Genomic DNA, 72,089 nt, shown 5'->3' on the forward strand with positions numbered 1-72,089 from the left:
TTTGGTATTCCTCACGACCTCCGTCGGCGCCCTCTCACGACCTCAGGCGGCTCCGGGTACGACGTCTGCTTCTTCAGTCAGCGCCGCTTCTCCACCTCGGGCTCCAGGTCTTAGGCTACTCGACGCCGGACTCCAGGGAAACCAGTTTCCAGGTCAGGATCTTGCTGCTTTCTGCTTCTAAGGCCTGTTCCTGCTGTCCAGGTCCTTAGGATGAGTTTTTCTGGCTTCTTCCCACACAGGGCTACAGGCTGGGATCCATCAGTAGGGACTAGTATCAAGGGTGGGTTTATGGACCCCACTCCAGGCACAAGTTTCCACCCCTGCTGCTTCACTCCTTCCTCCTTCACTGTTGTGCTGCTCTCTCTTCACCAGTCAGGTGCCAACTGCCAGCTCCAACTGCCAACCCTCTGTCTTAGCTTCCCAACATTCTAAACCGCCTCCAACTGTCACAGGGTTCTGGAATGTTCTGGAAGGTGCTAGCAGGTTCCAGTGGATGCTGGTGATGTCACAGGTGGCCACCATTTTGTGCTCCAGGCCCTCAGACAGAAGTTTCAGGGGTAGGTAAAATGGCTCCCTGAATCTGCAGCAACACTAAAAAGTCTGGTGGTTCCCAAAAAGGAAAAATTCAAACAGGGTTTGAGGCAAAAGTGGGACAAAATAAATAATGATGAGGAGGGACCACCCAAAGGGCTGACAGGTCTAACAAGAGGCAAATGCTAACACATTTGAAAACAACAGGGTAGATATTCCTTCCACTCCTGCAATGGGTGAGGTAGTTCCTACATGTTCAAAACTCCAATTAACCCTTACCACAGGTGATCTTACATACATCTCTGCAGTCTTTATGCAGTTGTGCAAGCGTCCATGCAGATCTCTCTTGCACCTGACAATACACAGTCTCCAGAAACACACTCTTAGCACACAGGCAGCTGCTTCTCCTGCATTCCCATGCTTACTATTCAGCACTGTGTGGTATTTCAGATAGCAGTGTGTATTGCTTACACATTCAACAACATCACCAAGGCTCATTTCCTTTGCTCTAGTCTAATCACTCACCCAGGTTCCACATGCTCATGGTCTCAAGTAGCTGTTTGGACATGTGCTCTTTTCTGCCTCTCTAAGCTATAAGGAAAATGTGTCAGGCTGTTACAGTAATTATCACTTGCTCTTCCACAGTAGTAAATGTGCTTTGAAATTGCAAATCAAATATTGTTTTCTGCCTAGAATCACACCATGAGTCTGTGTGCACACAGGAATTGTTGTCAGAGATTTAATTTGTGTTGCTTTTGTTCTGTAAGACTTGCACTCGTAGGAAAGGGGCAGCTTGTTTTCTTGAACTGTGATGGTGAGCATTCAGCACAAATCACTATCTCACAGATGAGAGGCAAATGCTAACACATTTGAAAACAACAGGGTAGATATTCCTTCCACTCCTGCAAAGGGTGAGGTAGTTCCTACATGTTCAAAACTCCAATTAACCCTTACCACAGGTGATCTTACATACATCTCTGCAGTCTTCATGCAGTTGTGCAAGCGTCCATGCAGATCTCTCTTGCACCTGACAATACACAGTCTCCAGAAACACACTCTTAGCAGACAGCCAGCTGCTTCTCCTGCACTCCCATGCTTACTATTCGGCACTGTGTGGTATTTCAGATAGCAGTGTGTAACGCTAACACATTCAACATCACCAAGGCTCATTTCCTTTGCTCTAGTCTAATCACTCACCCAGGTTCCACATGCTGATGGTCTCAAGTAGCTGTTAGGACATGTGCTCTTTTCTGCCTCTCTAAACTATAAGGAAAATGTGTCAGGCTGTTATAGTAATTATCACTTGCTCTACCTCAGTAGTAAATGCGCTTTGAAATTGCAAATCAAATATTGTTTTCTGCCTAGAATCACACCATGAGTCTGTGTGCACACAGGAATTGTTGTCAGAGATTTAATTTGTGTTGCTCTTGTTCTGTAAGACTTGCACTCGTAGGAAAGGGGCAGCTTGCTTTCTTGAACTGTGATGGTTAGCATTCAGCACAAATCACTATCTCACAGATGAGAGGCAAATGGTAACACATTTGAAAACAACAGGGTAGATTTTCCTTCCACTCCTGCAATGGGTGAGGTAGTTCCTACATGTTCAAAACTCCAATTAACCCTTATCACAGGTGATCTTACATACATCTCTGCAGTCTTCATGCAGTTGTGCAAGCGTCCATGCAGATCTCTCTTGCACCTGACAATACACAGTCTCCAGAAACACACTCTTAGCAGACAGCCAGCTGCTTCTCCTGCACTCCCATGCTTACTATTCGGCACTGTGTGGTATTTCAGATAGCAGTGTGTAACGCTAACACATTCAACATCACCAAGGCTCATTTCCTTTGCTCTAGTCTAATCACTCACCCAGGTTCCACTTGCTCATGGTCTCAAGTAGCTGTTAGGACATGTGCTCTTTTCTGCCTCTCTAAGCTAGAAGGAAAATGTGTCAGGCTGTTACAGTAATTATCACTTGCTCTACCACAGTAGTAAATGTGTTTTGAAATTGCCAATCAAATATCGTTTTCTGCCTAGAAGCACACCATGAGTCTGTGTGCACACAGGAATTTTTGTCAGAGATTTAATTCGTGTTGCTCTTGTTCTGTAAGACTTGCACTCGTAGGAAAGGGGCAGCTTGTTTTCTTGAACTGTGATGGTTAGCATTCAGCACAAATCACTATCTCACAGATGAGAGGCAAATGGTAACACATTTGAAAACAACAGGGTAGATTTTCCTTCCACTCCTGCAATGGGTGAGGTAGTTCCTACATGTTCAAAACTCCAATTAACCCTTACCACAGGTGATCTTACATACATCTCCGCAGTCTTCATGCAGTTGTGCAAGCGTCCATGCAGATCTCTCTTGCACCTGACAATACACAGTCTCCAGAAAAACACTCTTAGCACACAGGCAGCTGCTTCCCTGCATTCCCATGCTTACTATTCAGCACTGTGTGGTATTTCAGATAGCAGTGTGTAACGCTAACACATTCAACATCACCAAGGCTCATTTCCTTTGCACTAGTCTAATCACTCACCCAGGTTCCACATGCTCATGGTCTCAAGTAGCTGTTAGGACATGTGCTCTTTTCTGCCTCTCTAAACTTTAAGGAAAATGTGTCAGGCTGTTACAGTAATTATCACTTGCTCTACCACAGTAGTAAATGTGCTTTGAAATTGCCAATCAAATATCGTTTTCTGCCTAGAACCACACCATGAGTCTGTGTGCACACAGGAATTGTTGTCAGAGATTTAATTCGTGTTGCTCTTGTTCTGTAAGACTTGCACTCGTAGGAAAGGGGCAGCTTGTTTTCTTGAACTGTGATGGTGAGCATTCAGCACAAATCACTATCTCACAGATGAGAGGCAAATGCTAACACATTTGAAAACAACAGGGTAGATATTCCTTCCACTCCTGCAAAGGGTGAGGTAGTTCCTACATGTTCAAAACTCCAATTAACCCTTACCACAGGTGATCTTACATACATCTCTGCAGTCTTCATGCAGTTGTGCAAGCGTCCATGCAGATCTCTCTTGCACCTGACAATACACAGTCTCCAGAAACACACTCTTAGCAGACAGCCAGCTGCTTCTCCTGCACTCCCATGCTTACTATTCGGCACTGTGTGGTATTTCAGATAGCAGTGTGTAACGCTAACACATTCAACAACATCACCAAGGCTCATTTCCTTTGCTCTAGTCTAATCACTCACCCAGGTTCCACATGCTCATGGTCTCAAGTAGCTGTTTGGACATGTGCTCTTTTCTGCCTCTCTAAGCTATAAGGAAAATGTGTCAGGCTGTTACAGTAATTATCACTTGCTCTTCCACAGTAGTAAATGTGCTTTGAAATTGCAAATCAAATATTGTTTTCTGCCTAGAATCACACCATGAGTCTGTGTGCACACAGGAATTGTTGTCAGAGATTTAATTTGTGTTGCTTTTGTTCTGTAAGACTTGCACTCGTAGGAAAGGGGCAGCTTGTTTTCTTGAACTGTGATGGTGAGCATTCAGCACAAATCACTATCTCACAGATGAGAGGCAAATGCTAACACATTTGAAAACAACAGGGTAGATATTCCTTCCACTCCTGCAAAGGGTGAGGTAGTTCCTACATGTTCAAAACTCCAATTAACCCTTACCACAGGTGATCTTACATACATCTCTGCAGTCTTCATGCAGTTGTGCAAGCGTCCATGCAGATCTCTCTTGCACCTGACAATACACAGTCTCCAGAAACACACTCTTAGCAGACAGCCAGCTGCTTCTCCTGCACTCCCATGCTTACTATTCGGCACTGTGTGGTATTTCAGATAGCAGTGTGTAACGCTAACACATTCAACATCACCAAGGCTCATTTCCTTTGCTCTAGTCTAATCACTCACCCAGGTTCCACATGCTGATGGTCTCAAGTAGCTGTTAGGACATGTGCTCTTTTCTGCCTCTCTAAACTATAAGGAAAATGTGTCAGGCTGTTATAGTAATTATCACTTGCTCTACCTCAGTAGTAAATGCGCTTTGAAATTGCAAATCAAATATTGTTTTCTGCCTAGAATCACACCATGAGTCTGTGTGCACACAGGAATTGTTGTCAGAGATTTAATTTGTGTTGCTCTTGTTCTGTAAGACTTGCACTCGTAGGAAAGGGGCAGCTTGTTTTCTTGAACTGTGATGGTTAGCATTCAGCACAAATCACTATCTCACAGATGAGAGGCAAATGGTAACACATTTGAAAACAACAGGGTAGATTTTCCTTCCACTCCTGCAATGGGTGAGGTAGTTCCTACATGTTCAAAACTCCAATTAACCCTTATCACAGGTGATCTTACATACATCTCTGCAGTCTTCATGCAGTTGTGCAAGCGTCCATGCAGATCTCTCTTGCACCTGACAATACACAGTCTCCAGAAACACACTCTTAGCAGACAGCCAGCTGCTTCTCCTGCACTCCCATGCTTACTATTCGGCACTGTGTGGTATTTCAGATAGCAGTGTGTAACGCTAACACATTCAACGTCACCAAGGCTCATTTCCTTTGCTCTAGTCTAATCACTCACCCAGGTTCCACTTGCTCATGGTCTCAAGTAGCTGTTAGGACATGTGCTCTTTTCTGCCTCTCTAAGCTAGAAGGAAAATGTGTCAGGCTGTTACAGTAATTATCACTTGCTCTACCACAGTAGTAAATGTGTTTTGAAATTGCCAATCAAATATCGTTTTCTGCCTAGAAGCACACCATGAGTCTGTGTGCACACAGGAATTTTTGTCAGAGATTTAATTCGTGTTGCTCTTGTTCTGTAAGACTTGCACTCGTAGGAAAGGGGCAGCTTGTTTTCTTGAACTGTGATGGTTAGCATTCAGCACAAATCACTATCTCACAGATGAGAGGCAAACGGTAACACATTTGAAAACTACAGGGTAGGTTTTCCTTCCACTCCTGCAATGGGTGAGGTAGTTCCTACATGTTCAAAACTCCAATTAACCCTTACCACAGGTGATCTTACATACATCTCTGCAGTCTTCATGCAGTTGTGCAAGCGTCCATGCAGATCTCTCTTGCACCTGACAATACACAGTCTCCAGAAACACACTCTTAGCAGACAGCCAGCTGCTTCTCCTGCACTCCAATGCTTACTATTCGGCACTGTGTGGTATTTCAGATAGCAGTGTGTAACGCTAACACATTCAACATCACCAAGGCTCATTTCCTTTGCTCTAGTCTAATCACTCACCCAGGTTCCACATGCTCATGGTCTCAAGTAGCTGTTAGGACATGTGCTCTTTTCTGCCTCTCTAAACTATAAGGAAAATGTGTCAGGCCGTTATAGTAATTATCACTTGCTCTACCTCAGTAGTAAATGTGCTTTGAAATTGCAAATCAAATATTGTTTTCTGCCTAGAATCACACCATGAGTCTGTGTGCACACAGGAATTGTTGTCAGAGATTTAATTTGTGTTGCTCTTGTTCTGTAAGACTTGCACTCGTAGGAAAGGGGCAGCTTGTTTTCTTGAACTGTGATGGTTAGCATTCAGCACAAATCACTATCTCACAGATGAGAGGCAAATGGTAACACATTTGAAAACATCAGGGTAGATTTTCCTTCCACTCCTGCAATGGGTGAGGTAGTTCCTACATGTTCAAAACTCCAATTAACCCTTACCACAGGTGATCTTACATACATCTCCGCAGTCTTCATGCAGTTGTGCAAGCGTCCATGCAGATCTCTCTTGCACCTGACAATACACAGTCTCCAGAAAAACACTCTTAGCACACAGGCAGCTGCTTCCCTGCATTCCCATGCTTACTATTCAGCACTGTGTGGTATTTCAGATAGCAGTGTGTAACGCTAACACATTCAACATCACCAAGGCTCATTTCCTTTGCACTAGTCTAATCACTCACCCAGGTTCCACATGCTCATGGTCTCAAGTAGCTGTTAGGACATGTGCTCTTTTCTGCCTCTCTAAACTATAAGGAAAATGTGTCAGGCTGTTACAGTAATTATCACTTGCTCTACCACAGTAGTAAATGTGCTTTGAAATTGCCAATCAAATATCGTTTTCTGCCTAGAACCACACCATGAGTCTGTGTGCACACAGGAATTGTTGTCAGAGATTTAATTTGTGTTGCTCTTGTTCTGTAAGACTTGCACTCGTAGGAAAGGGGCAGCTTGTTTTCTTGAACTGTGATGGTTAGCATTCAGCACAAATCACTATCTCACAGATGAGAGGCAAACGGTAACACATTTGAAAACTACAGGGTAGGTTTTTCTTCCACTCCTGCAATGGGTGAGGTAGTTCCTACATGTTCAAAACTCCAATTAACCCTTACCACAGGTGATCTTACATACATCTCTGCAGTCTTCATGCAGTTGTGTAAGCGTCCATGCAGATCTCTCTTGCACCTGACAATACACAGTCTCCAGAAACACACTCTTAGCAGACAGCCAGCTGCTTCTCCTGCACTCCCATGCTTACTATTCGGCACTGTGTGGTATTTCAGATAGCAGTGTGTAACGCTAACACATTCAACATCACCAAGGCTCATTTCCTTTGCTCTAGTCTAATCCCTCACCCAGGTTCCACATGCTCATGGTCTCAAGTAGCTGTTAGGACATGTGCTCTTTTCTGCCTCTCTAAACTATAAGGAAAATGTGTCAGGCTGTTATAGTAATTATCACTTGCTCTACCTCAGTAGTAAATGTGCTTTGAAATTGCAAATCAAATATTGTTTTCTGCCTAGAATCACACCATGAGTCTGTGTGCACACAGGAATTGTTGTCAGAGATTTAATTTGTGTTGCTCTTGTTCTGTAAGACTTGCACTCGTAGGAAAGGGGCAGCTTGTTTTCTTGAACTGTGATGGTTAGCATTCAGCACAAATCACTATCTCACAGATGAGAGGCAAATGGTAACACATTTGAAAACAACAGGGTAGATTTTCCTTCCACTCCTGCAATGGGTGAGGTAGTTCCTACATGTTCAAAACTCCAATTAACCCTTATCACAGGTGATCTTACATACATCTCTGCAGTCTTCATGCAGTTGTGCAAGCGTCCATGCAGATCTCTCTTGCACCTGACAATACACAGTCTCCAGAAACACACTCTTAGCACACAGGCAGCTTCTTCTCCTGCACTCCCATGCTTACTATTCAGCACTGTGTGGTATTTCAGATAGCAGTGTGTAACGCTAACATATTCAACATCACCAAGGCTCATTTCCTTTGCTCTAGTCTAATCACTCACCCAGGTTCCACATGCTCATGGTCTCAAGTAGCTGTTAGGACATGTGCTCTTGTCTGCCTCTCTAAACTATAAGGAAAATGTGTCAGGCTGTTACAGTAATTGCCACTTGCTCTGCCGCAGTAGTAAATGTGCTATAAAATTGCCAATCAAATATCGTTTTCTGCCTACAATCACACCATGAGTCTGTGTGCACACAGGAATTGTTGTCAGAGATTTAATTTGTGTTGCTTTTGTTCTGTAAGACTTGCACTCGTAGGAAAGGGGCAGCTTGTTTTCTTGAACTGTGATGGTGAGCATTCAGCACAAATCACTATCTCACAGATGAGAGGCAAATGCTAACACATTTGAAAACAACAGGGTAGATATTCCTTCCACTCCTGCAATGGGTGAGGTAGTTCCTACATGTTCAAAACTCCAATTAACCCTTACCACAGGTGATCTTACATACATCTCTGCAGTCTTCATGCAGTTGTGCAAGCGTCCATGCAGATCTCTCTTGCACCTGACAATACACAGTCTCCAGAAACACACTCTTAGCAGACAGCCAGCTGCTTCTCCTGCACTCCCATGCTTACTATTCGGCACTGTGTGGTATTTCAGATAGCAGTGTGTAACGCTAACACATTCAACATCACCAAGGCTCATTTCCTTTGCTCTAGTCTAATCACTCACCCAGGTTCCACATGCTGATGGTCTCAAGTAGCTGTTAGGACATGTGCTCTTTTCTGCCTCTCTAAACTATAAGGAAAATGTGTCAGGCTGTTATAGTAATTATCACTTGCTCTACCTCAGTAGTAAATGCGCTTTGAAATTGCAAATCAAATATTGTTTTCTGCCTAGAATCACACCATGAGTCTGTGTGCACACAGGAATTGTTGTCAGAGATTTAATTTGTGTTGCTCTTGTTCTGTAAGACTTGCACTCGTAGGAAAGGGGCAGCTTGTTTTCTTGAACTGTGATGGTTAGCATTCAGCACAAATCACTATCTCACAGATGAGAGGCAAATGGTAACACATTTGAAAACAACAGGGTAGATTTTCCTTCCACTCCTGCAATGGGTGAGGTAGTTCCTACATGTTCAAAACTCCAATTAACCCTTATCACAGGTGATCTTACATACATCTCTGCAGTCTTCATGCAGTTGTGCAAGCGTCCATGCAGATCTCTCTTGCACCTGACAATACACAGTCTCCAGAAACACACTCTTAGCAGACAGCCAGCTGCTTCTCCTGCACTCCCATGCTTACTATTCGGCACTGTGTGGTATTTCAGATAGCAGTGTGTAACGCTAACACATTCAACATCACCAAGGCTCATTTCCTTTGCTCTAGTCTAATCACTCACCCAGGTTCCACTTGCTCATGGTCTCAAGTAGCTGTTAGGACATGTGCTCTTTTCTGCCTCTCTAAGCTAGAAGGAAAATGTGTCAGGCTGTTACAGTAATTATCACTTGCTCTACCACAGTAGTAAATGTGTTTTGAAATTGCCAATCAAATATCGTTTTCTGCCTAGAAGCACACCATGAGTCTGTGTGCACACAGGAATTTTTGTCAGAGATTTAATTTGTGTTGCTCTTGTTCTGTAAGACTTGCACTCGTAGGAAAGGGGCAGCTTGTTTTCTTGAACTGTGATGGTTAGCATTCAGCACAAATCACTATCTCACAGATGAGAGGCAAACGGTAACACATTTGAAAACTACAGGGTAGGTTTTTCTTCCACTCCTGCAATGGGTGAGGTAGTTCCTACATGTTCAAAACTCCAATTAACCCTTACCACAGGTGATCTTACATACATCTCTGCAGTCTTCATGCAGTTGTGTAAGCGTCCATGCAGATCTCTCTTGCACCTGACAATACACAGTCTCCAGAAACACACTCTTAGCAGACAGCCAGCTGCTTCTCCTGCACTCCCATGCTTACTATTCGGCACTGTGTGGTATTTCAGATAGCAGTGTGTAACGCTAACACATTCAACATCACCAAGGCTCATTTCCTTTGCTCTAGTCTAATCCCTCACCCAGGTTCCACATGCTCATGGTCTCAAGTAGCTGTTAGGACATGTGCTCTTTTCTGCCTCTCTAAACTATAAGGAAAATGTGTCAGGCTGTTATAGTAATTATCACTTGCTCTACCTCAGTAGTAAATGTGCTTTGAAATTGCAAATCAAATATTGTTTTCTGCCTAGAATCACACCATGAGTCTGTGTGCACACAGGAATTGTTGTCAGAGATTTAATTTGTGTTGCTCTTGTTCTGTAAGACTTGCACTCGTAGGAAAGGGGCAGCTTGTTTTCTTGAACTGTGATGGTTAGCATTCAGCACAAATCACTATCTCACAGATGAGAGGCAAATGGTAACACATTTGAAAACAACAGGGTAGATTTTCCTTCCACTCCTGCAATGGGTGAGGTAGTTCCTACATGTTCAAAACTCCAATTAACCCTTATCACAGGTGATCTTACATACATCTCTGCAGTCTTCATGCAGTTGTGCAAGCGTCCATGCAGATCTCTCTTGCACCTGACAATACACAGTCTCCAGAAACACACTCTTAGCACACAGGCAGCTTCTTCTCCTGCACTCCCATGCTTACTATTCAGCACTGTGTGGTATTTCAGATAGCAGTGTGTAACGCTAACATATTCAACATCACCAAGGCTCATTTCCTTTGCTCTAGTCTAATCACTCACCCAGGTTCCACATGCTCATGGTCTCAAGTAGCTGTTAGGACATGTGCTCTTGTCTGCCTCTCTAAACTATAAGGAAAATGTGTCAGGCTGTTACAGTAATTGCCACTTGCTCTGCCGCAGTAGTAAATGTGCTATAAAATTGCCAATCAAATATCGTTTTCTGCCTACAATCACACCATGAGTCTGTGTGCACACAGGAATTGTTGTCAGAGATTTAATTTGTGTTGCTTTTGTTCTGTAAGACTTGCACTCGTAGGAAAGGGGCAGCTTGTTTTCTTGAACTGTGATGGTGAGCATTCAGCACAAATCACTATCTCACAGATGAGAGGCAAATGCTAACACATTTGAAAACAACAGGGTAGATATTCCTTCCACTCCTGCAATGGGTGAGGTAGTTCCTACATGTTCAAAACTCCAATTAACCCTTACCACAGGTGATCTTACATACATCTCTGCAGTCTTCATGCAGTTGTGCAAGCGTCCATGCAGATCTCTCTTGCACCTGACAATACACAGTCTCCAGAAACACACTCTTAGCAGACAGCCAGCTGCTTCTCCTGCACTCCCATGCTTACTATTCGGCACTGTGTGGTATTTCAGATAGCAGTGTGTAACGCTAACACATTCAACATCACCAAGGCTCATTTCCTTTGCTCTAGTCTAATCACTCACCCAGGTTCCACATGCTGATGGTCTCAAGTAGCTGTTAGGACATGTGCTCTTTTCTGCCTCTCTAAACTATAAGGAAAATGTGTCAGGCTGTTATAGTAATTATCACTTGCTCTACCTCAGTAGTAAATGCGCTTTGAAATTGCAAATCAAATATTGTTTTCTGCCTAGAATCACACCATGAGTCTGTGTGCACACAGGAATTGTTGTCAGAGATTTAATTTGTGTTGCTCTTGTTCTGTAAGACTTGCACTCGTAGGAAAGGGGCAGCTTGTTTTCTTGAACTGTGATGGTTAGCATTCAGCACAAATCACTATCTCACAGATGAGAGGCAAATGGTAACACATTTGAAAACAACAGGGTAGATTTTCCTTCCACTCCTGCAATGGGTGAGGTAGTTCCTACATGTTCAAAACTCCAATTAACCCTTATCACAGGTGATCTTACATACATCTCTGCAGTCTTCATGCAGTTGTGCAAGCGTCCATGCAGATCTCTCTTGCACCTGACAATACACAGTCTCCAGAAACACACTCTTAGCAGACAGCCAGCTGCTTCTCCTGCACTCCCATGCTTACTATTCGGCACTGTGTGGTATTTCAGATAGCAGTGTGTAACGCTAACACATTCAACATCACCAAGGCTCATTTCCTTTGCTCTAGTCTAATCACTCACCCAGGTTCCACTTGCTCATGGTCTCAAGTAGCTGTTAGGACATGTGCTCTTTTCTGCCTCTCTAAGCTAGAAGGAAAATGTGTCAGGCTGTTACAGTAATTATCACTTGCTCTACCACAGTAGTAAATGTGTTTTGAAATTGCCAATCAAATATCGTTTTCTGCCTAGAAGCACACCATGAGTCTGTGTGCACACAGGAATTTTTGTCAGAGATTTAATTCGTGTTGCTCTTGTTCTGTAAGACTTGCACTCGTAGGAAAGGGGCAGCTTGTTTTCTTGAACTGTGATGGTTAGCATTCAGCACAAATCACTATCTCACAGATGAGAGGCAAATGGTAACACATTTGAAAACAACAGGGTAGATTTTCCTTCCACTCCTGCAATGGGTGAGGTAGTTCCTACATGTTCAAAACTCCAATTAACCCTTACCACAGGTGATCTTACATACATCTCCGCAGTCTTCATGCAGTTGTGCAAGCGTCCATGCAGATCTCTCTTGCACCTGACAATACACAGTCTCCAGAAAAACACTCTTAGCACACAGGCAGCTGCTTCCCTGCATTCCCATGCTTACTATTCAGCACTGTGTGGTATTTCAGATAGCAGTGTGTAACGCTAACACATTCAACATCACCAAGGCTCATTTCCTTTGCACTAGTCTAATCACTCACCCAGGTTCCACATGCTCATGGTCTCAAGTAGCTGTTAGGACATGTGCTCTTTTCTGCCTCTCTAAACTTTAAGGAAAATGTGTCAGGCTGTTACAGTAATTATCACTTGCTCTACCACAGTAGTAAATGTGCTTTGAAATTGCCAATCAAATATCGTTTTCTGCCTAGAACCACACCATGAGTCTGTGTGCACACAGGAATTGTTGTCAGAGATTTAATTCGTGTTGCTCTTGTTCTGTAAGACTTGCACTCGTAGGAAAGGGGCAGCTTGTTTTCTTGAACTGTGATGGTGAGCATTCAGCACAAATCACTATCTCACAGATGAGAGGCAAATGCTAACACATTTGAAAACAACAGGGTAGATATTCCTTCCACTCCTGCAAAGGGTGAGGTAGTTCCTACATGTTCAAAACTCCAATTAACCCTTACCACAGGTGATCTTACATACATCTCTGCAGTCTTCATGCAGTTGTGCAAGCGTCCATGCAGATCTCTCTTGCACCTGACAATACACAGTCTCCAGAAACACACTCTTAGCAGACAGCCAGCTGCTTCTCCTGCACTCCCATGCTTACTATTCGGCACTGTGTGGTATTTCAGATAGCAGTGTGTAACGCTAACACATTCAACAACATCACCAAGGCTCATTTCCTTTGCTCTAGTCTAATCACTCACCCAGGTTCCACATGCTCATGGTCTCAAGTAGCTGTTTGGACATGTGCTCTTTTCTGCCTCTCTAAGCTATAAGGAAAATGTGTCAGGCTGTTACAGTAATTATCACTTGCTCTTCCACAGTAGTAAATGTGCTTTGAAATTGCAAATCAAATATTGTTTTCTGCCTAGAATCACACCATGAGTCTGTGTGCACACAGGAATTGTTGTCAGAGATTTAATTTGTGTTGCTTTTGTTCTGTAAGACTTGCACTCGTAGGAAAGGGGCAGCTTGTTTTCTTGAACTGTGATGGTGAGCATTCAGCACAAATCACTATCTCACAGATGAGAGGCAAATGCTAACACATTTGAAAACAACAGGGTAGATATTCCTTCCACTCCTGCAAAGGGTGAGGTAGTTCCTACATGTTCAAAACTCCAATTAACCCTTACCACAGGTGATCTTACATACATCTCTGCAGTCTTCATGCAGTTGTGCAAGCGTCCATGCAGATCTCTCTTGCACCTGACAATACACAGTCTCCAGAAACACACTCTTAGCAGACAGCCAGCTGCTTCTCCTGCACTCCCATGCTTACTATTCGGCACTGTGTGGTATTTCAGATAGCAGTGTGTAACGCTAACACATTCAACATCACCAAGGCTCATTTCCTTTGCTCTAGTCTAATCACTCACCCAGGTTCCACATGCTGATGGTCTCAAGTAGCTGTTAGGACATGTGCTCTTTTCTGCCTCTCTAAACTATAAGGAAAATGTGTCAGGCTGTTATAGTAATTATCACTTGCTCTACCTCAGTAGTAAATGCGCTTTGAAATTGCAAATCAAATATTGTTTTCTGCCTAGAATCACACCATGAGTCTGTGTGCACACAGGAATTGTTGTCAGAGATTTAATTTGTGTTGCTCTTGTTCTGTAAGACTTGCACTCGTAGGAAAGGGGCAGCTTGTTTTCTTGAACTGTGATGGTTAGCATTCAGCACAAATCACTATCTCACAGATGAGAGGCAAATGGTAACACATTTGAAAACAACAGGGTAGATTTTCCTTCCACTCCTGCAATGGGTGAGGTAGTTCCTACATGTTCAAAACTCCAATTAACCCTTATCACAGGTGATCTTACATACATCTCTGCAGTCTTCATGCAGTTGTGCAAGCGTCCATGCAGATCTCTCTTGCACCTGACAATACACAGTCTCCAGAAACACACTCTTAGCAGACAGCCAGCTGCTTCTCCTGCACTCCCATGCTTACTATTCGGCACTGTGTGGTATTTCAGATAGCAGTGTGTAACGCTAACACATTCAACGTCACCAAGGCTCATTTCCTTTGCTCTAGTCTAATCACTCACCCAGGTTCCACTTGCTCATGGTCTCAAGTAGCTGTTAGGACATGTGCTCTTTTCTGCCTCTCTAAGCTAGAAGGAAAATGTGTCAGGCTGTTACAGTAATTATCACTTGCTCTACCACAGTAGTAAATGTGTTTTGAAATTGCCAATCAAATATCGTTTTCTGCCTAGAAGCACACCATGAGTCTGTGTGCACACAGGAATTTTTGTCAGAGATTTAATTCATGTTGCTCTTGTTCTGTAAGACTTGCACTCGTAGGAAAGGGGCAGCTTGTTTTCTTGAACTGTGATGGTTAGCATTCAGCACAAATCACTATCTCACAGATGAGAGGCAAACGGTAACACATTTGAAAACTACAGGGTAGGTTTTCCTTCCACTCCTGCAATGGGTGAGGTAGTTCCTACATGTTCAAAACTCCAATTAACCCTTACCACAGGTGATCTTACATACATCTCTGCAGTCTTCATGCAGTTGTGCAAGCGTCCATGCAGATCTCTCTTGCACCTGACAATACACAGTCTCCAGAAACACACTCTTAGCAGACAGCCAGCTGCTTCTCCTGCACTCCAATGCTTACTATTCGGCACTGTGTGGTATTTCAGATAGCAGTGTGTAACGCTAACACATTCAACATCACCAAGGCTCATTTCCTTTGCTCTAGTCTAATCACTCACCCAGGTTCCACATGCTCATGGTCTCAAGTAGCTGTTAGGACATGTGCTCTTTTCTGCCTCTCTAAACTATAAGGAAAATGTGTCAGGCCGTTATAGTAATTATCACTTGCTCTACCTCAGTAGTAAATGTGCTTTGAAATTGCAAATCAAATATTGTTTTCTGCCTAGAATCACACCATGAGTCTGTGTGCACACAGGAATTGTTGTCAGAGATTTAATTTGTGTTGCTCTTGTTCTGTAAGACTTGCACTCGTAGGAAAGGGGCAGCTTGTTTTCTTGAACTGTGATGGTTAGCATTCAGCACAAATCACTATCTCACAGATGAGAGGCAAATGGTAACACATTTGAAAACATCAGGGTAGATTTTCCTTCCACTCCTGCAATGGGTGAGGTAGTTCCTACATGTTCAAAACTCCAATTAACCCTTACCACAGGTGATCTTACATACATCTCCGCAGTCTTCATGCAGTTGTGCAAGCGTCCATGCAGATCTCTCTTGCACCTGACAATACACAGTCTCCAGAAAAACACTCTTAGCACACAGGCAGCTGCTTCCCTGCATTCCCATGCTTACTATTCAGCACTGTGTGGTATTTCAGATAGCAGTGTGTAACGCTAACACATTCAACATCACCAAGGCTCATTTCCTTTGCACTAGTCTAATCACTCACCCAGGTTCCACATGCTCATGGTCTCAAGTAGCTGTTAGGACATGTGCTCTTTTCTGCCTCTCTAAACTATAAGGAAAATGTGTCAGGCTGTTACAGTAATTATCACTTGCTCTACCACAGTAGTAAATGTGCTTTGAAATTGCCAATCAAATATCGTTTTCTGCCTAGAACCACACCATGAGTCTGTGTGCACACAGGAATTGTTGTCAGAGATTTAATTTGTGTTGCTCTTGTTCTGTAAGACTTGCACTCGTAGGAAAGGGGCAGCTTGTTTTCTTGAACTGTGATGGTTAGCATTCAGCACAAATCACTATCTCACAGATGAGAGGCAAACGGTAACACATTTGAAAACTACAGGGTAGGTTTTTCTTCCACTCCTGCAATGGGTGAGGTAGTTCCTACATGTTCAAAACTCCAATTAACCCTTACCACAGGTGATCTTACATACATCTCTGCAGTCTTCATGCAGTTGTGCAAGCGTCCATGCAGATCTCTCTTGCACCTGACAATACACAGTCTCCAGAAACACACTCTTAGCAGACAGCCAGCTGCTTCTCCTGCACTCCCATGCTTACTATTCGGCACTGTGTGGTATTTCAGATAGCAGTGTGTAACGCTAACACATTCAACATCACCAAGGCTCATTTCCTTTGCTCTAGTCTAATCCCTCACCCAGGTTCCACATGCTCATGGTCTCAAGTAGCTGTTAGGACATGTGCTCTTTTCTGCCTCTCTAAACTATAAGGAAAATGTGTCAGGCTGTTATAGTAATTATCACTTGCTCTACCTCAGTAGTAAATGTGCTTTGAAATTGCAAATCAAATATTGTTTTCTGCCTAGAATCACACCATGAGTCTGTGTGCACACAGGAATTGTTGTCAGAGATTTAATTTGTGTTGCTCTTGTTCTGTAAGACTTGCACTCGTAGGAAAGGGGCAGCTTGTTTTCTTGAACTGTGATGGTTAGCATTCAGCACAAATCACTATCTCACAGATGAGAGGCAAATGGTAACACATTTGAAAACAACAGGGTAGATTTTCCTTCCACTCCTGCAATGGGTGAGGTAGTTCCTACATGTTCAAAACTCCAATTAACCCTTATCACAGGTGATCTTACATACATCTCTGCAGTCTTCATGCAGTTGTGCAAGCGTCCATGCAGATCTCTCTTGCACCTGACAATACACAGTCTCCAGAAACACACTCTTAGCACACAGGCAGCTTCTTCTCCTGCACTCCCATGCTTACTATTCAGCACTGTGTGGTATTTCAGATAGCAGTGTGTAACGCTAACATATTCAACATCACCAAGGCTCATTTCCTTTGCTCTAGTCTAATCACTCACCCAGGTTCCACATGCTCATGGTCTCAAGTAGCTGTTAGGACATGTGCTCTTGTCTGCCTCTCTAAACTATAAGGAAAATGTGTCAGGCTGTTACAGTAATTGCCACTTGCTCTGCCGCAGTAGTAAATGTGCTATAAAATTGCCAATCAAATATCGTTTTCTGCCTACAATCACACCATGAGTCTGTGTGCACACAGGAATTGTTGTCAGAGATTTAATTTGTGTTGCTTTTGTTCTGTAAGACTTGCACTCGTAGGAAAGGGGCAGCTTGTTTTCTTGAACTGTGATGGTGAGCATTCAGCACAAATCACTATCTCACAGATGAGAGGCAAATGCTAACACATTTGAAAACAACAGGGTAGATATTCCTTCCACTCCTGCAATGGGTGAGGTAGTTCCTACATGTTCAAAACTCCAATTAACCCTTACCACAGGTGATCTTACATACATCTCTGCAGTCTTCATGCAGTTGTGCAAGCGTCCATGCAGATCTCTCTTGCACCTGACAATACACAGTCTCCAGAAACACACTCTTAGCAGACAGCCAGCTGCTTCTCCTGCACTCCCATGCTTACTATTCGGCACTGTGTGGTATTTCAGATAGCAGTGTGTAACGCTAACACATTCAACATCACCAAGGCTCATTTCCTTTGCTCTAGTCTAATCACTCACCCAGGTTCCACATGCTGATGGTCTCAAGTAGCTGTTAGGACATGTGCTCTTTTCTGCCTCTCTAAACTATAAGGAAAATGTGTCAGGCTGTTATAGTAATTATCACTTGCTCTACCTCAGTAGTAAATGCGCTTTGAAATTGCAAATCAAATATTGTTTTCTGCCTAGAATCACACCATGAGTCTGTGTGCACACAGGAATTGTTGTCAGAGATTTAATTTGTGTTGCTCTTGTTCTGTAAGACTTGCACTCGTAGGAAAGGGGCAGCTTGTTTTCTTGAACTGTGATGGTTAGCATTCAGCACAAATCACTATCTCACAGATGAGAGGCAAATGGTAACACATTTGAAAACAACAGGGTAGATTTTCCTTCCACTCCTGCAATGGGTGAGGTAGTTCCTACATGTTCAAAACTCCAATTAACCCTTATCACAGGTGATCTTACATACATCTCTGCAGTCTTCATGCAGTTGTGCAAGCGTCCATGCAGATCTCTCTTGCACCTGACAATACACAGTCTCCAGAAACACACTCTTAGCAGACAGCCAGCTGCTTCTCCTGCACTCCCATGCTTACTATTCGGCACTGTGTGGTATTTCAGATAGCAGTGTGTAACGCTAACACATTCAACATCACCAAGGCTCATTTCCTTTGCTCTAGTCTAATCACTCACCCAGGTTCCACTTGCTCATGGTCTCAAGTAGCTGTTAGGACATGTGCTCTTTTCTGCCTCTCTAAGCTAGAAGGAAAATGTGTCAGGCTGTTACAGTAATTATCACTTGCTCTACCACAGTAGTAAATGTGTTTTGAAATTGCCAATCAAATATCGTTTTCTGCCTAGAATCACACTATGAGTCTGTGTGCACACAGGAATTTTTGTCAGAGATTTAATTCGTGTTGCTCTTGTTCTGTAAGACTTGCACTCGTAGGAAAGGGGCAGCTTGTTTTCTTGAACTGTGATGGTTAGCATTCAGCACAAATCACTATCTCACAGATGAGAGGCAAATGGTAACACATTTGAAAACAACAGGGTAGATTTTCCTTCCACTCCTGCAATGGGTGAGGTAGTTCCTACATGTTCAAAACTCCAATTAACCCTTACCACAGGTGATCTTACATACATCTCCGCAGTCTTCATGCAGTTGTGCAAGCGTCCATGCAGATCTCTCTTGCACCTGACAATACACAGTCTCCAGAAAAACACTCTTAGCACACAGGCAGCTGCTTCCCTGCATTCCCATGCTTACTATTCAGCACTGTGTGGTATTTCAGATAGCAGTGTGTAACGCTAACACATTCAACATCACCAAGGCTCATTTCCTTTGCACTAGTCTAATCACTCACCCAGGTTCCACATGCTCATGGTCTCAAGTAGCTGTTAGGACATGTGCTCTTTTCTGCCTCTCTAAACTTTAAGGAAAATGTGTCAGGCTGTTACAGTAATTATCACTTGCTCTACCACAGTAGTAAATGTGCTTTGAAATTGCCAATCAAATATCGTTTTCTGCCTAGAACCACACCATGAGTCTGTATGCACACAGGAATTGTTGTCAGAGATTTAATTCGTGTTGCTCTTGTTCTGTAAGACTTGCACTCGTAGGAAAGGGGCAGCTTGTTTTCTTGAACTGTGATGGTTAGCATTCAGCACAAATCACTATCTCACAGATGAGAGGCAAACGGTAACACATTTGAAAACTACAGGGTAGGTTTTCCTTCCACTCCTGCAATGGGTGAGGTAGTTCCTACATGTTCAAAACTCCAATTAACCCTTACCACAGGTGATCTTACATACATCTCTGCAGTCTTCATGCAGTTGTGCAAGCGTCCATGCAGATCTCTCTTGCACCTGACAATACACAGTCTCCAGAAACACACTCTTAGCACACAGGCAGCTTCTTCTCCTGCACTCCCATGCTTACTATTCAGCACTGTGTGGTATTTCAGATAGCAGTGTGTAACGCTAACATATTCAACATCACCAAGGCTCATTTCCTTTGCTCTAGTCTAATCACTCACCCAGGTTCCACATGCTCATGGTCTCAAGTAGCTGTTAGGACATGTGCTCTTGTCTGCCTCTCTAAACTATAAGGAAAATGTGTCAGGCTGTTACAGTAATTACCACTTGCTCTGCCGCAGTAGTAAATGTGCTATAAAATTGCCAATCAAATATCGTTTTCTGCCTACAATCACACCATGAGTCTGTGTGCACACAGGAATTGTTGTCAGAGATTTAATTTGTGTTGCTCTTGTTCTGTAAGACTTGCACTCGTAGGAAAGGGGCAGCTTGTTTTTTTGAACTGTGATGGTTAGCATTCAGCACAAATCACTATCTCGCAGATGAGAGGCAAATGCTAACACATTTGAAAACAACAGGGTAGATATTCCTTCCACTCCTGCAATGGGTGAGGTAGTTCCTACATGTTCAAAACTCCAATTAACCCTTACCACAGGTGATCTTACATACATCTCTGCAGTCTGTATGCAGTTGTGCAAGCGTCCATGCAGATCTCTCTTGCACCTGACAATACACAGTCTCCAGAAACACACTCTTAGCACACAGGCAGCTGCTTCTCCTGCATTCCCATGCTTACTATTCAGCACTGTGTGGTATTTCAGATAGCAGTGTGTATTGCTTACACATTCAACATCACCAAGGCTCATTTTCTTTGCTCTAGTCCAATCACTCACCCAGGTTCCACATGCTCATGGTCTCAAGTAGCTGTTAGGACATGTGCTCTTTTCTGCCTCTCTAAGCTATAAGGAAAATGTGTCAGGCTGTTACAGTAATTATCACTTGCTCTACCACAGTAGTAAATGTGCTTTGAAATTGCCAATCAAATATCGTTTTCTGCCTAGAACCACACCATGAGTCTGTGTGCACACAGGAATTGTTGTCAGAGATTTAATTTGTGTTGCTCTTGTTCTGTAAGACTTGCACTCGTAGGAAAGGGGCAGCTTGTTTTCTTGAACTGTGATGGTTAGCATTCAGCACAAATCACTATCTCACAGATGAGAGGCAAATGGTAACACATTTGAAAACTACAGGGTAGGTTTTCCTTCCACTCCTGCAATGGGTGAGGTAGTTCCTACATGTTCAAAACTCCAATTAACCCTTACCACAGGTGATCTTACATACATCTCCGCAGTCTTCATGCAGTTGTGCAAGCGTCCATGCAGATCTCTCTTGCACCTGACAATACACAGTCTCCAGAAACACACTCTTAGCAGACAGCCAGCTGCTTCTCCTGCACTCCCATGCTTACTATTCGGCACTGTGTGGTATTTCAGATAGCAGTGTGTAACGCTAACACATTCAACATCACCAAGGCTCATTTCCTTTGCTCTAGTCTAATCACTCACCCAGGTTCCACATGCTCATGGTCTCAAGTAGCTGTTAGGACATGTGCTCTTTTCTGCCTCTCTAAACTATAAGGAAAATGTGTCAGGCTGTTATAGTAATTATCACTTGCTCTACCTCAGTAGTAAATGTGCTTTGAAATTGCAAATCAAATATTGTTTTCTGCCTAGAATCACACCATGAGTCTGTGTGCACACAGGAATTGTTGTCAGAGATTTAATTTGTGTTGCTCTTGTTCTGTAAGACTTGCACTCGTAGGAAAGGGGCAGCTTGTTTTCTTGAACTGTGATGGTTAGCATTCAGCACAAATCACTATCTCACAGATGAGAGGCAAATGGTAACACATTTGAAAACAACAGGGTAGATTTTCCTTCCACTCCTGCAATGGGTGAGGTAGTTCCTACATGTTCAAAACTCCAATTAACCCATACCACAGGTGATCTTACATACATCTCCGCAGTCTTCATGCAGTTGTGCAAGCGTCCATGCAGATCTCTCTTGCACCTGACAATACACAGTCTCCAGAAAAACACTCTTAGCACACAGGCAGCTGCTTCCCTGCATTCCCATGCTTACTATTCAGCACTGTGTGGTATTTCAGATAGCAGTGTGTAACGCTAACACATTCAACATCACCAAGGCTCATTTCCTTTGCACTAGTCTAATCACTCACCCAGGTTCCACATGCTCATGGTCTCAAGTAGCTGTTAGGACATGTGCTCTTTTCTGCTTCTCTAAACTATAAGGAAAATGTGTCAGGCTGTTACAGTAATTATCACTTGCTCTACCACAGTAGTAAATGTGCTTTGAAATTGCCAATCAAATATCGTTTTCTGCCTAGAACCACACCATGAGTCTGTGTGCACACAGGAATTGTTGTCAGAGATTTAATTTGTGTTGCTCTTGTTTTGTAAGACTTGCACTCGTAGGAAAGGGGCAGCTTGTTTTCTTGAACTGTGATGGTTAGCATTCAGCACAAATCACTATCTCACAGATGAGAGGCAAACGGTAACACATTTGAAAACTACAGGGTAGGTTTTCCTTCCACTCCTGCAATGGGTGAGGTAGTTCTTACATGTTCAAAACTCCAATTAACCCTTACCACAGGTGATCTTACATACATCTCTGCAGTCTTCATGCAGTTGTGCAAGCGTCCATGCAGATCTCTCTTGCACCTGACAATACACAGTCTCCAGAAACACACTCTTAGCAGACAGCCAGCTGCTTCTCCTGCACTCCCATGCTTACTATTCGGCACTGTGTGGTATTTCAGATAGCAGTGTGTAACGCTAACACATTCAACATCACCAAGGCTCATTTCCTTTGCTCTAGTCTAATCACTCACCCAGGTTCCACATGCTCATGGTCTCAAGTAGCTGTTAGGACATGTGCTCTTTTCTGCCTCTCTAAACTATAAGGAAAATGTGTCAGGCTGTTATAGTAATTATCACTTGCTCTACCTCAGTAGTAAATGTGCTTTGAAATTGCAAATCAAATATTGTTTTCTGCCTAGAATCACACCATGAGTCTGTGTGCACACAGGAATTGTTGTCAGAGATTTAATTTGTGTTGCTCTTGTTCTGTAAGACTTGCACTCGTAGGAAAGGGGCAGCTTGTTTTCTTGAACTGTGATGGTTAGCATTCAGCACAAATCACTATCTCACAGATGAGAGGCAAATGGTAACACATTTGAAAACATCAGGGTAGATTTTCCTTCCACTCCTGCAATGGGTGAGGTAGTTCCTACATGTTCAAAACTCCAATTAACCCTTATCACAGGTGATCTTACATACATCTCTGCAGTCTTCATGCAGTTGTGCAAGCGTCCATGCAGATCTCTCTTGCACCTGACAATACACAGTCTCCAGAAACACACTCTTAGCACACAGGCAGCTTCTTCTCCTGCACTCCCATGCTTACTATTCAGCACTGTGTGGTATTTCAGATAGCAGTGTGTAACGCTAACATATTCAACATCACCAAGGCTCATTTCCTTTGCTCTAGTCTAATCACTCACCCAGGTTCCACATGCTCATGGTCTCAAGTAGCTGTTAGGACATGTGCTCTTGTCTGCCTCTCTAAACTATAAGGAAAATGTGTCAGGCTGTTACAGTAATTGCCACTTGCTCTGCCGCAGTAGTAAATGTGCTATAAAATTGCCAATCAAATATCGTTTTCTGCCTACAATCACACCATGAGTCTGTGTGCACACAGGAATTGTTGTCAGAGATTTAATTTGTGTTGCTTTTGTTCTGTAAGACTTGCACTCGTAGGAAAGGGGCAGCTTGTTTTCTTGAACTGTGATGGTGAGCATTCAGCACAAATCACTATCTCACAGATGAGAGGCAAATGCTAACACATTTGAAAACAACAGGGTAGATATTCCTTCCACTCCTGCAATGGGTGAGGTAGTTCCTACATGTTCAAAACTCCAATTAACCCTTACCACAGGTGATCTTACATACATCTCTGCAGTCTTCATGCAGTTGTGCAAGCGTCCATGCAGATCTCTCTTGCACCTGACAATACACAGTCTCCAGAAACACACTCTTAGCAGACAGCCAGCTGCTTCTCCTGCACTCCCATGCTTACTATTCGGCACTGTGTGGTATTTCAGATAGCAGTGTGTAACGCTAACACATTCAACATCACCAAGGCTCATTTCCTTTGCTCTAGTCTAATCACTCACCCAGGTTCCACATGCTGATGGTCTCAAGTAGCTGTTAGGACATGTGCTCTTTTCTGCCTCTCTAAACTATAAGGAAAATGTGTCAGGCTGTTATAGTAATTATCACTTGCTCTACCTCAGTAGTAAATGCGCTTTGAAATTGCAAATCAAATATTGTTTTCTGCCTAGAATCACACCATGAGTCTGTGTGCACACAGGAATTGTTGTCAGAGATTTAATTTGTGTTGCTCTTGTTCTGTAAGACTTGCACTCGTAGGAAAGGGGCAGCTTGTTTTCTTGAACTGTGATGGTTAGCATTCAGCACAAATCACTATCTCACAGATGAGAGGCAAATGGTAACACATTTGAAAACAACAGGGTAGATTTTCCTTCCACTCCTGCAATGGGTGAGGTAGTTCCTACATGTTCAAAACTCCAATTAACCCTTATCACAGGTGATCTTACATACATCTCTGCAGTCTTCATGCAGTTGTGCAAGCGTCCATGCAGATCTCTCTTGCACCTGACAATACACAGTCTCCAGAAACACACTCTTAGCAGACAGCCAGCTGCTTCTCCTGCACTCCCATGCTTACTATTCGGCACTGTGTGGTATTTCAGATAGCAGTGTGTAACGCTAACACATTCAACATCACCAAGGCTCATTTCCTTTGCTCTAGTATAATCACGCACCCAGGTTCCACTTGCTCATGGTCTCAAGTAGCTGTTAGGACATGTGCTCTTTTCTGCCTCTCTAAGCTAGAAGGAAAATGTGTCAGGCTGTTACAGTAATTATCACTTGCTCTACCACAGTAGTAAATGTGTTTTGAAATTGCCAATCAAATATCGTTTTCTGCCTAGAATCACACCATGAGTCTGTGTGCACACAGGAATTTTTGTCAGAGATTTAATTCGTGTTGCTCTTGTTCTGTAAGACTTGCACTCGTAGGAAAGGGGCAGCTTGTTTTCTTGAACTGTGATGGTTAGCATTCAGCACAAATCACTATCTCACAGATGAGAGGCAAATGGTAACACATTTGAAAACAACAGGGTAGATTTTCCTTCCACTCCTGCAATGGGTGAGGTAGTTCCTACATGTTCAAAACTCCAATTAACCCTTACCACAGGTGATCTTACATACATCTCCGCAGTCTTCATGCAGTTGTGCAAGCGTCCATGCAGATCTCTCTTGCACCTGACAATACACAGTCTCCAGAAAAACACTCTTAGCACACAGGCAGCTGCTTCCCTGCATTCCCATGCTTACTATTCAGCACTGTGTGGTATTTCAGATAGCAGTGTGTAACGCTAACACATTCAACATCACCAAGGCTCATTTCCTTTGCACTAGTCTAATCACTCACCCAGGTTCCACATGCTCATGGTCTCAAGTAGCTGTTAGGACATGTGCTCTTTTCTGCCTCTCTAAACTTTAAGGAAAATGTGTCAGGCTGTTACAGTAATTATCACTTGCTCTACCACAGTAGTAAATGTGCTTTGAAATTGCCAATCAAATATCGTTTTCTGCCTAGAACCACACCATGAGTCTGTGTGCACACAGGAATTGTTGTCAGAGATTTAATTCGTGTTGCTCTTGTTCTGTAAGACTTGCACTCGTAGGAAAGGGGCAGCTTGTTTTCTTGAACTGTGATGGTTAGCATTCAGCACAAATCACTATCTCACAGATGAGAGGCAAACGGTAACACATTTGAAAACTACAGGGTAGGTTTTCCTTCCACTCCTGCAATGGGTGAGGTAGTTCCTACATGTTCAAAACTCCAATTAACCCTTACCACAGGTGATCTTACATACATCTCTGCAGTCTTCATGCAGTTGTGCAAGCGTCCATGCAGATCTCTCTTGCACCTGACAATACACAGTCTCCAGAAACACACTCTTAGCACACAGGCAGCTTCTTCTCCTGCACTCCCATGCTTACTATTCAGCACTGTGTGGTATTTCAGATAGCAGTGTGTAACGCTAACATATTCAACATCACCAAGGCTCATTTCCTTTGCTCTAGTCTAATCACTCACCCAGGTTCCACATGCTCATGGTCTCAAGTAGCTGTTAGGACATGTGCTCTTGTCTGCCTCTCTAAACTATAAGGAAAATGTGTCAGGCTGTTACAGTAATTACCACTTGCTCTGCCGCAGTAGTAAATGTGCTATAAAATTGCCAATCAAATATCGTTTTCTGCCTACAATCACACCATGAGTCTGTGTGCACACAGGAATTGTTGTCAGAGATTTAATTTGTGTTGCTCTTGTTCTGTAAGACTTGCACTCGTAGGAAAGGGGCAGCTTGTTTTTTTGAACTGTGATGGTTAGCATTCAGCACAAATCACTATCTCGCAGATGAGAGGCAAATGCTAACACATTTGAAAACAACAGGGTAGATATTCCTTCCACTCCTGCAATGGGTGAGGTAGTTCCTACATGTTCAAAACTCCAATTAACCCTTACCACAGGTGATCTTACATACATCTCTGCAGTCTGTATGCAGTTGTGCAAGCGTCCATGCAGATCTCTCTTGCACCTGACAATACACAGTCTCCAGAAACACACTCTTAGCACACAGGCAGCTGCTTCTCCTGCATTCCCATGCTTACTATTCAGCACTGTGTGGTATTTCAGATAGCAGTGTGTATTGCTTACACATTCAACATCACCAAGGCTCATTTTCTTTGCTCTAGTCCAATCACTCACCCAGGTTCCACATGCTCATGGTCTCAAGTAGCTGTTAGGACATGTGCTCTTTTCTGCCTCTCTAAGCTATAAGGAAAATGTGTCAGGCTGTTACAGTAATTATCACTTGCTCTACCACAGTAGTAAATGTGCTTTGAAATTGCCAATCAAATATCGTTTTCTGCCTAGAACCACACCATGAGTCTGTGTGCACACAGGAATTGTTGTCAGAGATTTAATTTGTGTTGCTCTTGTTCTGTAAGACTTGCACTCGTAGGAAAGGGGCAGCTTGTTTTCTTGAACTGTGATGGTTAGCATTCAGCACAAATCACTATCTCACAGATGAGAGGCAAATGGTAACACATTTGAAAACAACAGGGTAGGTTTTCCTTCCACTCCTGCAATGGGTGAGGTAGTTCCTACATGTTCAAAACTCCAATTAACCCTTACCACAGGTGATCTTACATACATCTCCGCAGTCTTCATGCAGTTGTGCAAGCGTCCATGCAGATCTCTCTTGCACCTGACAATACACAGTCTCCAGAAACACACTCTTAGCAGACAGCCAGCTGCTTCTCCTGCACTCCCATGCTTACTATTCGGCACTGTGTGGTATTTCAGATAGCAGTGTGTAACGCTAACACATTCAACATCACCAAGGCTCATTTCCTTTGCTCTAGTCTAATCACTCACCCAGGTTCCACATGCTCATGGTCTCAAGTAGCTGTTAGGACATGTGCTCTTTTCTGCCTCTCTAAACTATAAGGAAAATGTGTCAGGCTGTTATAGTAATTATCACTTGCTCTACCTCAGTAGTAAATGTGCTTTGAAATTGCAAATCAAATATTGTTTTCTGCCTAGAATCACACCATGAGTCTGTGTGCACACAGGAATTGTTGTCAGAGATTTAATTTGTGTTGCTCTTGTTCTGTAAGACTTGCACTCGTAGGAAAGGGGCAGCTTGTTTTCTTGAACTGTGATGGTTAGCATTCAGCACAAATCACTATCTCACAGATGAGAGGCAAATGGTAACACATTTGAAAACAACAGGGTAGATTTTCCTTCCACTCCTGCAATGGGTGAGGTAGTTCCTACATGTTCAAAACTCCAATTAACCCATACCACAGGTGATCTTACATACATCTCCGCAGTCTTCATGCAGTTGTGCAAGCGTCCATGCAGATCTCTCTTGCACCTGACAATACACAGTCTCCAGAAAAACACTCTTAGCACACAGGCAGCTGCTTCCCTGCATTCCCATGCTTACTATTCAGCACTGTGTGGTATTTCAGATAGCAGTGTGTAACGCTAACACATTCAACATCACCAAGGCTCATTTCCTTTGCACTAGTCTAATCACTCACCCAGGTTCCACATGCTCATGGTCTCAAGTAGCTGTTAAGACATGTGCTCTTTTCTGCTTCTCTAAACTATAAGGAAAATGTGTCAGGCTGTTACAGTAATTATCACTTGCTCTACCACAGTAGTAAATGTGCTTTGAAATTGCCAATCAAATATCGTTTTCTGCCTAGAACCACACCATGAGTCTGTGTGCACACAGGAATTGTTGTCAGAGATTTAATTTGTGTTGCTCTTGTTTTGTAAGACTTGCACTCGTAGGAAAGGGGCAGCTTGTTTTCTTGAACTGTGATGGTTAGCATTCAGCACAAATCACTATCTCACAGATGAGAGGCAAACGGTAACACATTTGAAAACTACAGGGTAGGTTTTCCTTCCACTCCTGCAATGGGTGAGGTAGTTCTTACATGTTCAAAACTCCAATTAACCCTTACCACAGGTGATCTTACATACATCTCTGCAGTCTTCATGCAGTTGTGCAAGCGTCCATGCAGATCTCTCTTGCACCTGACAATACACAGTCTCCAGAAACACACTCTTAGCAGACAGCCAGCTGCTTCTCCTGCACTCCCATGCTTACTATTCGGCACTGTGTGGTATTTCAGATAGCAGTGTGTAACGCTAACACATTCAACATCACCAAGGCTCATTTCCTTTGCTCTAGTCTAATCACTCACCCAGGTTCCACATGCTCATGGTCTCAAGTAGCTGTTAGGACATGTGCTCTTTTCTGCCTCTCTAAACTATAAGGAAAATGTGTCAGGCTGTTATAGTAATTATCACTTGCTCTACCTCAGTAGTAAATGTGCTTTGAAATTGCAAATCAAATATTGTTTTCTGCCTAGAATCACACCATGAGTCTGTGTGCACACAGGAATTGTTGTCAGAGATTTAATTTGTGTTGCTCTTGTTCTGTAGGACTTGCACTCGTAGGAAAGGGGCAGCTTGTTTTCTTGAACTGTGATGGTTAGCATTCAGCACAAATCACTATCTCACAGATGAGAGGCAAATGGTAACACATTTGAAAACAACAGGGTAGATTTTCCTTCCACTCCTGCAATGGGTGAGGTAGTTCCTACATGTTCAAAACTCCAATTAACCCTTATCACAGGTGATCTTACATACATCTCTGCAGTCTTCATGCAGTTGTGCAAGCGTCCATGCAGATCTCTCTTGCACCTGACAATACACAGTCTCCAGAAACACACTCTTAGCACACAGGCAGCTTCTTCTCCTGCACTCCCATGCTTACTATTCAGCACTGTGTGGTATTTCAGATAGCAGTGTGTAACGCTAACATATTCAACATCACCAAGGCTCATTTCCTTTGCTCTAGTCTAATCACTCACCCAGGTTCCACATGCTCATGGTCTCAAGTAGCTGTTAGGACATGTGCTCTTGTCTGCCTCTCTAAACTATAAGGAAAATGTGTCAGGCTGTTACAGTAATTACCACTTGCTCTGCCGCAGTAGTAAATGTGCTATAAAATTGCCAATCAAATATCGTTTTCTGCCTACAATCACACCATGAGTCTGTGTGCACACAGGAATTGTTGTCAGAGATTTAATTTGTGTTGCTCTTGTTCTGTAAGACTGGCACTCGTAGGAAAGGGGCAGCTTGTTTTTTTGAACTGTGATGGTTAGCATTCAGCACAAATCACTATCTCGCAGATGGGAGGCAAATGCTAACACATTTGAAAACAACAGGGTAGATATTCCTTCCACTCCTGCAATGGGTGAGGTAGTTCCTACATGTTCAAAACTCCAATTAACCCTTACCACAGGTGATCTTACATACATCTCTGCAGTCTTTATGCAGTTGTGCAAGCGTCCATGCAGATCTCTCTTGCACCTGACAATACACAGTCTCCAGAAACACACTCTTAGCACACAGGCAGCTGCTTCTCCTGCATTCCCATGCTTACTATTCAGCACTGTGTGGTATTTCAGATAGCAGTGTGTATTGCTTACACATTCAACATCACCAAGGCTCATTTTCTTTGCTCTAGTCCAATCACTCACCCAGGTTCCACATGCTCATGGTCTCAAGTAGCTGTTAGGACATGTGCTCTTTTCTGCCTCTCTAAGCTATAAGGAAAATGTGTCAGGCTGTTACAGTAATTATCACTTGCTCTACCACAGTAGTAAATGTGCTTTGAAATTGCCAATCAAATATCGTTTTCTGCCTAGAACCACACCATGAGTCTGTGTGCACACAGGAATTGTTGTCAGAGATTTAATTTGTGTTGCTCTTGTTCTGTAAGACTTGCACTCGTAGGAAAGGGGCAGCTTGTTTTCTTGAACTGTGATGGTTAGCATTCAGCACAAATCACTATCTCACAGATGAGAGGCAAATGGTAACACATTTGAAAACTACAGGGTAGGTTTTCCTTCCACTCCTGCAATGGGTGAGGTAGTTCCTACATGTTCAAAACTCCAATTAACCCTTACCACAGGTGATCTTACATACATCTCCGCAGTCTTCATGCAGTTGTGCAAGCGTCCATGCAGATCTCTCTTGCACCTGACAATACACAGTCTCCAGAAACACACTCTTAGCAGACAGCCAGCTGCTTCTCCTGCACTCCCATGCTTACTATTCGGCACTGTGTGGTATTTCAGATAGCAGTGTGTAACGCTAACACATTCAACATCACCAAGGCTCATTTCCTTTGCTCTAGTCTAATCACTCACCCAGGTTCCACATGCTCATGGTCTCAAGTAGCTGTTAGGACATGTGCTCTTTTCTGCCTCTCTAAACTATAAGGAAAATGTGTCAGGCTGTTATAGTAATTATCACTTGCTCTACCTCAGTAGTAAATGTGCTTTGAAATTGCAAATCAAATATTGTTTTCTGCCTAGAATCACACCATGAGTCTGTGTGCACACAGGAATTGTTGTCAGAGATTTAATTTGTGTTGCTCTTGTTCTGTAAGACTTGCACTCGTAGGAAAGGGGCAGCTTGTTTTCTTGAACTGTGATGGTTAGCATTCAGCACAAATCACTATCTCACAGATGAGAGGCAAATGGTAACACATTTGAAAACAACAGGGTAGATTTTCCTTCCACTCCTGCAATGGGTGAGGTAGTTCCTACATGTTCAAAACTCCAATTAACCCATACCACAGGTGATCTTACATACATCTCCGCAGTCTTCATGCAGTTGTGCAAGCGTCCATGCAGATCTCTCTTGCACCTGACAATACACAGTCTCCAGAAAAACACTCTTAGCACACAGGCAGCTGCTTCCCTGCATTCCCATGCTTACTATTCAGCACTGTGTGGTATTTCAGATAGCAGTGTGTAACGCTAACACATTCAACATCACCAAGGCTCATTTCCTTTGCACTAGTCTAATCACTCACCCAGGTTCCACATGCTCATGGTCTCAAGTAGCTGTTAGGACATGTGCTCTTTTCTGCTTCTCTAAACTATAAGGAAAATGTGTCAGGCTGTTACAGTAATTATCACTTGCTCTACCACAGTAATAAATGTGCTTTGAAATTGCCAATCAAATATCGTTTTCTGCCTAGAACCACACCATGAGTCTGTGTGCACACAGGAATTGTTGTCAGAGATTTAATTTGTGTTGCTCTTGTTTTGTAAGACTTGCACTCGTAGGAAAGGGGCAGCTTGTTTTCTTGAACTGTGATGGTTAGCATTCAGCACAAATCACTATCTCACAGATGAGAGGCAAACGGTAACACATTTGAAAACTACAGGGTAGGTTTTCCTTCCACTCCTGCAATGGGTGAGGTAGTTCTTACATGTTCAAAACTCCAATTAACCCTTACCACAGGTGATCTTACATACATCTCTGCAGTCTTCATGCAGTTGTGCAAGCGTCCATGCAGATCTCTCTTGCACCTGACAATACACAGTCTCCAGAAACACACTCTTAGCAGACAGCCAGCTGCTTCTCCTGCACTCCCATGCTTACTATTCGGCACTGTGTGGTATTTCAGATAGCAGTGTGTAACGCTAACACATTCAACATCACCAAGGCTCATTTCCTTTGCTCTAGTCTAATCACTCACCCAGGTTCCACATGCTCATGGTCTCAAGTAGCTGTTAGGACATGTGCTCTTTTCTGCCTCTCTAAACTATAAGGAAAATGTGTCAGGCTGTTATAGTAATTATCACTTGCTCTACCTCAGTAGTAAATATGCTTTGAAATTGCAAATCAAATATTGTTTTCTGCCTAGAATCACACCATGAGTCTGTGTGCACACAGGAATTGTTGTCAGAGATTTAATTTGTGTTGCTCTTGTTCTGTAAGACTTGCACTCGTAGGAAAGGGGCAGCTTGTTTTCTTGAACTGTGATGGTTAGCATTCAGCACAAATCACTATCTCACAGATGAGAGGCAAATGGTAACACATTTGAAAACAACAGGGTAGATTTTCCTTCCATTCCTGCAATGGGTGAGGTAGTTCCTACATATTCAAAACTCCATTTAACCCTTATCACAGGTGATCTTACATACATCTCTGCAGTCTTCATGCAGTTGTGCAAGCGTCCATGCAGATCTCTCTTGCACCTGACAATACACAGTCTCCAGAAACACACTCTTAGCACACAGGCAGCTGCTTCTCCTGCACTCCCATGCTTACTATTCAGCACTGTGTGGTATTTCAGATAGCAGTGTGTAACGCTAACACATTCAACATCACCAAGGCTCATTTCCTTTGCTCTAGTCTAATCACTCACCCAGGTTCCACATGCTCATGGTCTCAAGTAGCTGTTAGGACATTTGCTCTTGTCTGCCTCTCTAAACGATAAGGAAAATGTGTCAGGCTGTTACAGTAATTACCACTTGCTCTGCCGCAGTAGTAAATGTGCTATAAAATTGCCAATCAAATATCGTTTTCTGCCTACAATCACACCATGAGTCTGTGTGCACACAGGAATTGTTGTCAGAGATTTAATTTGTGTTGCTCTTGTTCTGTAAGACTTGCACTCGTAGGAAAGGGGCAGCTTGTTTTTTTGAACTGTGATGGTTAGCATTCAGCACAAATCACTATCTCGCAGATGAGAGGCAAATGCTAACACATTTGAAAACAACAGGGTAGATATTCCTTCCACTCCTGCAATGGGTGAGGTAGTTCCTACATGTTCAAAACTCCAATTAACCCTTACCACAGGTGATCTTACATACATCTCTGCAGTCTTTATGCAGTTGTGCAAGCGTCCATGCAGATCTCTCTTGCACCTGACAATACACAGTCTCCAGAAACACACTCTTAGCACACAGGCAGCTGCTTCTCCTGCATTCCCATGCTTACTATTCAGCACTGTGTGGTATTTCAGATAGCAGTGTGTATTGCTTACACATTCAACATCACCAAGGCTCATTTCCTTTGCTCTAGTCTAATCACTCACCCAGGTTCCACATGCTCATGGTCTCAAGTAGCTGTTAGGACATGTGCTCTTGTCTGCCTCTCTAAACTTTAAGGAAAATGTGTCAGGCTGTTACAGTAATTACCGCGTGCTCTGCCGCAGTAGTAAATGTGCTTTAAAATTGCCAATCAAATATCGTTTTCTGCCTTGAATCACACCATGAGTCTGTGTGCACACAGGAATTGTTGTCAGATATTTAATTTGTGTTGCTCTTGTTCTGTAAGACTTGCACTCGTAGGAAAGGGGCAGCTTGTTTTCTTGAACTGTGATGGTTAGCATTCAGCACAAATTACTATCTCACAGATGAGAGGCAAATGGTAACACATTTGAAAACAACAGGGTAGATTTTCCTTCCACTCCTGCAATGGGTGAGGTAGTTCCTACATGTTCAAAACTCCAATTAACCCTTACCACAGGTGATCTTACATACATCTCTGCAGTCTTCATGCAGTTGTGCAAGCGTCCATGCAGATCTCTCTTGCACCTGACAATACATAGTCTCCAGAAACACACTCTTAGCACACAGGCAGCTGCTTCTCCTGCATTCCCATGCTTACTATTCAGCACTGTGTGGTATTTCAGATAGCAGTGTGTAACGCTAACACATTCAACATCACCAAGGCTCATTTCCTTTGCACTAGTCTAATCACTCACCCAGGTTCCACATGCTCATGGTCTCAAGTAGCTCTTAGGACATGTGCTCTTTTCTGCCTCTCTAAACTATAAGGAAAATGTGTCAGGCTGTTACAGTAATTATCACTTGCTCTACCACAGTAGTAAATGTGCTTTGAAATTGCCAATCAAATATCGTTTTCTGCCTAGAACCACACCATGAGTCTGTGTGCACACAGGAATTGTTGTCAGAGATTTAATTCGTGTTGCTCTTGTTCTGTAAGACTTGCACTCGTAGGAAAGGGGCAGCTTGTTTTCTTGAACTGTGATGGTTAGCATTCAGCACAAATCACTATCTCACAGATGAGAGGCAAACGGTAACACATTTGAAAACTACAGGGTAGGTTTTCCTTCCACTCCTGCAATGGGTGAGGTAGTTCCTACATGTTCAAAACTCCAATTAACCCTTACCACAGGTGATCTTACATACATCTCTGCAGTCTTCATGCAGTTGTTCAAGCGTCCATGCAGATCTCTCTTGCACCTGACAATACACAGTCTCCAGAAACACACTCTTAGCAGACAGCCAGCTGCTTCTCCTGCACTCCCATGCTTACTATTCGGCACTGTGTGGTATTTCAGATAGCAGTGTGTAACGCTAACACATTCAACATCACCAAGGCTCATTTCCTTTGCACTAGTCTAATCACTCACCCAGGTTCCACATGCTCATGGTCTCAAGTAGCTGTTAGGACATGTGCTCTTTTCTGCCTCTCTAAACTATAAGGAAAATGTGTCAGGCTGTTACAGTAATTATCACTTGCTCTACCACAGTAGTAAATGTGCTTTGAAATTGCCAATCAAATATCGTTTTCTGCCTAGAACCACACCATGAGTCTGTGTGCACACAGGAATTGTTGTCAGAGATTTAATTTGTGTTGCTCTTGTTCTGTAAGACTTGCACTCGTAGGAAAGGGGCAGCTTGTTTTCTTGAACTGTGATGGTTAGCATTCAGCACAAATCACTATCTCACAGATGAGAGGCAAACGGTAACACATTTGAAAACTACAGGGTAGGTTTTCCTTCCACTCCTGCAAAGGGTGAGGTAGTTCCTACATGTTTAAAACTCCAATTAACCCTTACCACTGGTGATCTTACATACATCTCTGCAGTCTTCATGCAGTTGTGCAAGCGTCCATGCAGATCTCTCTTGCACCTGACAATACACAGTCTCCAGAAACACACTCTTAGCAGACAGCCAGCTGCTTCTCCTGCACTCCCATGCTTACTATTCGGCACTGTGTGGTATTTCACATAGCAGTGTGTAACGCTAACACATTCAACATCACCAAGGCTCATTTCCTTTGCTCTAGTCTAATCACTCACCCAGGTTCCACATGCTCATGGTCTCAAGTAGCTGTTAGGACATGTGCTCTTTTCTGCCTCTCTAAACTATAAGGAAAATGTGTCAGGCTGTTATAGTAATTATCACTTGCTCTACCTCAGTAGTAAATGTGCTTTGAAATTGCAAATCAAATATTGTTTTCTGCCTAGAATCACACCATGAGTCTGTGTGCACACAGGAATTGTTGTCAGAGATTTAATTTGTGGTGCTCTTGTTCTGTAAGACTTGCACTCGTAGGAAAGGGGCAGCTTGTTTTCTTGAACTGTGATGGTTAGCATTCAGCACAAATCACTATCTCACAGATGAGAGGCAAATGGTAACACATTTGAAAACAACAGGGTAGATTTTCCTTCCACTCCTGCAATGGGTGAGGTAGTTCCTACATGTTCAAAACTCCAATTAACCCTTTTCACAGGTGATCTTACATACATCTCTGCAGTCTTCATGCAGTTGTGCAAGCGTCCATGCAGATCTCTCTTGCACCTGACAATACACAGTCTCCAGAAACACACTCTTAGCACACAGGCAGCTGCTTCTCCTGCACTCCCATGCTTACTATTCAGCACTGTGTGGTATTTCAGATAGCAGTGTGTAACGCTAACACATTCAACATCACCAAGGCTCATTTCCTTTGCTCTAGTCTAATCACTCATCCAGGTTCCACATGCTCATGGTCTCAAGTAGCTGTTAGGACATGTGCTCTTGTCTGCCTCTCTAAACTATAAGGAAAATGTGTCAGGCTGTTACAGTAATTACCACTTGCTCTGCCGCAGTAGTAAATGTGCTATAAAATTGCCAATCAAATATCGTTTTCTGCCTAGAATCACACCATGAGTCTGTGTGCACACAGGAATTGTTGTCAGAGATTTAATTTGTGTTGCTCTTGTTCTGTAAGACTTGCACTCGTAGGAAAGGGGCAGCTTGTTTTTTTGAACTGTGATGGTTAGCATTCAGCACAAATCACTATCTCGCAAATGAGAGGCAAATGCTAAAACATTTGAAAACAACAGGGTAGATATTCCTTCCACTCCTGCAATGGGTGAGGTAGTTACTACATGTTCAAAACTCCAATTAACCCTTACCACAGGTGATCTTACATACATCTCTGCAGTCTTTATGCAGTTGTGCAAGCGTCCATGCAGATCTCTCTTGCACCTGACAATACACAGTCTCCAGAAACACACTCTTAGCACACAGGCAGCTGCTTCTCCTGCATTCCCATGCTTACTATTCAGCGCTGTGTGGTATTTCAGATAGCAGTGTGTATTGCTTACACATTCAACATCACCAAGGCTCATTTCCTTTGCTCTAGTCTAATCACTCACCCAGGTTCCACATGCTCATGGTCTCAAGGAGCTGTTAGGACATGTGCTCTTTTCTGCCTCTCTAAGCTATAAGGAAAATGTGTCAGGCTGTTACAGTAATTATCACTTGCTCTACCACAGTAGTAAATGTGTTTTGAAATTGCCAATCAAATATCGTTGTCTGCCTAGAACCACACCATGAGTCTGTGTGCACACAGGAATTGTTGTCAGAGATTTAATTCGTGTTGCTCTTGTTCTGTAAGACTTGCACTCGTAGGAAAGGGGCAGCTTGTTTTCTTGAACTGTGATGGTTAGCATTCAGCACAAATCACTATCTCACAGATGAGAGGCAAATGGTAACACATTTGAAAACTACAGGGTAGGTTTTCCTTCCACTCCTGCAATGGGTGAGGTAGTTCCTACATGTTCAAAACTCCAATTAACCCTTACCACAGGTGATCTTACATACATCTCTGCAGTCTTCATGCAGTTGTGCAAGCGTCCATGCAGATCTCTCTTGCACCTGACAATACACAGTCTCCAGAAACACACTCTAAGCAGACAGCCAGCTGCTTCTCCTGCACTCCCATGCTTACTATTCAGCACTGTGTGGTATTTCAGATAGCAGTGTGTAACGTTAACACATTCAACTTCACCAAGGCTCATTTCCTTTGCTCTAGTCTAATCACTCACCCAGGATCCACATGCTCATGGTCTCAAGTAGCTGTTAGGACATGTGCTCTTTTCTGCCTCTCTAAACTATAAGGAAAATGTGTCAGGCTGTTACAGTAATTATCACTTGCTCTACCACAGTAGTAAATGTGCTTTGAAATTGCCAATCAAATATCGTTTTCTGCCTAGAACCACACCATGAGTCTGTGTGCACACAGGAATTGTTGTCAGAGATTTAATTTGTGTTGCTCTTGTTCTGTAAGACTTGCACTCGTAGGAAAGGGGCAGCTTGTTTTCTTGAACTGTGATGGTTAGCATTCAGCACAAATCACTATCTCACAGATGAGAGGCAAACGGTAACACATTTGAAAACTACAGGGTAGGTTTTTCTTCCACTCCTGCAATGGGTGAGGTAGTTCCTACATGTTCAAAACTCCAATTAACCCTTACCACAGGTGATCTTACATACATCTCTGCAGTCTTCATGCAGTTGTGCAAGCGTCCATGCAGATCTCTCTTGCACCTGACAATACACAGTCTCCAGAAACACACTCTTAGCAGACAGCCAGCTGCTTCTCCTGCACTCCCATGCTTACTATTCGGCACTGTGTGGTATTTCAGATAGCAGTGTGTAACGCTAACACATTCAACATCACCAAGGCTCATTTCCTTTGCTCTAGTCTAATCCCTCACCCAGGTTCCACATGCTCATGGTCTCAAGTAGCTGTTAGGACATGTGCTCTTTTCTGCCTCTCTAAACTATAAGGAAAATGTGTCAGGCTGTTATAGTAATTATCACTTGCTCTACCTCAGTAGTAAATGTGCTTTGAAATTGCAAATCAAATATTGTTTTCTGCCTAGAATCACACCATGAGTCTGTGTGCACACAGGAATTGTTGTCAGAGATTTAATTTGTGTTGCTCTTGTTCTGTAAGACTTGCACTCGTAGGAAAGGGGCAGCTTGTTTTCTTGAACTGTGATGGTTAGCATTCAGCACAAATCACTATCTCACAGATGAGAGGCAAATGGTAACACATTTGAAAACAACAGGGTAGATTTTCCTTCCACTCCTGCAATGGGTGAGGTAGTTCCTACATGTTCAAAACTCCAATTAACCCTTATCACAGGTGATCTTACATACATCTCTGCAGTCTTCATGCAGTTGTGCAAGCGTCCATGCAGATCTCTCTTGCACCTGACAATACACAGTCTCCAGAAACACACTCTTAGCACACAGGCAGCTTCTTCTCCTGCACTCCCATGCTTACTATTCAGCACTGTGTGGTATTTCAGATAGCAGTGTGTAACGCTAACATATTCAACATCACCAAGGCTCATTTCCTTTGCTCTAGTCTAATCACTCACCCAGGTTCCACATGCTCATGGTCTCAAGTAGCTGTTAGGACATGTGCTCTTGTCTGCCTCTCTAAACTATAAGGAAAATGTGTCAGGCTGTTACAGTAATTGCCACTTGCTCTGCCGCAGTAGTAAATGTGCTATAAAATTGCCAATCAAATATCGTTTTCTGCCTACAATCACACCATGAGTCTGTGTGCACACAGGAATTGTTGTCAGAGATTTAATTTGTGTTGCTTTTGTTCTGTAAGACTTGCACTCGTAGGAAAGGGGCAGCTTGTTTTCTTGAACTGTGATGGTGAGCATTCAGCACAAATCACTTTCTCACAGATGAGAGGCAAATGCTAACACATTTGAAAACAACAGGGTAGATATTCCTTCCACTCCTGCAATGGGTGAGGTAGTTCCTACATGTTCAAAACTCCAATTAACCCTTACCACAGGTGATCTTACATACATCTCTGCAGTCTTCATGCAGTTGTGCAAGCGTCCATGCAGATCTCTCTTGCACCTGACAATACACAGTCTCCAGAAACACACTCTTAGCAGACAGCCAGCTGCTTCTCCTGCACTCCCATGCTTACTATTCGGCACTGTGTGGTATTTCAGATAGCAGTGTGTAACGCTAACACATTCAACATCACCAAGGCTCATTTCCTTTGCTCTAGTCTAATCACTCACCCAGGTTCCACATGCTGATGGTCTCAAGTAGCTGTTAGGACATGTGCTCTTTTCTGCCTCTCTAAACTATAAGGAAAATGTGTCAGGCTGTTATAGTAATTATCACTTGCTCTACCTCAGTAGTAAATGCGCTTTGAAATTGCAAATCAAATATTGTTTTCTGCCTAGAATCACACCATGAGTCTGTGTGCACACAGGAATTGTTGTCAGAGATTTAATTTGTGTTGCTCTTGTTCTGTAAGACTTGCACTCGTAGGAAAGGGGCAGCTTGTTTTCTTGAACTGTGATGGTTAGCATTCAGCACAAATCACTATCTCACAGATGAGAGGCAAATGGTAACACATTTGAAAACAACAGGGTAGATTTTCCTTCCACTCCTGCAATGGGTGAGGTAGTTCCTACATGTTCAAAACTCCAATTAACCCTTATCACAGGTGATCTTACATACATCTCTGCAGTCTTCATGCAGTTGTGCAAGCGTCCATGCAGATCTCTCTTGCACCTGACAATACACAGTCTCCAGAAACACACTCTTAGCAGACAGCCAGCTGCTTCTCCTGCACTCCCATGCTTACTATTCGGCACTGTGTGGTATTTCAGATAGCAGTGTGTAACGCTAACACATTCAACATCACCAAGGCTCATTTCCTTTGCTCTAGTCTAATCACTCACCCAGGTTCCACTTGCTCATGGTCTCAAGTAGCTGTTAGGACATGTGCTCTTTTCTGCCTCTCTAAGCTAGAAGGAAAATGTGTCAGGCTGTTACAGTAATTATCACTTGCTCTACCACAGTAGTAAATGTGTTTTGAAATTGCCAATCAAATATCGTTTTCTGCCTAGAATCACACCATGAGTCTGTGTGCACACAGGAATTTTTGTCAGAGATTTAATTCGTGTTGCTCTTGTTCTGTAAGACTTGCACTCGTAGGAAAGGGGCAGCTTGTTTTCTTGAACTGTGATGGTTAGCATTCAGCACAAATCACTATCTCACAGATGAGAGGCAAATGGTAACACATTTGAAAACAACAGGGTAGATTTTCCTTCCACTCCTGCAATGGGTGAGGTAGTTCCTACATGTTCAAAACTCCAATTAACCCTTACCACAGGTGATCTTACATACATCTCCGCAGTCTTCATGCAGTTGTGCAAGCGTCCATGCAGATCTCTCTTGCACCTGACAATACACAGTCTCCAGAAAAACACTCTTAGCACACAGGCAGCTGCTTCCCTGCATTCCCATGCTTACTATTCAGCACTGTGTGGTATTTCAGATAGCAGTGTGTAACGCTAACACATTCAACATCACCAAGGCTCATTTCCTTTGCACTAGTCTAATCACTCACCCAGGTTCCACATGCTCATGGTCTCAAGTAGCTGTTAGGACATGTGCTCTTTTCTGCCTCTCTAAACTTTAAGGAAAATGTGTCAGGCTGTTACAGTAATTATCACTTGCTCTACCACAGTAGTAAATGTGCTTTGAAATTGCCAATCAAATATCGTTTTCTGCCTAGAACCACACCATGAGTCTGTGTGCACACAGGAATTGTTGTCAGAGATTTAATTCGTGTTGCTCTTGTTCTGTAAGACTTGCACTCGTAGGAAAGGGGCAGCTTGTTTTCTTGAACTGTGATGGTTAGCATTCAGCACAAACCACTATCTCACAGATGAGAGGCAAACGGTAACACATTTGAAAACTACAGGGTAGGTTTTCCTTCCACTCCTGCAATGGGTGAGGTAGTTCCTACATGTTCAAAACTCCAATTAACCCTTACCACAGGTGATCTTACATACATCTCTGCAGTCTTCATGCAGTTGTGCAAGCGTCCATGCAGATCTCTCTTGCACCTGACAATACACAGTCTCCAGAAACACACTCTTAGCACACAGGCAGCTTCTTCTCCTGCACTCCCATGCTTACTATTCAGCACTGTGTGGTATTTCAGATAGCAGTGTGTAACGCTAACATATTCAACATCACCAAGGCTCATTTCCTTTGCTCTAGTCTAATCACTCACCCAGGTTCCACATGCTCATGGTCTCAAGTAGCTGTTAGGACATGTGCTCTTGTCTGCCTCTCTAAACTATAAGGAAAATGTGTCAGGCTGTTACAGTAATTACCACTTGCTCTGCCGCAGTAGTAAATGTGCTATAAAATTGCCAATCAAATATCGTTTTCTGCCTACAATCACACCATGAGTCTGTGTGCACACAGGAATTGTTGTCAGAGATTTAATTTGTGTTGCTCTTGTTCTGTAAGACTTGCACTCGTAGGAAAGGGGCAGCTTGTTTTTTTGAACTGTGATGGTTAGCATTCAGCACAAATCACTATCTCGCAGATGAGAGGCAAATGCTAACACATTTGAAAACAACAGGGTAGATATTCCTTCCACTCCTGCAATGGGTGAGGTAGTTCCTACATGTTCAAAACTCCAATTAACCCTTACCACAGGTGATCTTACATACATCTCTGCAGTCTGTATGCAGTTGTGCAAGCGTCCATGCAGATCTCTCTTGCACCTGACAATACACAGTCTCCAGAAACACACTCTTAGCACACAGGCAGCTGCTTCTCCTGCATTCCCATGCTTACTATTCAGCACTGTGTGGTATTTCAGATAGCAGTGTGTATTGCTTACACATTCAACATCACCAAGGCTCATTTTCTTTGCTCTAGTCCAATCACTCACCCAGGTTCCACATGCTCATGGTCTCAAGTAGCTGTTAGGACATGTGCTCTTTTCTGCCTCTCTAAGCTATAAGGAAAATGTGTCAGGCTGTTACAGTAATTATCACTTGCTCTACCACAGTAGTAAATGTGCTTTGAAATTGCCAATCAAATATCGTTTTCTGCCTAGAACCACACCATGAGTCTGTGTGCACACAGGAATTGTTGTCAGAGATTTAATTTGTGTTGCTCTTGTTCTGTAAGACTTGCACTCGTAGGAAAGGGGCAGCTTGTTTTCTTGAACTGTGATGGTTAGCATTCAGCACAAATCACTATCTCACAGATGAGAGGCAAATGGTAACACATTTGAAAACTACAGGGTAGGTTTTCCTTCCACTCCTGCAATGGGTGAGGTAGTTCCTACATGTTCAAAACTCCAATTAACCCTTACCACAGGTGATCTTACATACATCTCCGCAGTCTTCATGCAGTTGTGCAAGCGTCCATGCAGATCTCTCTTGCACCTGACAATACACAGTCTCCAGAAACACACTCTTAGCAGACAGCCAGCTGCTTCTCCTGCACTCCCATGCTTACTATTCGGCACTGTGTGGTATTTCAGATAGCAGTGTGTAACGCTAACACATTCAACATCACCAAGGCTCATTTCCTTTGCTCTAGTCTAATCACTCACCCAGGTTCCACATGCTCATGGTCTCAAGTAGCTGTTAGGACATGTGCTCTTTTCTGCCTCTCTAAACTATAAGGAAAATGTGTCAGGCTGTTATAGTAATTATCACTTGCTCTACCTCAGTAGTAAATGTGCTTTGAAATTGCAAATCAAATATTGTTTTCTGCCTAGAATCACACCATGAGTCTGTGTGCACACAGGAATTGTTGTCAGAGATTTAATTTGTGTTGCTCTTGTTCTGTAAGACTTGCACTCGTAGGAAAGGGGCAGCTTGTTTTCTTGAACTGTGATGGTTAGCATTCAGCACAAATCACTATCTCACAGATGAGAGGCAAATGGTAACACATTTGAAAACAACAGGGTAGATTTTCCTTCCACTCCTGCAATGGGTGAGGTAGTTCCTACATCTTCAAAACTCCAATTAACCCATACCACAGGTGATCTTACATACATCTCCGCAGTCTTCATGCAGTTGTGCAAGCGTCCATGCAGATCTCTCTTGCACCTGACAATACACAGTCTCCAGAAAAACACTCTTAGCACACAGGCAGCTGCTTCCCTGCATTCCCATGCTTACTATTCAGCACTGTGTGGTATTTCAGATAGCAGTGTGTAACGCTAACACATTCAACATCACCAAGGCTCATTTCCTTTGCACTAGTCTAATCACTCACCCAGGTTCCACATGCTCATGGTCTCAAGTAGCTGTTAGGACATGTGCTCTTTTCTGCTTCTCTAAACTATAAGGAAAATGTGTCAGGCTGTTACAGTAATTATCACTTGCTCTACCACAGTAGTAAATGTGCTTTGAAATTGCCAATCAAATATCGTTTTCTGCCTAGAACCACACCATGAGTCTGTGTGCACACAGGAATTGTTGTCAGAGATTTAATTTGTGTTGCTCTTGTTTTGTAAGACTTGCACTCGTAGGAAAGGGGCAGCTTGTTTTCTTGAACTGTGATGGTTAGCATTCAGCACAAATCACTATCTCACAGATGAGAGGCAAACGGTAACACATTTGAAAACTACAGGGTAGGTTTTCCTTCCACTCCTGCAATGGGTGAGGTAGTTCTTACATGTTCAAAACTCCAATTAACCCTTACCACAGGTGATCTTACATACATCTCTGCAGTCTTCATGCAGTTGTGCAAGCGTCCATGCAGATCTCTCTTGCACCTGACAATACACAGTCTCCAGAAACACACTCTTAGCAGACAGCCAGCTGCTTCTCCTGCACTCCCATGCTTACTATTCGGCACTGTGTGGTATTTCAGATAGCAGTGTGTAACGCTAACACATTCAACATCACCAAGGCTCATTTCCTTTGCTCTAGTCTAATCACTCACCCAGGTTCCACATGCTCATGGTCTCAAGTAGCTGTTAGGACATGTGCTCTTTTCTGCCTCTCTAAACTATAAGGAAAATGTGTCAGGCTGTTATAGTAATTATCACTTGCTCTACCTCAGTAGCAAATGTGCTTTGAAATTGCAAATCAAATATTGTTTTCTGCCTACAATCACACCATGAGTCTGTGTGCACACAGGAATTGTTGTCAGAGATTTAATTTGTGTTGCTCTTGTTCTGTAAGACTTGCACTCGTAGGAAAGGGGCAGCTTGTTTTTTTGAACTGTGATGGTTAGCATTCAGCACAAATCACTATCTCGCAGATGGGAGGCAAATGCTAACACATTTGAAAACAACAGGGTAGATATTCCTTCCACTCCTGCAATGGGTGAGGTAGTTCCTACATGTTCAAAACTCCAATTAACCCTTACCACAGGTGATCTTACATACATCTCTGCAGTCTTTATGCAGTTGTGCAAGCGTCCATGCAGATCTCTCTTGCACCTGACAATACACAGTCTCCAGAAACACACTCTTAGCACACAGGCAGCTGCTTCTCCTGCATTCCCATGCTTACTATTCAGCACTGTGTGGTATTTCAGATAGCAGTGTGTATTGCTTACACATTCAACATCACCAAGGCTCATTTTCTTTGCTCTAGTCCAATCACTCACCCAGGTTCCACATGCTCATGGTCTCAAGTAGCTGTTAGGACATGTGCTCTTTTCTGCCTCTCTAAGCTATAAGGAAAATGTGTCAGGCTGTTACAGTAATTATCACTTGCTCTACCACAGTAGTAAATGTGCTTTGAAATTGCCAATCAAATATCGTTTTCTGCCTAGAACCACACCATGAGTCTGTGTGCACACAGGAATTGTTGTCAGAGATTTAATTTGTGTTGCTCTTGTTCTGTAAGACTTGCACTCGTAGGAAAGGGGCAGCTTGTTTTCTTGAACTGTGATGGTTAGCATTCAGCACAAATCACTATCTCACAGATGAGAGGCAAATGGTAACACATTTGAAAACTACAGGGTAGGTTTTCCTTCCACTCCTGCAATGGGTGAGGTAGTTCCTACATGTTCAAAACTCCAATTAACCCTTACCACAGGTGATCTTACATACATCTCCGCAGTCTTCATGCAGTTGTGCAAGCGTCCATGCAGATCTCTCTTGCACCTGACAATACACAGTCTCCAGAAACACACTCTTAGCAGACAGCCAGCTGCTTCTCCTGCACTCCCATGCTTACTATTCGGCACTGTGTGGTATTTCAGATAGCAGTGTGTAACGCTAACACATTCAACATCACCAAGGCTCATTTCCTTTGCTCTAGTCTAATCACTCACCCAGGTTCCACATGCTCATGGTCTCAAGTAGCTGTTAGGACATGTGCTCTTTTCTGCCTCTCTAAACTATAAGGAAAATGTGTCAGGCTGTTATAGTAATTATCACTTGCTCTACCTCAGTAGTAAATGTGCTTTGAAATTGCAAATCAAATATTGTTTTCTGCCTAGAATCACACCATGAGTCTGTGTGCACACAGGAATTGTTGTCAGAGATTTAATTTGTGTTGCTCTTGTTCTGTAAGACTTGCACTCGTAGGAAAGGGGCAGCTTGTTTTCTTGAACTGTGATGGTTAGCATTCAGCACAAATCACTATCTCACAGATGAGAGGCAAATGGTAACACATTTGAAAACAACAGGGTAGATTTTCCTTCCACTCCTGCAATGGGTGAGGTAGTTCCTACATGTTCAAAACTCCAATTAACCCATACCACAGGTGATCTTACATACATCTCCGCAGTCTTCATGCAGTTGTGCAAGCGTCCATGCAGATCTCTCTTGCACCTGACAATACACAGTCTCCAGAAAAACACTCTTAGCACACAGGCAGCTGCTTCCCTGCATTCCCATGCTTACTATTCAGCACTGTGTGGTATTTCAGATAGCAGTGTGTAACGCTAACACATTCAACATCACCAAGGCTCATTTCCTTTGCACTAGTCTAATCACTCACCCAGGTTCCACATGCTCATGGTCTCAAGTAGCTGTTAGGACATGTGCTCTTTTCTGCTTCTCTAAACTATAAGGAAAATGTGTCAGGCTGTTACAGTAATTATCACTTGCTCTACCACAGTAATAAATGTGCTTTGAAATTGCCAATCAAATATCGTTTTCTGCCTAGAACCACACCATGAGTCTGTGTGCACACAGGAATTGTTGTCAGAGATTTAATTTGTGTTGCTCTTGTTTTGTAAGACTTGCACTCGTAGGAAAGGGGCAGCTTGTTTTCTTGAACTGTGATGGTTAGCATTCAGCACAAATCACTATCTCACAGATGAGAGGCAAACGGTAACACATTTGAAAACTACAGGGTAGGTTTTCCTTCCACTCCTGCAATGGGTGAGGTAGTTCTTACATGTTCAAAACTCCAATTAACCCTTACCACAGGTGATCTTACATACATCTCTGCAGTCTTCATGCAGTTGTGCAAGCGTCCATGCAGATCTCTCTTGCACCTGACAATACACAGTCTCCAGAAACACACTCTTAGCAGACAGCCAGCTGCTTCTCCTGCACTCCCATGCTTACTATTCAGCACTGTGTGGTATTTCAGATAGCAGTGTGTAACGCTAACACATTCAACATCACCAAGGCTCATTTCCTTTGCTCTAGTCTAATCACTCACCCAGGTTCCACATGCTCATGGTCTCAAGTAGCTGTTAGGACATGTGCTCTTTTCTGCCTCTCTAAACTATAAGGAAAATGTGTCAGGCTGTTATAGTAATTATCACTTGCTCTACCTCAGTAGTAAATGTGCTTTGAAATTGCAAATCAAATATTGTTTTCTGCCTAGAATCACACCATGAGTCTGTGTGCACACAGGAATTGTTGTCAGAGATTTAATTTGTGTTGCTCTTGTTCTGTAAGACTTGCACTCGTAGGAAAGGGGCAGCTTGTTTTCTTGAACTGTGATGGTTAGCATTCAGCACAAATCACTATCTCACAGATGAGAGGCAAATGGTAACACATTTGAAAACAACAGGGTAGATTTTCCTTCCATTCCTGCAATGGGTGAGGTAGTTCCTACATATTCAAAACTCCAATTAACCCTTATCACAGGTGATCTTACATACATCTCTGCAGTCTTCATGCAGTTGTGCAAGCGTCCATGCAGATCTCTCTTGCACCTGACAATACACAGTCTCCAGAAACACACTCTTAGCACACAGGCAGCTGCTTCTCCTGCACTCCCATGCTTACTATTCAGCACTGTGTGGTATTTCAGATAGCAGTGTGTAACGCTAACACATTCAACATCACCAAGGCTCATTTCCTTTGCTCTAGTCTAATCACTCACCCAGGTTCCACATGCTCATGGTCTCAAGTAGCTGTTAGGACATTTGCTCTTGTCTGCCTCTCTAAACGATAAGGAAAATGTGTCAGGCTGTTACAGTAATTACCACTTGCTCTGCCGCAGTAGTAAATGTGCTATAAAATTGCCAATCAAATATCGTTTTCTGCCTACAATCACACCATGAGTCTGTGTGCACACAGGAATTGTTGTCAGAGATTTAATTTGTGTTGCTCTTGTTCTGTAAGACTTGCACTCGTAGGAAAGGGGCAGCTTGTTTTTTTGAACTGTGATGGTTAGCATTCAGCACAAATCACTATCTCGCAGATGAGAGGCAAATGCTAACACATTTGAAAACAACAGGGTAGATATTCCTTCCACTCCTGCAATGGGTGAGGTAGTTCCTACATGTTCAAAACTCCAATTAACCCTTACCACAGGTGATCTTACATACATCTCTGCAGTCTTTATGCAGTTGTGCAAGCGTCCATGCAGATCTCTCTTGCACCTGACAATACACAGTCTCCAGAAACACACTCTTAGCACACAGGCAGCTGCTTCTCCTGCATTCCCATGCTTACTATTCAGCACTGTGTGGTATTTCAGATAGCAGTGTGTATTGCTTACACATTCAACATCACCAAGGCTCATTTCCTTTGCTCTAGTCTAATCACTCACCCAGGTTCCACATGCTCATGGTCTCAAGTAGCTGTTAGGACATGTGCTCTTGTCTGCCTCTCTAAACTTTAAGGAAAATGTGTCAGGCTGTTACAGTAATTACCGCTTGCTCTGCCGCAGTAGTAAATGTGCTTTAAAATTGCCAATCAAATATCGTTTTCTGCCTAGAATCACACCATGAGTCTGTGTGCACACAGGAATTGTTGTCAGATATTTAATTTGTGTTGCTCTTGTTCTGTAAGACTTGCACTCGTAGGAAAGGGGCAGCTTGTTTTCTTGAACTGTGATGGTTAGCATTCAGCACAAATTACTATCTCACAGATGAGAGGCAAATGGTAACACATTTGAAAACAACAGGGTAGATTTTCCTTCCACTCCTGCAATGGGTGAGGTAGTTCCTACATGTTCAAAACTCCAATTAACCCTTACCACAGGTGATCTTACATACATCTCTGTAGTCTTCATGCAGTTGTGCAAGCGTCCATGCAGATCTCTCTTGCACCTGACAATACATAGTCTCCAGAAACACACTCTTAGCACACAGGCAGCTGCTTCTCCTGCATTCCCATGCTTACTATTCAGCACTGTGTGGTATTTCAGATAGCAGTGTGTAACGCTAACACATTCAACATCACCAAGGCTCATTTCCTTTGCACTAGTCTAATCACTCACCCAGGTTCCACATGCTCATGGTCTCAAGTAGCTCTTAGGACATGTGCTCTTTTCTGCCTCTCTAAACTATAAGGAAAATGTGTCAGGCTGTTACAGTAATTATCACTTGCTCTACCACAGTAGTAAATGTGCTTTGAAATTGCCAATCAAATATCGTTTTCTGCCTAGAACCACACCATGAGTCTGTGTGCACACAGGAATTGTTGTCAGAGATTTAATTCGTGTTGCTCTTGTTCTGTAAGACTTGCACTCGTAGGAAAGGGGCAGCTTGTTTTCTTGAACTGTGATGGTTAGCATTCAGCACAAATCACTATCTCACAGATGAGAGGCAAACGGTAACACATTTGAAAACTACAGGGTAGGTTTTCCTTCCACTCCTGCAATGGGTGAGGTAGTTCCTACATGTTCAAAACTCCAATTAACCCTTACCACAGGTGATCTTACATACATCTCTGCAGTCTTCATGCAGTTGTTCAAGCGTCCATGCAGATCTCTCTTGCACCTGACAATACACAGTCTCCAGAAACACACTCTTAGCAGACAGCCAGCTGCTTCTCCTGCACTCCCATGCTTACTATTCGGCACTGTGTGGTATTTCAGATAGCAGTGTGTAACGCTAACACATTCAACATCACCAAGGCTCATTTCCTTTGCACTAGTCTAATCACTCACCCAGGTTCCACATGCTCATGGTCTCAAGTAGCTGTTAGGACATGTGCTCTTTTCTGCCTCTCTAAACTATAAGGAAAATGTGTCAGGCTGTTACAGTAATTATCACTTGCTCTACCACAGTAGTAAATGTGCTTTGAAATTGCCAATCAAATATCGTTTTCTGCCTAGAACCACACCATGAGTCTGTGTGCACACAGGAATTGTTGTCAGAGATTTAATTCGTGTTGCTCTTGTTCTGTAAGACTTGCACTCGTAGGAAAGGGGCAGCTTGTTTTCTTGAACTGTGATGGTTAGCATTCAGCACAAATCACTATCTCACAGATGAGAGGCAAACGGTAACACATTTGAAAACTACAGGGTAGGTTTTCCTTCCACTCCTGCAAAGGGTGAGGTAGTTCCTACATGTTTAAAACTCCAATTAACCCTTACCACTGGTGATCTTACATACATCTCTGCAGTCTTCATGCAGTTGTGCAAGCGTCCATGCAGATCTCTCTTGCACCTGACAATACACAGTCTCCAGAAACACACTCTTAGCAGACAGCCAGCTGCTTCTCCTGCACTCCCATGCTTACTATTCGGCACTGTGTGGTATTTCACATAGCAGTGTGTAATGCTAACACATTCAACATCACCAAGGCTCATTTCCTTTGCTCTAGTCTAATCACTCACCCAGGTTCCACATGCTCATGGTCTCAAGTAGCTGTTAGGACATGTGCTCTTTTCTGCCTCTCTAAACTATAAGGAAAATGTGTCAGGCTGTTATAGTAATTATCACTTGCTCTACCTCAGTAGTAAATGTGCTTTGAAATTGCAAATCAAATATTGTTTTCTGCCTAGAATCACACCATGAGTCTGTGTGCACACAGGAATTGTTGTCAGAGATTTAATTTGTGGTGCTCTTGTTCTGTAAGACTTGCACTCGTAGGAAAGGGGCAGCTTGTTTTCTTGAACTGTGATGGTTAGCATTCAGCACAAATCACTATCTCACAGATGAGAGGCAAATGGTAACACATTTGAAAACAACAGGGTAGATTTTCCTTCCACTCCTGCAATGGGTGAGGTAGTTCCTACATGTTCAAAACTCCAATTAACCCTTTTCACAGGTGATCTTACATACATCTCTGCAGTCTTCATGCAGTTGTGCAAGCGTCCATGCAGATCTCTCTTGCACCTGACAATACACAGTCTCCAGAAACACACTCTTAGCACACAGGCAGCTGCTTCTCCTGCACTCCCATGCTTACTATTCAGCACTGTGTGGTATTTCAGATAGCAGTGTGTAACGCTAACACATTCAACATCACCAAGGCTCATTTCCTTTGCTCTAGTCTAATCACTCATCCAGGTTCCACATGCTCATGGTCTCAAGTAGCTGTTAGGACATGTGCTCTTGTCTGCCTCTCTAAACTATAAGGAAAATGTGTCAGGCTGTTACAGTAATTACCACTTGCTCTGCCGCAGTAGTAAATGTGCTATAAAATTGCCAATCAAATATCGTTTTCTGCCTAGAATCACACCATGAGTCTGTGTGCACACAGGAATTGTTGTCAGAGATTTAATTTGTGTTGCTCTTGTTCTGTAAGACTTGCACTCGTAGGAAAGGGGCAGCTTGTTTTTTTGAACTGTGATGGTTAGCATTCAGCACAAATCACTATCTCGCAAATGAGAGGCAAATGCTAAAACATTTGAAAACAACAGGGTAGATATTCCTTCCACTCCTGCAATGGGTGAGGTAGTTACTACATGTTCAAAACTCCAATTAACCCTTACCACAGGTGATCTTACATACATCTCTGCAGTCTTTATGCAGTTGTGCAAGCGTCCATGCAGATCTCTCTTGCACCTGACAATACACAGTCTCCAGAAACACACTCTTAGCACACAGGCAGCTGCTTCTCCTGCATTCCCATGCTTACTATTCAGCGCTGTGTGGTATTTCAGATAGCAGTGTGTATTGCTTACACATTCAACATCACCAAGGCTCATTTCCTTTGCTCTAGTCTAATCACTCACCCAGGTTCCACATGCTCATGGTCTCAAGGAGCTGTTAGGACATGTGCTCTTTTCTGCCTCTCTAAGCTATAAGGAAAATGTGTCAGGCTGTTACAGTAATTATCACTTGCTCTACCACAGTAGTAAATGTGTTTTGAAATTGCCAATCAAATATCGTTGTCTGCCTAGAACCACACCATGAGTCTGTGTGCACACAGGAATTGTTGTCAGAGATTTAATTCGTGTTGCTCTTGTTCTGTAAGACTTGCACTCGTAGGAAAGGGGCAGCTTGTTTTCTTGAACTGTGATGGTTAGCATTCAGCACAAATCACTATCTCACAGATGAGAGGCAAATGGTAACACATTTGAAAACTACAGGGTAGGTTTTCCTTCCACTCCTGCAATGGGTGAGGTAGTTCCTACATGTTCAAAACTCCAATTAACCCTTACCACAGGTGATCTTACATACATCTCTGCAGTCTTCATGCAGTTGTGCAAGCGTCCATGCAGATCTCTCTTGCACCTGACAATACACAGTCTCCAGAAACACACTCTAAGCAGACAGCCAGCTGCTTCTCCTGCACTCCCATGCTTACTATTCAGCACTGTGTGGTATTTCAGATAGCAGTGTGTAACGTTAACACATTCAACTTCACCAAGGCTCATTTCCTTTGCTCTAGTCTAATCACTCACCCAGGATCCACATGCTCATGGTCTCAAGTAGCTGTCAGGACATGTGCTCTTTTCTGCCTCTCTAAACTATAAGGAAAATGTGTCAGGCTGTTATAGTAATTATCACTTGCTCTACCACAGTAGTAAATGTGCTTTGAAATTGCAAATCAAATATCGTTTTCTGCCTAGAATCACACCATGAGTCTGTGTGCACACAGGAATTGTTGTCAGAGATTTAATTTCTGTTGCTCTTGTTCTGTAAGACTTGCACTCGTAGGAAAGGGGCAGCTTGTTTTCTTGAACTGTGATGGTTAGCATTCAGCACAAATCACTATCTCACAGATGAGAGGCAAATGGTAACACATTTGAAAACAACAGGGTAGATTTTCCTTCCACTCCTGCAATGGGTGAGGTAGTTCCTACATGTTCAAAACTCCAATTAACCCTTACCACAGGTGATCTTACATACATCTCTGCATTCTTCATGCAGTTGTGCAAGCGTCCATGCAGATCTCTCTTGCACCTGACAATACACAGTCTCCAGAAACACACTCTTAGCACACAGGCAGCTGCTTCTCCTGCATTCCCATGCTTACTATTCAGCACTGTGTGGTATTTCAGATAGCAGTGTGTAACGCTAACACATTCAACATCACCAAGGTTCATTTCCTTTGCTCTAGTCTAATCACTCACCCAGGTTCCACATGCTCATGGTCTCAAGTAGCTGTTAGGACATGTGCTCTTTTCTGCTTCTCTAAACTATAAGGAAAATGTGTCAGGCTGTTACAGTAATTATCACTTGCTCTACTACAGTAGTAAATGTGCTTTGAAATTGCCAATCAAATATCGTTTTCTGCCTAGAATCACACCATGAGTCTGTGTGCACACAGGAATTGTTGTCAGAGATTTAATTTGTGTTGCTCTTGTTCTGTAAGACTTGCACTCGTAGGAAAGGGGCAGCTTGTTTTTTTGAACTGTGATGGTTAGCATTCAGCACAAATCACTATCTCACAGATGAGAGGCAAATGGTAACACATTTGAAAACAACAGGGTAGATTTTCCTTCCACTCCTGCAATGGGTGAGGTAGTTCCTACATGTTCAAAACTCCAATTAACCCTTACCACAGGTGATCTTACATACATCTCTGCAGTCTTTATGCAGTTGTGCAAGCGTCCATGCAGATCTCTCTTGGACCTGACAATACACAGTCTCCAGAAACGCACTCTTAGCAGACAGCCAGCTGCTTCTCCTGCACTCCCATGCCTACTATTCAGCACTGTGTGGCATTTCAGATAGCAGTGTGTAACGCTAACACATTCAACATCACCAAGGCTCATTTCCTTTGCTCTAGTCTAATCACTCACCCAGGATCCACATGCTCATGGTCTCAAGTAGCTGTTAGGACATGTGCTCTTTTCTGCCTCTCTAAACTATAAGGAAAATGTGTCAGGCTGTTATAGTAATTATCACTTGCTCTACCACAGTAGTAAATGTGCTTTGAAATTGCAAATCAAATATCGTTTTCTGCCTAGAATCACACCATGAGTCTGTGTGCACACAGGAATTGTTGTCAGAGATTTAATTTCTGTTGCTCTTGTTCTGTAAGACTTGCACTCGTAGGAAAGGGGCAGCTTGTTTTTTTGAACTGTGATGGTTAGCATTCAGCACAAATCACTATCTCACAGATGAGAGGCAAATGGTAACACATTTGAAAACAACAGGATAGATTTTCCTTCCACTCCTGCAATGGGTGAGGTAGTTCCTACATGTTCAAAACTCCAATTAACCCTTACCACAGGTGATCTTACATACATCTCTGCAGTCTTCATGCAGTTGTGCAAGCGTCCATGCAGATCTCTCTTGCACCTGACAATACACAGTCTCCAGAAACGCACTCTTAGCACAGAGGCAGCTGCTTCTCCTGCATTCCCATGCTTACTATTCAGCACTGTGTGGTATTTCAGATAGCAGTGTGTAACGCTAACACATTCAACATCACCAAGGTTCATTTCCTTTGCTCTAGTCTAATCACTCACCCAGGTTCCACATGCTCATGGTCTCAAGTAGCTGTTAGGACATGTGCTCTTTTCTGCTTCTCTAAACTATAAGGAAAATGTGTGAGGCTGTTACAGTAATTATCACTTGCTCTACCACAGTAGTAAATGTGCTTTGAAATTGCAAATCAAATATCGTTTTCTGCCTAGAATCACACCATGAGTCTGTGTGCACACAGGAATTGTTGTCAGAGATTTAATTTCTGTTGCTCTTGTTCTGTAAGACTTGCACTCGTAGCAAAGGGGCAGCTTGTTTTCTTGAACTGTGATGGTTAGCATTCAGCACAAATCACTATCTCACAAATGAGAGGCAAATGGTAACACATTTGAAAACAACAGGGTAGATTTTCCTTCCACTCCTGCAATGGGTGAGGTAGTTCCTACATGTTCAAAACTCCAATTAACCCTTACCACAGGTGATCTTACATACATCTCTGCAGTCTTCATGCAGTTGTGCAAGCGTCCATGCAGATCTCTCTTGCACCTGACAATACACAGTCTCCAGAAACACACTCTTAGCACACAGGCAGCTGCTTCTACTGCATTCCCATGCTTACTATTCAGCACTGTGTGGTATTTCAGATAGCAGTGTGTATTGCTAACACATTCAACATCACCAAGGCTCATTTCCTTTGCTCTAGTCTAATCACTCACCCAGGTTCCACATGCTCATGGTCTCAAGTAGCTGTTAGGACATGTGCTCTTTTCTGCCTCTCTAAGCTATAAGGAAAATGTGTCAGGCTGTTACAGTAATTATCACTTGCTCTACCACAGTAGTAAATGTGTTTTGAAATTGCCAATCAAATATCGTTTTCTGCCTAGAATCACACCACGAGTCTGTGTGCACACAGGAATTGTTGTCAGAGATTTAAATTGTGTTGCTCTTGTTCTGTAAGACTTGCACTCGTAGGAAAGGGGCAGCTTGTTTTCTTGAACTGTGATGGTTAGCATTCAGCACAAATCACTATCTCACAGATGAGAGGCAAATGGTAACACATTTGAAAACAACAGGGTAGATTTTCCTTCCACTCCTGCAATGGGTGAGGTAGTTCCTACATGTTCAAAACTCCAATTAACCCTTACCACAGGTGATCATACATACATCTCCCCAGTCTTCATGCAGTTGTGCAAGCGTCCATGCAGATCTCTCTTGCACCTGACAATACACAGTCTCCAGAAAAACACTCTTAGCACACAGGCAGCTGCTTCCCTGCATTCCCATGCTTACTATTCAGCACTGTGTGGTATTTCCGATAGCAGTGTGTAACGTTAACACATTCAACTTCACCAAGGCTCATTTCCTTTGCTCTAGTCTAATCACTCACCCAGGATCCACATGCTCATGGTCTCAAGTAGCTGTTAGGACATGTGCTCTTTTCTGCCTCTCTAAACTATAAGGAAAATGTGTCAGGCTGTTATAGTAATTATCACTTGCTCTACCACAGTAGTAAATGTGCTTTGAAATTGCAAATCAAATATCGTTTTCTGCCTAGAATCACACCATGAGTCTGTGTGCACACAGGAATTGTTGTCAGAGATTTAATTTCTGTTGCTCTTGTTCTGTAAGACTTGCACTCGTAGGAAAGGGGCAGCTTGTTTTCTTGAACTGTGATGGTTAGCATTCAGCACAAATCACTATCTCACAGATGAGAGGCAAATGGTAACACATTTGAAAACAACAGGGTAGATTTTCCTTCCACTCCTGCAATGGGTGAGGTAGTTCCTACATGTTCAAAACTCCAATTAACCCTTACCACAGGTGATCTCACATACATCTCTGCATTCTTCATGCAGTTGTGCAAGCGTCCATGCAGATCTCTCTTGCACCTGACAATACACAGTCTCGAGAAACACACTCTTAGCGCACAGGCAGCTGCTTCTCCTGCATTCCCATGCTTACTATTCAGCACTGTGTGGTATTTCAGATAGCAGTGTGTAACGCTAATACATTCAACATCACCAAGGTTCATTTCCTTTGCTCTAGTCTAATCACTCACCCAGGTTCCACATGCTCATGGTCTCAAGTAGCTGTTAGGACATGTGCTCTTTTCTGCTTCTCTAAACTATAAGGAAAATGTGTCAGGCTGTTACAGTAATTATCACTTGCTCTACTACAGTAGTAAATGTGCTTTGAAATTGCCAATCAAATATCGTTTTCTGCCTAGAATCACACCATGAGTCTGTGTGCACACAGGAATTGTTGTCAGAGATTTAATTTATGTTGCTCTTGTTCTGTAAGACTTGCACTCGTAGGAAAGGGGCAGCTTGTTTTCTTGAACTGTGATGGTTAGCATTCAGCACAAATCACTATCTCACAGATGAGAGGCAAATGGTAACACATTTGAAAACTACAGGGTAGGTTTTCCTTCCACTCCTGCAATGGGTGAGGTAGTTCCTACATGTTCAAAACTCCAATTAACCCATACCACAGGTGATCTTACATACATCTCTGCAGTCTTCATGCAGTTGTGCAAGCGTCCATGCAGATCTCTCTTGCACCTGACAATACACAGTCTCCAGAAACGCACTCTTAGCAGACAGCCAGCTGCTTCTCCTGCACTCCCATGCTTACTATTCAGCACTGTGTGGTATTTCAGATAGCAGTGTGTAACGCTAACACATTCAACATCACCAAGGCTCATTTCCTTTGCTCTAGTCTAATCACTCACCCAGGATCCACATGCTCATGGTCTCAAGTAGCTGTTAGGACATGTGCTCTTTTCTGCCTCTCTAAACTATAAGGAAAATGTGTCAGGCTGTTATAGTAATTATCACTTGCTCTACCACAGTAGTAAATGTGCTTTGAAATTGCAAATCAAATATCGTTTTCTGCCTAGAATCACACCATGAGTCTGTGTGCACACAGGAATTGTTGTCAGAGATTTAATTTCTGTTGCTCTTGTTCTGTAAGACTTGCACTCGTAGGAAAGGGGCAGCTTGTTTTCTTGAACTGTGATGGTTAGCATTCAGCACAAATCACTATCTCACAGATGAGAGGCAAATGGTAACACATTTGAAAACAACAGGATAGATTTTCCTTCCACTCCTGCAATGGGTGAGGTAGTTCCTACATGTTCAAAACTCCAATTAACCCTTACCACAGGTGATCTTACATACATCTCTGCAGTCTTCATGCAGTTGTGCAAGCGTCCATGCAGATCTCTCTTGCACCTGACAATACACAGTCTCCAGAAACGCACTCTTAGCACAGAGGCAGCTGCTTCTCCTGCATTCCCATGCTTACTATTCAGCACTGTGTGGTATTTCAGATAGCAGTGTGTAACGCTAACACATTCAACATCACCAAGGTTCATTTCCTTTGCTCTAGTCTAATCACTCACCCAGGTTCCACATGCTCATGGTCTCAAGTAGCTGTTAGGACATGTGCTCTTTTCTGCTTCTCTAAACTATAAGGAAAATGTGTGAGGCTGTTACAGTAATTATCACTTGCTCTACCACAGTAGTAAATGTGCTTTGAAATTGCAAATCAAATATCGTTTTCTGCCTAGAATCACACCATGAGTCTGTGTGCACACAGGAATTGTTGTCAGAGATTTAATTTCTGTTGCTCTTGTTCTGTAAGACTTGCACTCGTAGCAAAGGGGCAGCTTGTTTTCTTGAACTGTGATGGTTAGCATTCAGCACAAATCACTATCTCACAGATGAGAGGCAAATGGTAACACATTTGAAAACAACAGGGTAGATTTTCCTTCCACTCCTGCAATGGGTGAGGTAGTTCCTACATGTTCAAAACTCCAATTAACCCTTACCACAGGTGATCTTACATACATCTCTGCAGTCTTCATGCAGTTGTGCAAGCGTCCATGCAGATCTCTCTTGCACCTGACAATACACAGTCTCCAGAAACACACTCTTAGCACACAGGCAGCTGCTTCTACTGCATTCCCATGCTTACTATTCAGCACTGTGTGGTATTTCAGATAGCAGTGTGTATTGCTAACACATTCAACATCACCAAGGCTCATTTCCTTTGCTCTAGTCTAATCACTCACCCAGGTTCCACATGCTCATGGTCTCAAGTAGCTGTTAGGACATGTGCTCTTTTCTGCCTCTCTAAGCTATAAGGAAAATGTGTCAGGCTGTTACAGTAATTATCACTTGCTCTACCACAGTAGTAAATGTGTTTTGAAATTGCCAATCAAATATCGTTTTCTGCCTAGAATCACACCACGAGTCTGTGTGCACACAGGAATTGTTGTCAGAGATTTAATTTGTGTTGCTCTTGTTCTGTAAGACTTGCACTCGTAGGAAAGGGGCAGCTTGTTTTCTTGAACTGTGATGGTTAGCATTCAGCACAAATCACTATCTCACAGATGAGAGGCAAATGGTAACACATTTGAAAACAACAGGGTAGATTTTCCTTCCACTCCTGCAATGGGTGAGGTAGTTCCTACATGTTCAAAACTCCAATTAACCCTTACCACAGGTGATCTTACATACATCTCCCCAGTCTTCATGCAGTTGTGCAAGCGTCCATGCAGATCTCTCTTGCACCTGACAATACACAGTCTCCAGAAAAACACTCTTAGCACACAGGCAGCTGCTTCCCTGCATTCCCATGCTTACTATTCAGCACTGTGTGGTATTTCAGATAGCAGTGTGTAACGCTAACACATTCAACATCACCAAGGCTCATTTCCTTTGCTCTAGTCTAATCACTCACCCAGGATCCACATGGTCATGGACTCAAGTAGCTGTTAGGACATGTGCTCTTTTCTGCCTCTCTAAACTATAAGGAAAATGTGTCAGGCTGTTATAGTAATTATCACTTGCTCTACCTCAGTAGTAAATGTGCTTTGAAATTGCAAATCAAATATCGTTTTCTGCCTAGAATCACACCATGAGTCTGTGTGCACACAGGAATTGTTGTCAGAGATTTAATTTGTGTTGCTATTGTTCTGTAAGACTTGCACTCGTAGGAAAGGGGCAGCTTGTTTTCTTGAACTGTGATGGTTAGCATTCAGCACAAATCACTATCTCACAGATGAGAGGCAAATGGTAACACATTTGAAAACAACAGGGTAGATTTTCCTTCCACTCCTGCAATGGGTGAGGTAGTTCCTACATGTTCAAAACTCCAATTAACCCTTACCACAGGTGATCTTACATACATCTCTGCAGTCTTCATGCAGTTGTGCAAGCGTCCATGCAGATCTCTCTTGCACCTGACAATACACAGTCTCCAGAAACATACTCTTAGCACACAGGCAGCTGCTTCTCCTGCATTCCCATGCTTACTATTCAGCACTGTGTGGTATTTCAGATAACAGTGTGTAACGCTAACACATTCAACATCACCAAGGTTCATTTCCTTTGCTCTAGTCTAATCACTCACCCAGGTTCCACATGCTCATGGTCTCAAGTAGCTGTTAGGACATGTGCTCTTTTCTGCTTCTCTAAACTATAAGGAAAATGTGTCAGGCTGTTACTGTAATTATCACTTGCTCTACCACAGTAGTAAATGTGCTTTGAAATTGCCAATCAAATATCGTTTTCTGCCTAGAATCACACCATGCGTCTGTGTGCACACAGGAATTGTTGTCAGAGATTTAATTTGTGTTGCTCTTGTTCTGTAAGACTTGCACTCGTAGGAAAGGGGCAGCTTGTTTTCTTGAACTGTGATGGTTAGCATTCAGCACAAATCACTATCTCACAGATGAGAGGCAAATGGTAACACATTTGAAAACAACAGGGTAGATTTTCCTTCCACTCCTGCAATGGGTGAGGTAGTTCCTACATGTTCAAAACTCCAATTAACCCTTACCACAGGTGATCTTACATACATCTCCGCAGTCTTCATGCAGTTGTGCCAGCGTCCATGCAGATCTCTCTTGCACCTGACAATACACAGTCTCCAGAAAAACACTCTTAGCACACAGGCAGCTGCTTCCCTGCATTCCCATGCTTACTATTCAGCACTGTGTGGTATTTCAGATAGCAGTGTGTAACGCTAACACATTCAACATCACCAAGGCTCATTTCCTTTGCTCTAGTCTAATCACTCACCCAGGATCCACATGGTCATGGACTCAAGTAGCTGTTAGGACATGTGCTCTTTTCTGCCTCTCTAAACTATAAGGAAAATGTGTCAGGCTGTTACAGTAATTATCACTTGCTCTACCACAGTAGTAAATGTGCTTTGAAATTGCCAATCAAATATCGTTTTCTGCCTAGAATCACACCATGCGTCTGTGTGCACACAGGAATTGTTGTCAGAGATTTAATTTGTGTTGCTCTTGTTCTGTAAGACTTGCACTCGTGGGAAAGGGGCAGCTTGTTTTCTTGAACTGTGATGGTTAGCATTCAGCACAAATCACTATGTCACAGATGAGAGGCAAATGGTAACACATTTGAAAACAACAGGGTAGATTTTCCTTCCACTCCTGCAATGGGTGAGGTAGTTCCTACATGTTCAAAACTCCAATTAACCCTTACCACAGGTGATCTTACATACATCTCTGCAGTCTTCATGCAGTTGTGCAAGCGTCCATGCAGATCTCTCTTGCACCTGACAATACACAGTCTCCAGAAACGCACTCTTAGCACAGAGGCAGCTGCTTCTCCTGCATTCCCATGCTTACTATTCAGCACTGTGTGGTATTTTAGATAGCAGTGTGTAACGCTAACACATTCAACATCACCAAGGTTCATTTCCTTTGCTCTAGTCTAATCACTCACCCAGGTTCCACATGCTCATGGTCTCAAGTAGCTGTTAGGACATGTGCTCTTTTCTGCTTCTCTAAACTATAAGGAAAATGTGTGAGGCTGTTACAGTAATTATCACTTGCTCTACCACAGTAGTAAATGTGCTTTGAAATTGCAAATCAAATATCGTTTTCTGCCTAGAATCACACCATGAGTCTGTGTGCACACAGGAATTGTTGTCAGAGATTTAATTTCTGTTGCTCTTGTTCTGTAAGACTTGCACTCGTAGCAAAGGGGCAGCTTGTTTTCTTGAACTGTGATGGTTAGCATTCAGCACAAATCACTATCTCACAGATGAGAGGCAAATGGTAACACATTTGAAAACAACAGGGTAGATTTTCCTTCCACTCCTGCAATGGGTGAGGTAGTTCCTACATGTTCAAAACTCCAATTAACCCTTACCACAGGTGATCTTACATACATCTCTGCAGTCTTCATGCAGTTGTGCAAGCGTCCATGCAGATCTCTCTTGCACCTGACAATACACAGTCTCCAGAAACACACTCTTAGCACACAGGCAGCTGCTTCTACTGCATTCCCATGCTTACTATTCAGCACTGTGTGGTATTTCAGATAGCAGTGTGTATTGCTAACACATTCAACATCACCAAGGCTCATTTCCTTTGCTCTAGTCTAATCACTCACCCAGGTTCCACATGCTCATGGTCTCAAGTAGCTGTTAGGACATGTGCTCTTTTCTGCCTCTCTAAGCTATAAGGAAAATGTGTCAGGCTGTTACAGTAATTATCACTTGCTCTACCACAGTAGTAAATGTGTTTTGAAATTGCCAATCAAATATCGTTTTCTGCCTAGAATCACACCACGAGTCTGTGTGCACACAGGAATTGTTGTCAGAGATTTAATTTGTGTTGCTCTTGTTCTGTAAGACTTGCACTCGTGGGAAAGGGGCAGCTTGTTTTCTTGAACTGTGATGGTTAGCATTCAGCACAAATCACTATCTCACAGATGAGAGGCAAATGGTAACACATTTGAAAACAACAGGGTAGATTTTCCTTCCACTCCTGCAATGGGTGAGGTAGTTCCTACATGTTCAAAACTCCAATTAACCCTTACCACAGGTGATCTTACATACATCTCCGCAGTCTTCATGCAGTTGTGCAAGCGTCCATGCAGATCTCTCTTGCACCTGACAATACACAGTCTCCAGAAAAACACTCTTAGCACACAGGCAACTGCTTCCCTGCATTCCCATGCTCACTATTCAGCACTGTGTGGTATTTCAGATAGCAGTGTGTAACGCTAACACATTCAACATCACCAAGGCTCATTTCCTTTGCTCTAGTCTAATCACTCACCCAGGATCCACATGGTCATGGACTCAAGTAGCTGTTAGGACATGTGCTCTTTTCTGCTTCTCTAAACTATAAGGAAAATGTGTCAGGCTGTTACAGTAATTATCACTTGCTCTACCACAGTAGTAAATGTGCTTTGAAATTGCCAATCAAATATCGTTTTCTGCCTAGAATCAGACCATGCGTCTGTGTGCACACAGGAATTGTTGTCAGAGATTTAATTTGTGTTGCTCTTGTTCTGTAAGACTTGCACTCGTGGGAAAGGGGCAGCTTGTTTTCTTGAACTGTGATGGTTAGCATTCAACACAAATCACTATGTCACAGATGAGAGGCAAATGGTAACACATTTGAAAACAACAGGGTAGATTTTCCTTCCACTCCTGCAATCGGTGAGGTAGTTCCTACATGTTCAAAACTCCAATTAACCCTTACCACAGGTGATCTTACATACATCTCTGCAGTCTTCATGCAGTTGTGCAAGTGTCAATGCAGATCTCTCTTGCACCTGACTATACACAGTCTCCAGAAACACACTCTTAGCACACAGGCAGCTGCTTCTACTGCATTCCCATGCTTACTATTCAGCACTGTGTGGTATTTCAGATAGCAGTGTGTATTGCTAACACATTCAACATCACCAAGGCTCATTTCCTTTGCTCTAGTCTAATCACTCACCCAGGTTCCACATGCTCATGGTCTCAAGTAGCTGTTAGGACATGTGCTCTTTTCTGCCTCTCTAAGCTATAAGGAAAATGTGTCAGGCTGTTACAGTAATTATCACTTGCTCTACCACAGTAGTAAATGTGTTTTGAAATTGCCAATCAAATATCGTTTTCTGCCTAGAATCACACCACGAGTCTGTGTGCACACAGGAATTGTTGTCAGAGATTTAATTTGTGTTGCTCTTGTTCTGTAAGACTTGCACTCGTAGGAAAGGGGCAGCTTGTTTTCTTGAACTGTGATGGTTAGCATTCAGCACAAATCACTATCTCACAGATGAGAGGCAAATGGTAACACATTTGAAAACAACAGGGTAGATTTTCCCACCACTCCTGCAATGGGTGAGGTAGTTCCTACATGTTCAAAACTCCAATTAACCCTTACCACAGGTGATCTTACATACATCTCTGCAGTCTTCATGCAGTTGTGCAAGCGTCCATGCAGATCTCTCTTGCACCTGACAATACACAGTCTCCAGAAACATACTCTTAGCACACAGGCAGCTGCTTCTCCTGCATTCCCATGCTTACTATTCAGCACTGTGTGGTATTTCAGATAGCAGTGTGTAACGCTAACACATTCAACATCACCAAGGCTCATTTCCTTTGCTCTAGTCTAATCACTCACCCAGGTTCCACATGCTCATGGTCTCAAGTAGCTGTTAGGACATGTGCTCTTTTCTGCTTCTCTAAACTATAAGGAAAATGTGTCAGGCTGTTACAGTAATTATCACTTGCTCTACCACAGTAGTAAATGTGCTTTGAAATTGCCAATCAAATATAATTTTCTTCCTAGAATCACACCATGCGTCTGTGTGCACACAGGAATTGTTGTCAGAGATTTAATTTGTGTTGCTCTTGTTCTGTAAGACTTGCACTCGTAGGAAAGGGGCAGCTTGTTTTCTTGAACTGTGATGGTTAGCATTCAGCACAAATCACTATCTCACAGATGAGAGGCAAATGGTAACACATTTGAAAACAACAGGGTAGATTTTCCTTCCACTCCTGCAATGGGTGAGGTAGTTCCTACATGTTCAAAACTCCAATTAACCCTTACCAGAGGTGATCTTACATACATCTCCGCAGTCTTCATGCAGTTGTGCAAGCGTCCATGCAGATCTCTCTTGCACCTGACAATACACAGTCTCCAGAAAAACACTCTTAGCACACAGGCAGCTGCTTCCCTGCATTCCCATGCTTACTATTCAGCACTGTGTGGTATTTCAGATAGCAGTGTGTAACGCTAACACATTCAACATCACCAAGGCTCATTTCCGTTGCTCTAGTCTAATCACTCACCCAGGATCCACATGCTCATGGACTCAAGTAGCTGTTAGGACATGTGCTCTTTTCTGCCTCTCTAAACTATAAGGAAAATGTGTCAGGCTGTTATAGTAATTATCACTTGCTCTACCACAGTAGTAAATGTGCTTTGAAATTGCAAATCAAATATCATTTTCTGCCTAGAATCACACCATGAGTCTGTGTGCACACAGGAATTGTTGTTAGAGATTTAATTTGTGTTGCTCTTGTTCTGTAAGACTTGCACTCGTAGGAAAGGGGCAGCTTGTTTTCTTGCACTGTGATGGTTAGCATTCAGCACAAATCACTATCTCACAGATGAGAGGCAAATGGTAACACATTTGAAAACAACAGGGTAGATTTTCCTTCCACTCCTGCAATGGGTGAGGTAGTTCCTACATGTTCAAAACTCCAATTAACCCTTACCACAGGTGATCTTACATACATCTCTGCAGTCTTCATGCAGTTGTGCAAGTGTCAATGCAGATCTCTCTTGCACCTGACAATACACAGTCTCCAGAAACATACTCTTAGCACACAGGCAGCTGCTTCTCCTGCATTCCCATGCTTACTATTCAGCACTGTGTGGTATTTCAGATAACAGTGTGTAACGCTAACACATTCAACATCACCAAGGTTCATTTCCTTTGCTCTAGTCTAATCACTCACCCAGGTTCCACATGCTCATGGTCTCAAGTAGCTGTTAGGACATGTGCTCTTTTCTGCTTCTCTAAACTATAAGGAAAATGTGTCAGGCTGTTACAGTAATTATCACTTGCTCTACCACAGTAGTAAATGTGCTTTGAAATTGCCAATCAAATATCGTTTTCTGCCTAGAATCACACCATGCGTCTGTGTGCACACAGGAATTGTTGTCAGAGATTTAATTTGTGTTGCTCTTGTTCTGTAAGACTTGCACTCGTGGGAAAGGGGCAGCTTGTTTTCTTGAACTGTGATGGTTAGCATTCAGCACAAATCACTATGTCACAGATGAGAGGCAAATGGTAACACATTTGAAAACAACAGGGTAGATTTTCCTTCCACTCCTGCAATGGGTGAGGTAGTTCCTACATGTTCAAAACTCCAATTAACCCTTACCACAGGTGATCTTACATACATCTCTGCAGTCTTCATGCAGTTGTGCAAGCGTCCATGCAGATCTCTCTTGCACCTGACAATACACAGTCTCCAGAAACGCACTCTAAGCAGACAGCCAGCTGCTTCTCCTGCACTCCCATGCTTACTATTCAGCACTGTGTGGTATTTCAGATAGCAGTGTGTAATGTTAACACATTCAACTTCACCAAGGCTCATTTCCTTTGCTCTAGTCTAATCACTCACCCAGGATCCACATGCTCATGGTCTCAAGTAGCTGTTAGGACATGTGCTCTTTTCTGCCTCTCTAAACTATAAGGAAAATGTGTCAGGCTGTTATAGTAATTATCACTTGCTCTACCACAGTAGTAAATGTGCTTTGAAATTGCAAATCAAATATCGTTTTCTGCCTAGAATCACACCATGAGTCTGTGTGCACACAGGAATTGTTGTCAGAGATTTAATTTCTGTTGCTCTTGTTCTGTAAGACTTGCACTCGTAGGAAAGGGGCAGCTTGTTTTCTTGAACTGTGATGGTTAGCATTCAGCACAAATCACTATCTCACAGATGAGAGGCAAATGGTAACACATTTGAAAACAACAGGGTAGATTTTCCTTCCACTCCTGCAATGGGTGAGGTAGTTCCTACATGTTCAAAACTCCAATTAACCCTTACCACAGGTGATCTTACATACATCTCTGCATTCTTCATGCAGTTGTGCAAGCGTCCATGCAGATCTCTCTTGCACCTGACAATACACAGTCTCCAGAAACACACTCTTAGCACACAGGCAGCTGCTTCTCCTGCATTCCCATGCTTACTATTCAGCACTGTGTGGTATTTCAGATAGCAGTGTGTAACGCTAATACATTCAACATCACCAAGGTTCATTTCCTTTGCTCTAGTCTAATCACTCACCCAGGTTCCACATGCTCATGGTCTCAAGTAGCTGTTAGGACATGTGCTCTTTTCTGCTTCTCTAAATTATAAGGAAAATGTGTCAGGCTGTTACAGTAATTATCACTTGCTCTACTACAGTAGTAAATGTGCTTTGAAATTGCCAATCAAATATCGTTTTCTGCCTAGAATCACACCATGAGTCTGTGTGCACACATGAATTGTTGTCAGAGATTTAATTTGTGTTGCTCTTGTTCTGTAAGACTTGCACTCGTAGGAAAGGGGCAGCTTGTTTTTTTGAACTGTGATGGTTAGCATTCAGCACAAATCACTATCTCACAGATGAGAGGCAAATGGTAACACATTTGAAAACAACAGGGTAGATTTTCCTTCCACTCCTGCAATGGGTGAGGTAGTTCCTACATGTTCAAAACTCCAATTAACCCTTACCACAGGTGATCTTACATACATCTCTGCAGTCTTTATGCAGTTGTGCAAGCGTCCATGCAGATCTCTCTTGCACCTGACAATACACAGTCTCCAGAAACACACTCTTAGCACACAGGCAGCTGCTTCTCCTGCATTCCCATGCTTACTATTCAGCACTGTGTAGTATTTCAGATAGCAGTGTGTATTGCTAACACATTCAACATCACCAAGGCTCATTTCCTTTGCTCTAGTCTAATCACTCACCCAGGTTCCACATGCTCATGGTCTCAAGTAGCTGTTAGGACATGTGCTCTTTTCTGCCTCTCTAAGCTATAAGGAAAATGTGTCAGGCTGTTACAGTAATTATCACTTGCTCTACCACAGTAGTAAATGTGTTTTGAAATTGCCAATCAAATATCGTTTTCTGCCTAGAATCACACCATGAGTCTGTGTGCACACAGGAATTGTTGTCAGAGATTTAATTTCTGTTGCTCTTGTTCTGTAAGACTTGCACTCGTAGCAAAGGGGCAGCTTGTTTTCTTGAACTGTGATGGTTAGCATTCAGCACAAATCACTATCTCACAGATGAGAGGCAAATGGTAACACATTTGAAAACAACAGGGTAGATTTTCCTTCCACTCCTGCAATGGGTGAGGTAGTTCCTACATGTTCAAAACTCCAATTAACCCTTACCACAGGTGATCTTACATACATCTCTGCTGTCTTCATGCAGTTGTGAAAGCGTCCATGCAGATCTCTCTTGCACCTGACAATACACAGTCTCCAGAAAAACACTCTTAGCACACAGGCAGCTGCTTCCCTGCATTCCCATGCTTACTATTCAGCACTGTGTGGTATTTCAGATAGCAGTGTGTAACGCTAACACATTCAACATCACCAAGGCTCATTTCCTTTGCTCTAGTCTAATCACTCACCCAGGTTCCACATGCTCATGGTCTCAAGTAGCTGTTAGGACATGTGCTCTTTTTTGCCTCTCTAAACTATAAGGCAAATGTGTCAGGCTGTTACAGTAATTATCACTTGCTCTACCACAGTAGTAAATGTGCTTTCAAACTGCCAATCAAATATCGTTTTGTGGCTAGAACCACACCATGAGTCTGTTTGCACACAGGAATTGTTGTCAGAGATTTAATTCGTGTTGCTCTTGTTCTGTAAGACTTGCACTCGTAGGAAAGGGGCAGCTTGTTTTCTTGAACTGTGATGGTTAGCATTCAGCACAAATCACTATCTCACAGATGAGAGGCAAATGGTAACACATTTGAAAACTACAGGGTAGGTTTTCCTTCCACTCCTGCAATGGGTGAGGTAGTTCCTACATGTTCAAAACTCCAATTAACCCTTACCACAGGTGATCTTACATACATCTCTGCAGTCTTCATGCAGTTGTGCAAGCGTCCATGCAGATCTCTCTTGCACCTGACAATACACAGTCTCCAGAAACGCACTCTTAGCAGACAGCCAGCTGCTTCTCCTGCACTCCCATGCATACTATTCAGCACTGTGTGGTATTTCAGATAGCAGTGTGTAACGCTAACACATTCAACATCACCAAGGCTCATTTCCTTTGCTCTAGTCTAATCACTCACCCAGGATCCACATGCTCATGGTCTCAAGTAGCTGTTAGGACATGTGCTCTTTTCTGCCTCTCTAAACTATAAGGAAAATGTGTCAGGCTGTTATAGTAATTATCACTTGCTCTACCACAGTAGTAAATGTGCTTTGAAATTGCAAATCAAATATCGTTTTCTGCCTAGAATCACACCATGAGTCTGTGTGCACACAGGAATTGTTGTCAGAGATTTAATTTCTGTTGCTCTTATTCTGTAAGACTTTCACTCGTAGGAAAGGGGCAGCTTGTTTTCTTGAACTGTGATGGTTAGCATTCAGCACAAATCACTATCTCACAGACGAGAGGCAAATGGTAACACATTTGAAAACAACAGGATAGATTTTCCTTCCACTCCTGCAATGGGTGAGGTAGTTCCTACATGTTCAAAACTCCAATTAACCCTTACCACAGGTGATCTTACATACATCTCTGCAGTCTTCATGCAGTTGTGCAAGCGTCCATGCAGATCTCTCTTGCACCTGACAATACACAGTCTCCAGAAACGCACTCTTAGCACAGAGGCAGCTGCTTCTCCTGCATTCCCATGCTTACTATTCAGCACTGTGTGGTATTTCAGATAGCAGTGTGTAACGCTAACACATTCAACATCACCAAGGTTCATTTCCTTTGCTCTAGTCTAATCACTCACCCAGGTTCCACATGCTCATGGTCTCAAGTAGCTGTTAGGACATGTGCTCTTTTCTGCTTCTCTAAACTATAAGGAAAATGTGTGAGGCTGTTACAGTAATTATCACTTGCTCTACCACAGTAGTAAATGTGCTTTGAAATTGCAAATCAAATATCGTTTTCTGCCTAGAATCACACCATGAGTCTGTGTGCACACAGGAATTGTTGTCAGAGATTTAATTTCTGTTGCTCTTGTTCTGTAAGACTTGCACTCGTAGCAAAGGGGCAGCTTGTTTTCTTGAACTGTCATGGTTAGCATTCAGCACAAATCACTATCTCACAGATGAGAGGCAAATGTTAACACATTTGAAAACAACAGGGTAGATTTTCCTTCCACTCCTGCAATGGGTGAGGTAGTTCCTACATGTTCAAAACTCCAATTAACCCTTACCACAGGTGATCTTACATACATCTCTGCAGTCTTCATGCAGTTGTGCAAGCGTCCATGCAGATCTCTCTTGCACCTGACAATACACAGTCTCCAGAAACGCACTCTTAGCACACAGGCAGCTGCTTCACTGCATTCCCATGCTTACTATTCAGCACTGTGTGGTATTTCAGATAGCAGTGTGTAACGCTAACACATTCAACATCACCAAGGCTCATTTCCTTTGCTCTAGTCTAATCACTCACCCAGGATCCACATGGTCATGGACTCAAGTAGCTGTTAGGACATGTGCTCTTTTCTGCCTCTCTAAACTATAAGGAAAATGTGTCAGGCTGTTATAGTAATTATCACTTGCTCTACCACAGTAGTAAATGTGCTTTGAAATTGCAAATCAAATATCATTTTCTGCCTAGAATCACACCATGAGTCTGTGTGCACACAGGAATTGTTGTCAGAGATTTAATTTGTGTTGCTCTTGTTCTGTAAGACTTGCACTCGTAGGAAAGGGGCAGCTTGTTTTCTTGCACTGTGATGGTTAGCATTCAGCACAAATCACTATCTCACAGATGAGAGGCAAATGGTAACACATTTGAAAACAACAGGGTAGATTTTCCTTCCACTCCTGCAATGGGTGAGGTAGTTCCTACATGTTCAAAACTCCAATTAACCCTTACCACAGGTGATCTTACATACATCTCTGCAGTCTTCATGCAGTTGTGCAAGAGTCCATGCAGATCTCTCTTGCACCTGACAATACACAGTCTCCAGAAACATACTCTTAGCACACAGGCAGCTGCTTCTCCTGCATTCCCATGCTTACTATTCAGCACTGTGTGGTATTTCAGATAACAGTGTGTAACGCTAACACATTCAACATCACCAAGGTTCATTTCCTTTGCTCTAGTCTAATCACTCACCCAGGTTCCACATGCTCATGGTCTCAAGTAGCTGTTAGGACATGTGCTCTTTTCTGCTTCTCTAAACTATAAGGAAAATGTGTCAGGCTGTTACAGTAATTATCACTTGCTCTACCACAGTAGTAAATGTGCTTTGAAATTGCCAATCAAATATCGTTTTCTGCCTAGAATCACACCATGCGTCTGTGTGCACACAGGAATTGTTGTCAGAGATTTAATTTATGTTGCTCTTGTTCTGTAAGACTTGCACTCGTGGGAAAGGGGCAGCTTGTTTTCTTGAACTGTGATGGTTAGCATTCAGCACAAATCACTATGTCACAGATGAGAGGCAAATGGTAACACATTTGAAAACAACAGGGTAGATTTTCCTTCCACTCCTGCAATGGGTGAGGTAGTTCCTACATGTTCAAAACTCCAATTAACCCTTACCACAGGTGATCTTACATACATCTCTGCAGTCTTCATGCAGTTGTGCAAGCGTCCATGCAGATCTCTCTTGCACCTGACAATACACAGTCTCCAGAAACGCACTCTTAGCACAGAGGCAGCTGCTTCTCCTGCATTCCCATGCTTACTATTCAGCACTGTGTGGTATTTCAGATAGCAGTGTGTAACGCTAACACATTCAACATCACCAAGGTTCATTTCCTTTGCTCTAGTCTAATCACTCACCCAGGTTCCACATGCTCATGGTCTCAAGTAGCTGTTAGGACATGTGCTCTTTTCTGCTTCTCTAAACTATAAGGAAAATGTGTGAGGCTGTTACAGTAATTATCACTTGCTCTACCACAGTAGTTAATGTGCTTTGAAATTGCAAATCAAATATCGTTTTCTGCCTAGAATCACACCATGAGTCTGTGTGCACACAGGAATTGTTGTCAGAGATTTAATTTCTGTTGCTCTTGTTCTGTAAGACTTGCACTCATAGCAAAGGGGCAGCTTGTTTTCTTGAACTGTGATGGTTAGCATTCAGCACAAATCACTATCTCACAGATGAGAGGCAAATGGTAACACATTTGAAAACAACAGGGTAGATTTTCCTTCCACTCCTGCAATGGGTGAGGTAGTTCCTACATGTTCAAAACTCCAATTAACCCTTACCACAGGTGATCTTACATACATCTCTGCAGTCTTCATGCAGTTGTGCAAGCGTCCATGCAGATCTCTCTTGCACCTGACAATACACAGTCTCCAGAAACACACTCTTAGCACACAGGCAGCTGCTTCTACTGCATTCCCATGCTTACCATTCAGCACTGTGTGGTATTTCAGATAGCAGTGTGTATTGCTAACACATTCAACATCACCAAGGCTCATTTCCTTTGCTCTAGTCTAATCACTCACCCAGGTTCCACATGCTCATGGTCTCAAGTAGCTGTTAGGACATGTGCTCTTTTCTGCCTCTCTAAGCTATAAGGAAAATGTGTCAGGCTGTTACAGTAATTATCACTTGCTTTACCACAGTAGTAAATGTGTTTTGAAATTGCCAATCAAATATCGTTTTCTGCCTAGAATCACACCACGAGTCTGTGTGCACACAGGAATTGTTGTCAGAGATTTAATTTGTGTTGCTCTTGTTCTGTAAGACTTGCACTCGTGGGAAAGGGGCAGCTTGTTTTCTTGAACTGTGATGGTTAGCATTCACCACAAATCACTATCTCACAGATGAGAGGCAAATGGTAACACATTTGAAAACAACAGGGTAGATTTTCCTTCCACTCCTGCAATGGGTGAGGTAGTTCCTACATGTTCAAAACTCCAATTAACCCTTACCACAGGTGATCTTACATACATCTCCGCAGTCTTCATGCAGTTGTGCAAGCGTCCATG

The sequence above is a fragment of the Triturus cristatus genome, chromosome 1_1 (assembly GCF_964204655.1).
Source record: "Triturus cristatus chromosome 1_1, aTriCri1.1, whole genome shotgun sequence".
Classification (NCBI taxonomy): Eukaryota; Metazoa; Chordata; class Amphibia; order Caudata; family Salamandridae; genus Triturus; species Triturus cristatus.